Below are 72,089 nucleotides of genomic sequence, written 5' to 3' on the forward strand. Positions count from 1 at the left end.
AAATTAATTAATTTCAAGGCAAACAAACAGGTTTTCACTCAGCATAACAATTTAAAGGACTGATAATAACCATCCCAAGTATCTGTCTAAAGCTAGTCTCATGCCCACAGTTTGAATGCTAAACTGATATAACATATATGAAAGGCAGTTAAATAGTATCTAAGATACAAGGGATGGATAACGAAATCACCTATTTTGATAATTTTTCTCTTTAATTCACTAAAAAAGTTTTTTAAGTTTGAAGATTCACATGAACTTGTAGATTTATGTAATACCACATACCCTTTTTGCACATCAAATAACATTTAACAAAACTGTAGTGCAGTATCACAACCAAGATACTGACATTAAAGATGCAGAATGTTCCCAAGCCACAATGATTCTTCATGTTGCCATTTAATAGCTACACCACCCCCTAAATCCTGGCTAACACTAACATCTTCTATATATCTACAATTTTGTCATTTTAAGAACATTTTATAAATGGGATCATATAATACATAAACTTTTGAGACTGGCCTTTTTCTACTCAGCATAATGCCCCTCATCAACCCAGGTTATCGCATGTATTGACAGTTTGTTGTTTTGTATTGTGGAGTATTTCATATTATTCATGTATCATTGTATTTTATTTTAATTATTTACCTGTTGCAGGGCGAACGAGCTCTTCCCAGGTTTTGGCTGTTACAAATAAAGCTCCTGTAATTCTTCTTGAAGAGATTTTTCTGTGAACAAAAGTAATTTCTCTTTGGTAAATGTCCCAGGTGAAATTGCTGGATTGTGTGATAGCTACTTGTTTATTTTAAGGGACATACCAAACTACTCTTCAGGTTGACTGTCCCATTTTATTTTCACATCAGCAAAATGTGAGTTACTAGGTAACACTGAAGCATTACCAGTATTGGGGGCTAACATTCTTTTTATTTTAACAGGTCTGATAGATGTTTAATGATATCACAAAGTGATATCTTTGCATTTGATTATTTTAGTACAATAGGCATGTCATAAAATGGTCGACATCAAAAATAAAGAAGAAATGATAATTATTTGAATTCAAAATAAGAATGGGGTTTATATGCAGTTTAGACATTAAAGTGATCACAGATGGAAATTCTGTAACATTTTTGTATATTGGGTAAACCACTAAACAGTTTAATAATGCCATTCATCTAAAACTATTTGAATTTTAAAAAGTTCAAGTAACTATGGGGCCACTATAAAATCAGAATGCATATGCAATATGCTGATTGACCAAACACAGCCAATAAGCAGTCCATGAAAATATGTTTTCATCACTAAGGGTCAACTGATATTTTAAAAGTTTCTGCTTCTATAACCTGCCATCTTGGATACAAGGCTGCCATGCAATCTCTATATATTCAGGTCTCTGCTGTGATCAGAGATTGTGACTTACAAGTGCAGCTCTTCTTCAATAAGCACTAAATTTAGCTTAATCAGCAGAAAACTAAAGTTGTTTTAAATGCTTCCTTTAGTACTTCATATGGAGGGTTATTAATTGTCTGAGGACTGAATATCTCTTCTTCTTAATACCTACTTGTGGCATGTATGATTATCTCATTGGTCATTTACAGTAGTAGGATCTACATCAGTGGGTCTCCATGATGGCTTTAGGGGATAATTTTATCCCCAGGGTACATTTCACAAGGTCAGAAGAGATTTTTCATTATCATGACTGAAGGGAGGGGAGGGCTACTAGAATCTAAGTAGGTAGAGGATGGAATGGTGCTAAACATCCTAGAATATACTTTAAATGCCCTCCACAGTGAGGAATTATACAACCAAAATATCAATAGCACTATCTATGAGAAGCCCTGAAATCAACACATTGTGATTCTAATTTGCATTTCCTTATTGGGTAATTAATGTAAATTTTTTTAAATCAATTGCTTATTGCCATGTCGACATCTTCAGTGAAACAGCTCTTCATGTATTTTTTATGTCTTAATTGAATTTTTATTTTGCTTTATTATTGAGTTATGAAATTTATTCTAACATACTCTGTTGACTACATGTTTTGCAATTGTTTTCTAGAATTGTTAACTGCTCATTTCATGCTCCTACCATTGCCTTTCAAAGACCATAACATTTTGATGGTTATTGAATTAGAGTATATTTTCATGAGCCTGTTCGCCATCTGTATTTCTTCTTTGAAAATGTCTGTTCATGCCAATCAAATCCACAATGAGTTATCACCTCACATCAGTCAGAATAGTCACTCTCCAAAAGGCAAGAAATAAAAAGTGTTGGCAAGGATGTGCATAAACGGAAACCCTCTTGCACTTTAGGTGGGAATGTAAATTGGTGCAGGTACCATGGAAAGCTTTATGGAGGTTCCTCAAAACACTAAAAATAGAAGAAATCTATGATCCCTTATTTTTTACTTCTAGGAATTTACCTGAAGAAAACAATACCCTGTGATTCAAAAATATATGCACCCCTATGTTTATTGCCAGATTAACTGCAGTAGCCAAGATGTGGAAACAATCAGTGTCCATCAGTAGATGAGTGGATAATGATGCAGCCCATAAACACAGTATAATGTTACTCAGCCATAAAACAGAGAGAATAGCTGATATTTTCATGGACATAGAAAGACCTTGAAGGTATCATTCTAAGTGAAATAAGTAAGGCAGAGAAAGACAAATTACATATGATTTCACTAATATGTGGAATCTAAAAAAAATGAGCAGAACAGCAGTAGTCTCATTGACACAGAGGTGACTGGTGGTTATTGTGGGGAAGGGGTCAGAGTGGGTCAGTGAAATAGGTGAAGTGATAAAGAGGCACAAAATCTCAATTATAATTTAGTCATGGAAGTGAAAGTGCAGCATGTATAATGCAGTCAGTAACTGTAACAAGATGACATAATAACTTCACTAGTTGGGTGAGCATTTAATGCTATGTAGAGCTATTGAATCACTATATTGTGTAATTGAAACCAATAAAATATTGAATGTCATTTATACTTCAGTAAAAATGAATTAGTAAAATATTCTTTTAAATGCATATTGATTTCACTTGCTTCTCTAGGTCTTCATATTCCTTCAGAAAATTTCTATGTGGACATGAAAATATTAAATATAGCTAACATATCATTTTCCTGTTAATCTGTCTAGTGACTGCTTAATACTTAGGCTCATGCAGAATACCCAAAAAGGGTGAAATCCTTTTTTTCCCTCCCCTTCAGTGCGATGGCATACAGAAGTAACTGGACTGATACAGAAGGTTTTGCTCATGTTGTGAAAGTCTATATATAATCTTTCATATGCTGATAGAAATGAAAGATTTAGCAAAAAATGTTGATTATGACTTGTTTCACATTTAAATGTAAATGTAATTTTGACAAGTTTCCATGCATGCATACTACTTTAGAAATGATAAGTAATTAGGCATTCAGAAAAAAATGCAATTCTATTTTTTACCAGAAAATGAGTTCAGATTTAAGCAAAGACATATTTAAACATTGGCATGTGCAGCAAGTTCTTTGTTTTTTCATTAAATTTTTTGTGGTATTGCAATAAAATTCCCAAATTTTAGTGTACAGCTTGATGAATTTTGATATGCATCTACAATCATGTAAGCATCATCCAGATGAAGATACCAAAGTTTTTCTCACTAATTTTTCCCCTTTCACATATTTTATCCATTCCCCTATCCCCCTCCTCTATGGCACCCACCAGTCTGTTTTCTGATTTCTTTTTATTATCTTCCCTTTAAAATTTAATTGTTTAGAATCTTGGGTGTTTAAAATAGTGTTTTCTTTTCATTATTTAATATGCATATCAAACCAATCAACTGGGTATCTTGTAACTATGTAAATTCTCATTCTCTAAACCTCCTAGATTATTCTGACTGTGCTCATCCACTGGCCATACTTTGAATAGGGAGACTTGGTGAGGCAATCTAGTGGAAAATTCATACTTAAAAAGCTTTGATAATACCTTTTCTTCCATCACTTTTACCATCCGTGTAGATTCTTAACTGTACTGAAAATTATAGAACTTTTTATTCACATGGGAGAGTGATACACAATAATGGAAAAGTAGTTGTCCATCCTTTTTTTGCCTATTAGTCTGAATTGAATTAGTATATAGTAAAATGAGTGTCTTTGACTATTATATTAAAATCTAAGAGGGTCGATACTTGCTTTTCCTTGTTAGATATCCAATTCTTGTACTGTCCAGTTCAAACTTTTCCCATTTTCTCCCTCTCAAATTATTGATCTTGTTACATTTGCTAATATTTTCAAATTGAGTTGTATTACTCAGAAAAATGGTAATTAGAGAGTAATTTCTAGTTTCTAATATAATTTTTATGTTTATATTCATAATTAAATCTACATCAATGTCTTGGAATAATACTGAATCATCATGTGTTTTTTAATGTACATAGTGACAAATTTATATTAATCCATTTACCAGGTGGAATTAAAACATTTCTCCCTTTAACAGGGAGAAATTTTTGACCCATAGTTACTGTTAAGATACATATTATTAGAACATTTAACTGAAATATTATATGGCACTAAACCAGCCTTTTTACCTATTCTGAATGGTTTATGGACTGGAAACATGTAACTTTGGCATTAAGCTAAAACATTCTTAAATACATTAATTATAGGATAACTATTTCAAGAAGATTCAAATCAATATGAAAAGTGACAGAAGTGTCCATAATAGGTGGTATCAATTTCCTAATGTACTTTACAATACTTACTGCCAGCAAATGTGGCATGGGATCAAGTAGTACAGGGCTATACAGCCAGACACAGAGATGGTGACACCCCATGACAGGCAGGTGGACAGCAGTTTAGGTACTGTGACTGTGGTGTACCTGATCTCCAGGAAGGACAGATTTCCAAAGAAAATGTACATAGGGGTCTGGAGTGTCGTCTCCATCACAACAGTGAATATGATGAGGGTGCTTGCCATGAGGGACAGCAGATACACAGTGAGAAACATTAAAAACAAAGTGAGTCTCAGGTAGAGAATACCAGGAAACCCAAGAAAAATGAACTCAGTCGCTGTGGTCTGATTTGTCATCTCCATAGCTCATCCTCTCTGATCTGGAACCAACAAAGCTTGTATAATACATGAGCAAGAATGGCATATATTTGTTATCATTTATTTAATGATGATAATAGACTTCTAGTATTAGTAAAAATTAAAATTTACACACAGATTAGCTCACTCAATTTAGAAAAGAAATCTCCATGATAAATATTCAAAGAATCTAAAAATTCAAATGAAGAAACTGGGGGAGTGATTTTCCTACACTTACATCACTTTAAATGGCAGGGCAGGTTCTGAACTCAGCAAGTTGATTTTAATGGTGAGTCCACAACAATAAGAAAAACATGTATCTGTTATTGTCCCATCACTGAGGAATTTACATCCTCGAGACTAGAAGATGGTGATGAAATATGCAGACACCTCATTTCCGAAGCCAGAAGATCATGGGAATGGTTGTTATGCCTCACAGAATGGAGATTCTAGGCCATACTGTTTGCTAACCAACACAAATGTTTTTTACAATTTTATCTTCAAGATCCCTAATTTATTCCATCAATTATGGTTTGGTGGGAGATTGGGACATGAGCAAACACTATCTCCAGAAAACAGTAGCACAGAGTAGGATTTAAAATCTATATAGAAAATATTTGGTTTATAAATATTAACATTCCTAATCTTTGGACTATTTGTTTTTAGAATCATTGCATTCATCTCTTTTCCTACATTTAGGAGAAATAGTCAAACAAATAAATTTTCAGACAGTGAGGTGGTTTCTGTATCTTGGTTACTATGAAAGAACAGTACATGAGATCTACCCACTTTTCAAATATTTAAGTGGTACTTTATAATATTGCAAACTGTTGTTCTGTTGTGTTACCACAATAAAAAATAATTAGAAATCTTGTATTTAAAGAAAAAAGGATTCCAATGGGTACAATCAGGTATACATGTGCTTTAGTGCCATGTATCAAGATGATAAATTCAAAGTATAGCAAAAAAAAATTCTTAGGGCTCATAATAAAAGCTTCTTCTATATGTAAAATATAATTTTAATATTTAAAAAATTATCTGACATAACGATACTCACTTGATAACTCCTATAGCACAATAAAAAATATGTTAAGTGAAATGTAAAGACAATTGTTTTCATATAGGTGTATTTCTGTGAGCAAAACTTTATGGGAATTTTGAACCATAAAATTTTATTTAAAAATATGTATATGTATTATGGCACAGTGTTAATGGTCCAATATAGTATACTGCTGATACAGAAGAGAATTTTTCAACATAAATATGTCATAAAAATTATTAGATATGGTTAAAGTAACATCAGTATGATCAGGAGACATTTTATTTGCCCCACTACATCGACCTTCAGATTTTAACATCCTAAAAATGCGACTTTTGCTTTTCACTCTAACATAATATAACATTTACTTTTTTCAGGGTTGGGTTTATAACTATTCAAAGTATTTTAAAAAATATTATGACTAGTGAACACAGAATTAATCAATTTAAGAAAAGTATTTGGATGAAAGAATTGGGAGCAATATTTAAAAATATATTTCCTGATTCTATAAGACAAATAGTACAATTCATATTGTCACTTTACTATAAATGTTTCAAGGTTTCTACATTGCTTTTATGAAAAGGGTTTTGCATGGCTATCTTTCTGCTTGCACTAGCAAAGCAAATTCAGCAATTTGAAAAAAATAGCAGTAGAATTTTGGCAGCAAGCAGATCAACATCATGTCAAAGAGAACATTTCTTTTTCTTAAAGATATTATGGCTAATTGTTCCTTTAGCAAAAATAGGGTTATACCCTCCTAAATGTATATTAACTTTGAAGGGAACTTGACATGCCAAATTTATATTACATGTGATTACAGAAGTATCCAAATTATAAAAGTAATATTACGTAGCTCCATTATTTTCTACCCAAGTAAAAACATGGATTATATCTTCCCAGATATACTCACAGCCTGTACTCTCTTTGGTTATTTTTCAGGAATGGAAAGTTATTAAATTCTCTTTAAGCTTTCCTTTCAGAAGGTTACAGTATTAAAGGACACTACATTCAATTAGACCATAAGGAGAAGAAACAAATCATCTCTTCACTGCTATCTTGACTCTCCCCAACCATCTATGTTATAGATAAACACGAACTCCCCCCGCCACTTTTCTTTTCAGAGCTTTCTTTCCTTGTGAGCAAGATGTAAAGAAAGACCCGGTCTGAGATCCCCCTTGTGGGAATTACTACTATGTGTTCAGCCAGGGGCCTTGGAGACTTGCCTTTCAACGTGGGACATCCACAAAGTTTCCCTGAAGATTTTCCTCCGGTGCGAGTCATAATAGTCTCACATCAGCAATAAAGAAAGAACAAAGGAAGTGTGGGAAACAGCAGAAATGTTTCTACAGGAACTGAAGAAATAGTCTCCTAATTGGCTTTATAATGCCACTGCCCATGGCATTCACCTGTCCTTCATGTATACAGATTGCACCCTTCAATATTTCAGCCAGAACAAGCATACCAAGAAGATCACACTGCCTAGCATACAAAGCACATACTGGATCGGTACTTAAAGCACTTCCTTTATAGTAACAGCACTACTAAACATGCAAAACAAAACAATGCTGGTGTGACATTCTCTTCATATCAAAAACTTCAAATCTCAATATTTACCAAGCATATGTGGAAAACAACACTGCTCAACTGAGTAGATATCAAAGTTAAGTCATTTCGCGCGCACACACACACACACACACAAATTGTTATAGTAGCATAGTAAATATGTATAGAGGGTATAAAAGACCGACAATCTACAAGAACAAAAGAAGGAAAAAATGACAATGTATGGGACTGAATAAGATAAATCTAGATTTTTTTTTACATACTAATGGCAAAAAGAGAACTTAGAATATAAGTGTGAGCTTGTTCACATTAAGTTCATGTTGCCAAGGAAAATATTTTCTTAAAAACTTGGTTTGTGAAAATTAGCCCATATGTAAATAGTTTAAAAATAAATCCTTATAAATAAAAGTCAAGCAGATCAAACATTTAAGCATTAAAGAAATAAACTGTAAATCAGTTGTTATCACTGAGAAAGTAGGAAGTACTAGGAGGTATTTATTTGAAACTATGCACAGGTAGCTTGTTGAAAGTAACATGGGATATTGGTGGCATGATTTAATATAAGCATGAAGAATGCTAATTATTTAGGGTTGTCAAATGCCCTACTAAAGGTATTAATAGTGTTCCCACTAAGAATCGCTATCTAAAGACAATAGAAGTTAATTTTTAAAATGAACTTTTTGAGCTCTAACTGACATACTATAAGATACAGCCTTTATAAGGATAGAGTTAGAGTTTTGATAAATGTATGCAAATGTAACTACAACTGCAATCAAGTAACAGAGCACTCAGAAAGTGTCCTATGGACCCATGCATTCAAATATTTTCTCCACCTAGACGCAAGAAATTGCTGCTTTCTCTGTTCTCACTGTAACTCTCGGGGGGAAATATGTTCCCAGCCCAGAAAAAATTACCTTTGACGGCAAAATCAGTCAAAGGGAAAAATAAAGTGGAATAAACCTGTTTATTGCTTACAAGCAGTTGTCCACTTCTGCTCACCAGTTTCTCTCCCGACTGGGCTGCAACTGACCCAACTCAAACTCTCCAGTAAAGATGTGTCTTCACTCTTGTGATAATCTATTGATATGGAGATGGACTACTTCTCTCCACAGCCTGGAAACACCTATTGATATGGAGATGCACTAAGGCCAGGCCAGAGAGTCTGGAAATATTGAAATTTTACCCACAGCCCACCCCTTCAGAAATCTCACCTTACAGTATACTCGATCCCCATCTTCCAAAATGGCCCCTGTGTGAGAAAACTGGAGCACTGTAACCAGACTCATAACATGCAATATCAATAGCAATAAAATCATGAAAATCCTCAAGGTGGAGGATTCAGCTAGGTTCAAAGTCCTATGCAGATTAAGTCAATAGCTCATCCATACTACAGGCGCCAATAGCTAAAGGATTTCAGAGCAATCATCATACAGCACTTGCAGCCAATCGGGACATCCAGGTCATGGGGAATGCAGAAGAAAATAACCGTAAGGACAATAAGATACATGTTTTAATGACACCAGCATAGGCAAACCTTGTCCATCTGATAGGATGTATGCAAGAGAGTGGTCCTGTGATAGGACACTGGCAGGAATGGGATCTCATCCTGGTCTGGTACACCAGACTTTCACCCCCTCCCTGTGGGAGTTACAGATGGGTCATTATATAGGGCTACAGGAGGTACATACCCTGGTCATAAGGAAAAAACAAACTTCCTGGTAAGAAGCTCTTACTCCGCAGACACTTTGGGTATACTACCATGATCTTTGGGGTCCACCCTCCTGTTACTCCTGGTACATACACAAGGCCAGCTTCCAGGGCTTTTCCCCAAGGTTCCAGAAGGGCCAGCCACCACTGGTCTGTGTGTTGGAATGTGCAGGGCCACGTCCACTCAACAGAGTCTCCAGGGTTTAAAGCAGTTGGGGCTGGCAGCAGGATGTTGCTCTGCTGGTCATATCCTGGCGTCAATAATTCCTCTTTGGTTTGCACATACATGTGTAGGAGAGGCATCACTGTGTGTTAGCATATCCACAGGGTTCAAGGCTCTTTTCTGGGGCTTCTCATTCAAATGTGATTCCATCATCCATACGTGAACTGACCAGCCCTGTAGACTATTAGTGTCCAACTTCAGGCCAGATTTAAACAAAAAATTGTACCTCTCTATCATTCCTGCCCAAGTAGAGTTATATGGTACCTGAAAGTTCCATTTTATTTCTAATTGCTGCACCCATTCTTGTAATGCATGTCAAGTAAAGTGGATATATTGTTCTCTCTCAATTACCTGTGGCCAGCCACAGGCTGCAAAGAGATGCTCTGAGCCCTCTTGCCAGTTTGCTGATCTGCACAAGATGCAGGAAAAGCAACCAAGAGTCCAGTAGCTGTGTCCAGACAAGTCATGGCATACCGATATCCTTCTCGTATTTGCAGATCCCTAGTATAGTCTATCTGTCACCTGATAAGGGGTATTGCCCCATTGCTATTGTCCCATGTTGCTGCAGGACTCAGCATAAGTCTCTGTTAGAGCACACAAGGAACTCCTTCCAGGCTCTGCTGACTTCTTCAAAGGTCAATTTAAGCCCTATCAACAGACCACAGGCCACCTTTTCTTTTACCCATGTGCAACAAATGCTGATGTAACCATTGGGCTCCATCAGAGAGAGACTTTCTTTCCTGCCAGTGCTCCTGGACCAATGTGATTGCTTCATCATTCTGTGATGATGACAAAGGCAAATGGCCAGTCACATAATGTATGGTAATTGTCTTAGTATGAGCAGAGACCCATAGGGTTTTGCCACAGCCCTTGCCCCTAAAAGGTCCAGTGACCAACCATCCAGTGGCATGGTACCATGTCGGTAGTCATAGGTCAAGCCCCAATAGATGTCCCAGCTCTTAGTGCACACAGCTATAGGGGAAGGCTCCTGGGTGATTATGAGCCATACTGCCTGCAACTCAGCCCATTGACTGCTCTTCCCCTCTCAATCCTCCATCCATATTGTCTCACTCTTAGGATGGAAAGCCACAGCCCTCCACCTCAGGGGCTGCCCACAACTGGAGCTCTCTGTATACTAAGCATTTTCAGATATAGGGGCTTTTCCCTCCTGATAAGCACTCTTGGCTACCAATGGCTCAAAAGCAAGTTCTTCCTGCTTTTCCACTGGTAAACGTCACTGGCCCCAATAAGCATTGCATTTCTCCACTTAAGGGGCTATTGGAAAGCATGTTAATCTACTGTGAATATGTGTCCGATTTGGCTAGTGTAGGCATCTGTGCCACACCACTCCATGGCCTTTGGGTCCAGTCTTGCACCCACCCTGTAATGGGATAGGTGGTTTTTACCCAGGTCAGAGCTGTTCTGGTGATGGGCTCCATGGTCAAAAAGGTATGGTACCCAGCATCTGGTTGCTTCACTGTCAAAGTATACTGGACTTCTGCTCCTTTTCATAGTTTGTGTCCAGAATACAAAAGGTTGGCAGATTAGTTCAAGCTGCTGCCAAAGGTCCCATCCATAACCATCTTCATTTACATGAACATCTACCTCATAGGGCTTGATGAGTCTATTACACTCAAGGCATGTATGGCAACACTCAATCATCATCCTCTGATGGTGAGGGCCCAGGTAGGGCCTTAGTACTGTCCCCCAGGAAGTCCTGCAGTGACACAGGCTGAGCATGGGACTTTGCCTCTCTCTTCCATATCCTGGACCTCAGTGGGTGGAACTGTTGCTCTGGCTTAGTTGTTCCCACAGTTATGATATCATCTTATTGGGTTGCCCATCAAGTTTTTCTTTCACTACCCCAGCCTTTATCAAATCAACCCACATCTGAGTCCTCAAGACCTTCACGGGGCCCTTTGCCCCTCTCCTTTCAGTTGTAGGCTGTACTTCCTTCCATTTTCTTATTATTTCAACCTCCCCCAGATCTGCTAAAGTACAAGTAGCCTCATTTATGGGTTGCTTTATGTGGAGGGCAAGAATAGTCATTCCAGACCCAAGGAGAGATGGGGTCGCTATATGGAGCACCATATTTCTCATTCCTACAGTGAACAACTCTTCATTGGAGCGTTGAGTTTCCATATTATAGATGATATTTTTCATGCCCATCTCCCATAACACCTGCTGTAGCTGTGCATACATTTTCCTGCTAGTGGGTGAGTATGGTAAATCACCCTGATTAGGTCAAAGTGCCCTGAGGACCACTGCCAGTCAATCCAGAAGAGCCTGATTCCCTGAGTTGTGGTGTGCACTTTACAACTGCTGCCAGAAGGAAGGATGAGTTGTCAGGGAAGCCAGTACACTCATCTCAGTACCTGATATAGCAATGTTTTCCACCTGCATATCCCAGAGATGTAAAAGCCATGTAGGCAGATATTCCAATGGCTTCTGCCTATACCAGATGCTCATTAACACCTGCTCATCCTGGGTATAGAGACAGATCACAGAATGCTCCATAACCTGGGGAGAAGGCAGCTCCTCCCTCTGAAGAGCCCACAGTTGGTGTGTTTTTATTTTTTTAATTACAACACACAGAACTTTAACATGGGAGAGGTTGGTTCCTTGAGTTGTGACCTCAGCAACAGAGCAGCCCCTCGTCCTACCCCCTTTTTCCCTCCTGATGACTCCTCTGCCATCTCCAGGGGTGAAGGTACCACTCTTCCCCCTAAATGTTTAGATTGTTTCCAATTTAGAGTTATTAAGGGTAAAACAGCAATGAACCTTACACATACAAATCCTTGTATGAAGATATGCTTGCTTATGCTTGAATAAATAGCTGAGATGATAGTTTGTATGTATAGTGTTAAGTATTAAACTTAGTAAGAAATTATTACCAAAATAGCCAGATTTGTTGGAACACTGCACATTCCAGTGAGGAGTGACAAGTGCCCCACTGTCCATATCCGCACCCTCACTTAATTCTGTTCTCTTTAATTTAAGCTATTCTGGTGGGTATGTAATGAACATCATGTCTCAGCTTGTGCTTTTATTACAACTAATGGCAGTGAGCATGTTTTCATATGTTCACTGGCCAATCTTATGAAACTTTTTGTCAAATGTACAAATTCTGGCATTTTAAATTTTATAGTTTATTCTCCTATACTAATGTTTTACTATACATGTGTATGTATTTTTACCCCAGTTTTCTACTTGATTTTCCATAGCCTTAGCAATGATTTCTAAATGGGAAGAGTGTAAATTTCATTGGGATTTATCTCTATTATCATTTGTATCTTTCATATTTCATGGTTTATGATTTATGGCATGTGTCTTATAAGACTTCTTATATTTTTCCAATTTTTTGAAGACAGTTTTCTCTATGTTCTTCTATAGAATGTAGTTTTACATCTTATATTTAAGTCTATCATCTTTTTCTAGTGAATTTGTGTATGGCCTGAAATATATGAGATTCTATGTTTTTCCTATACTGGTTTCCTACACCATTTTATAACCCTTTCTTTATTAAATTTTCATAGCCTATTAGAAAAAAGCTCATTGTAAGTCTATATAACTATTTCTAAAGTCTTATCTGACTCATTTGTTTATATTTATGCTAATAACAGTCCTTATTAACATACCTGTATAGTCATTCTGAAAATCAGGCGGTAAAATTGGACAATATGGTTTCCTATTTCCAAAATTGTTGATTTTCTGAACATTTGGACTCCATGTGCATTTCAGAAAGAGTTAATCAACATACACACACACACACACAACCTTCTGAAAACTTGTATGTGGAATCTAAAAACGGAACAAAATGAATCAAACCGAAGTACACTCATAGACACAGATATGACTGGTGGTTACCATGGAGAGGTGTTGAAATGGGCAGTTGAAATATGTGAAGGGGATAAAAAGGCAGAAACTCTCAATCATAATATAAACTAGTAACAAGGATGAAAGTACAGCCTAGAGAATGTAATCAATATCTCTTTAATATGTTTCTATGCTGACACATAGTAACTGCACTATTTGTGGTACACATTTAGAAATGTATAAAACTGTTGAATCACTGTTGTATATTGAAATAAATATAATACGTCCACTATAATTAAAACGTATAAAAATTAAAAAGATGTTTCATCAATTAAACATCCATAGTGAAAATGTTTCCTTAAACATCACTAACACCATAGATAATATCAGCTGCACTGTAATTCTAAATTTGAAATATAAATTACTGAATATTTTAGAAGAAAACACATGCAAGCATAGGTGTATGTAACACTTGTCTGTTTGATGCAACATTCACATTTGACCTTTTTGCAACCAGCTTAAAACTCTTTGGTGGGTTTCAATTTTTTGTTATTATATAGAATATTATGAGGAATATAGATAGTACTTATCCACTATCTATCCTGGATCATCTGTTTCATACTCATCAATCTTGGCCCCTTTGCAATCTCATCACTGGGATATGAGACCCTTAATGTTAGTATAACTATAATGGACACATTATTTCTCGATATTACAGGTATTTTCTGGTGGGATAGTGAGGGTTGCAGAGTGGTCATGACACCATGAAGAACAAGTTTTAGGCATGTGTTGCCAGGATTCAGCCAATACTCTTAAGTACATTTTATTCGTGTTGCACATATATGTGCACGAATGTGAAACAAGGACATTTGGTACAACCCAACCAGCATTATTCGAGTAAGAAGTGCCTTATCCTCATGTGTATTAAAGCCATAGATCAAGGGAGAAAAGTTACATGATCAAATTTTTAGACATTGAAAGTATGTGACATATTTAACACCTATTGCTGACCACTATGTTTCTTTACCCCAAGTAAACACACATACACAACACAGGTGCTCACACAAAGCAAAGGAAAATGGAAATTAGAGAAATATATACATATACAGAGAGAGAAAGCAGAAAAAATAGAGAGATAAAATAGAAAATAATATATAGATACATTTTATAAAATAATATATACAAAATAAATAGAAAATAAAATTTATATATGTAAAATAAAGTAATTATATACATTATTTTATATATGTATATAGAAACACATTCCAACATCTTAAAAACATGATAAAATTGAAAATAAACAAGTTGAAAATGAAAACATTTTAAAATTGAAAGTAAATGAAACAGGATGCCCACTACACCTATTTTTTATATGTATTAGAGTTTATTACCAATACAACTCACCTAAAAGATACAGATAGTGAAAATTGGAAATTAACTGATAAATATATTTCTATTTGCAATGATTTGACTTTATACTTAGAATATCCAAAAGAATCAACCTAAATACAATCAGAACTAATATTAAATAAGTGTAATTATTCCCTTTTGAATAATGTTATTACATAATATTTAATCATATCCAATAGAATAAATTTTAGAATAAATATATTTGAGATTTATTTGACATTTTAGGATTCGTCAGGTTTGTAGAAATCCTAGAAATTAGAAATTTTTTTCTACAGCATCTACAATATTTATGATACACAGGTTTATGTACTTTTAAAATTGTATGCTAACAGTTCTGTTAAGATATTATAATTCATAAATTATTATACACAAACAAAATAATCTACTGAAGAAAGTATGTTAGCTTTACAGTCACAAAAAGCAGATGAAAATGGGAACATTTAATAAAATTATTGACTCATTTATATGTTCACCTGAAAAGTCCCCACACCTTGACATATATCATATAAGCAATTTCTTTTGGATGGTTTTCCTAAGAACTCCTGTCAGATTACTATTCCTTAGACTACAGATAAAAGGGTTGAACATGGGAGTGATCACAATGTACATTACAGCTGCTGCTCTGTCTGTTTCAGCTGTGTGGAAAGTGGAAGGACATAAATAAACAGCAATTATTGTACCAAAAAACAAGAGGGCCACACAGATGTGAGAAGAACACATGGAGAATGCTTTAAACTTCCCTGTGGTTGATGGTGTTTTGACTATAGCACAACCAACGAGTATGTAAGAAACTAAAATACAGGTAAAGTTCACCACCATTACAGTCCCCCCTCAATAAAAATAAATAACTCATTGATGTGGGTATTTGAACAGGACAACTTTAGCAATGGATGAATATCACAGAAGAACTGAGGAACTTTGTTATCCTTACAGAAGGGTAATTGCACCAATAAGATGGTGTGTATCTGTGCACTCAAGACAGGAAAGATCCAGGATCTGGCCAGCAGATAGGCACAAAACTTGGGAGTCATGATGGATAAGTAGGACAAAAGGAGGCAGACGGCCACAAAATGGTCATAGGACATGATAGGAAGAAGCAATGTTTCCAACCCTAAAAAGCAGATAAACAGGTACATTTGCATCATGCAGCTACTGAAAGAGATGGTGGAATTTCCTGTCTGGATGTCTACAAGAATTTTGGGAACTGTAGTGGAAGACAAACAGAGATCAATCAAGGACAAATTGCTAAGGAAGAAATACATGGGGAGTAAAAACAAGCATTTGATATGATTGTTAGGAAGATCATCAGGTTTCCAACCATTGTGTTCAGATAAATGCAGAGGAGCAGGGAAAATAGGAGAGGCTATTTATCTGGGTCATCAGAAAACCCCTTGAGGAGGAACTTCACAACACTGGTCTGGTTTAGCCTCTTCAAAAATTCCATCACCTGAAACTCCAATGAGTTCTACACAAGGGTATAAAGGGCATATAAAAGTGTAGACAAAGGGTCTGTTTGTGTTTATACAGAGGATCAAAGCCTAATTGGGCTACCTCGAAAATGATCTAAGATACAATATGAAAAAGAACTTCCAACATCAGTACTCTCTGGAAGATTCATGCCAGAAGATGATCATCAAAAAACCCCAACAAAGATCCACGCACTGCTACAGCTGTAGATGCACTCATCCCAACAGTTCCTGGACTTGCCATGGGAATGATGAAGGAGATATCTAAGCTGCCCTGTGCATACAGTAAAACAACAAATTTGACTGGATCTATACTGTAGGAACTCAATCAAGAATTAGGAGAAGTGCAAATTGTAGCACTCTAAAATATTACAACTACAGACTATTTACTGTTAAAAGAACATAAGGGATGTGAACATTCCCCAGGAATGGGTTGTTTTAATTTGTCTAATTTCTCTCAGACTGTTCAAGTTCAGTTGGACAATATCCACCATATCATAGATAAGTTTCCACAAATGCCTAAGGTACCTAACTGGTTTTCTTGGTTTCACTGGAGATGGCTGGTAATTACAGGTATGCTTTGGTTATGTAACTATACTCCTATTATGTTAATGTGTGTGCACAATTTAAGTAGTAGCTTAAAACCTATACATGCTGAAGTTACTCTACAAGAAGATATGTCAAAGAAATAATCAATCTTCCCATGTTTTCTTCCGCCTGCTACTTGTATAGCTTTTCTTCTTCCTTCCTAATTACAACCCTTAAAAAGAATTCGTGCCTCATATCGAATTTACTGAGTATCATAATTCTTCCAAGTGGTAAAGATACCTCAAGACAAATGCAGGGCATAGAAGCTACAGGGCATAAATATGCAAAGAAATAAAAAGCTAACCATTTCAAACAATAAGGCTTCTCTCTCACTTACCAACTTTACATTTCCCTGTATGGCCCTGGAAGATGACTGGTTAGCCAGAGACGGGTAAGATTCCTCAAGGGAGGAACAACCTAAGACAGGCACAGCCGCAGTGGGGTCATCAGGTGAGAAATTGGGGATCAACAGAGGTGAGGCTTAGAACCTCACCCTCCCTGTTCTGAGAGAAATCTTCTGCATCCGTGGATGTTTTATTGCCCTTGTCTAACTTGGATTAACACATAGTCTACAGGCACACACCTGATCATCTACATTTGCTCTCTTACAACACTAAACTATGTTTTCTACCTTTATCTTGTATCTACCTACCACTTCAGCATTTTATTATAAATAATAATAATAAAGAGAGAAATGTGGTATCCACATATAAATCAAGTATAAAAATCAAATTAGTGTTCATATTTGAACTGACTGTTTATAGTTCATAATGCATGAGCATAACCGAAGGTTTCTGGGATGGCTGCCCTTGTACTGTTCACCATATAAGAACTTATTCCCTATGTAAGAATTTGTTCTCCATGTAAGAACTTGTTTGTTATGCCTCAGAAGATTGGAGACTGACGAAAATTAGGCTTGGGGTGGATTAATGATTGTGCATTGAGCATTGACTCCCCTATACAGAATTTTATTGTTGTTAACAACCATTTGATCAATAAATATGAGAGATGCCCTCACAAAAAAAAAAAAAAGTATACACTTCCAATGGTAAAATAATAAGTAACCGGGATGTAATGAATATAGTCAAGATATTGTAACGGCTTGGTATGGTGATAGCTGGTACCTAGAATTGTCATGTATATAAATGTTGAATCACTATGTTGTACACCTGAAACTAATGTAATGTAATACCGTGTGTCAACTACGCTTCAATAAAAAAATAATTATCTAAAAAAAAAAAAAAGGATGAGTTGTATAGTATGTGAATTGTATCTCAATAAAGCTGCCCTTTTAAACGAAAAAAAAAATTCCATCACCTGCATGTAGATCCTGTGGTTTACAGAATCATGAAGCTCAGAAACCAGATTTAATCAGGCCATCAATCCATATTGGATTTTTTTCTGTAAAATATAATAAACACAATTTATTTGGGATATGGTGTAATCATATTGGTTCAATTGATTCATCGCCATCAAATTAGTTCAAGAATAATTAAATTCTATATTAAAACAAAAACATTTTATCACACCCAAACTAAGCTATGTCATACATTCTCTAATTCATTTTCATTCAATCCCCCTGGAAGTCATATTATCTGTTTACCAATGAATAAACTGAGATTCATAAGATGTTAAGTCTTTCCCATGATTTGTCATATACTTATAAGTAAGTGAAACTAAAATTTCAACACAGATTTTCTGACTGTTTTTTGCAATTCATATCAGGTGTAATTTCACCAAGAAAATGATGAAAATGCCAAATGTAAATTATTGATACACTCTCGTTTTTTTACTATCAAGAGTAGTAGTTATAATCTATATTCCACTTTCTTTCTGCTTTACAACCTCCCTAAGACTCATTCCAGCATATTTTGGGTGTGTGTCCCACAGCCCTTAAACTTTTTCAGAACAATTAAGCTGTAGCAATTCAATTGATCCTTAATTTATGTGTTTTTAGATTAATTTGCAAGGCCCTTGAATAATAGAGTCTATGTCATGTTTACCCTTGTATCACATCTTTTAATAGTTCAGACTTAGATAATGGAATAATTACATGAATGAAAAACTATCAAAACAAAATATTACATTTCATGAAATCCTGGGAAGATAGGGAGTGGCTCCCCTATTTTCATAACATAAAGCCTATGTGTTCCCACTTGTAAAAAATAAGGAATAAATGATTTTTAAGAATTAATTGAAGCAATTCACAATTTTTCATTGTGCCCATTTGTGAGATTAATCTCATATCAGAGAATTGTTGAACAGCAAATAAATGATTTGAAATACATGAATCAAAATTATGTAATTCTTAGTGAATGAACCTGGACAGAAAAGGATTCAAAGCTTATTAGCTCTGTAGCTGTTGAATGAAAATTTGTTATTAAAAACTTTCTGGTATATAGAATAATGAAAACAATTGCTTTACTTAAGAAAAAAACCTTTATCTGTTTGAATTAATAATAGAACAAATATAATGAATATACAACTAGTCTAATGTGTTTGGAGAATAATAGCTGAATTGAATGAAATGGAGATGACATTTCCAGGAGTAGACTATGGCAATGATTGCATAGAGGGACTATTAAGATTGACATCCTTCCTTTGTGTTATTTATGTCACCTGTGCCTATCTTGTTGAAAGTTTAAACTCATCTTGAAGTTCAATGTGAGTTTTCCTTTTATAATTCTCTTGAAGTGGATAGAAGCTAAGTTTTCAATTAAAATTAATTCCAAGAAACAGTGAGATGTATGGTTTTTTTATCAAAAAAGTCTCTTTTGGAAAACAAATGTAACCAGTACCTCAGTTTTTCTCATATCTCCCTGGGCATATTCTTTTTTCTTAGATTACTGGTCCACAGGGCTCCTCCAAATATAGCCATTTTTACACATCTATTGAAACATACCTGGCTTCTAAAAGAGGAAAAGCCAAGAAGTCAGAATAGGTGACAAAATTAAGGAGATAGAGTCTAACTCTCATACATTAGAGATAAATAAAACTCCAAAATGTAGAATTCTAAAAGAATATTAATTGAAAATTGTGCTCAAGGCATCCATGGAAATTATCATAATTTCTGACTATGTGTGGCCCAAAACAATCATGTTATCTTTAGTAACAAATGCGTGGATTTAGTTGTTCTTCCTCAAATACCACATTCCAACCCTGGTGTACACAAAATATTCATTGAAGCAGATCATGTGTATAACATAAACATCTGGAAAAGTCACACTAGAACCAATCTTGTATGTGTTGACTGCATAGTTGTGTTTAATGATATGAACATATTTGAAGACTTAATTTATGACATTGACCGAATTTTTATTTTTTGGAAAATTTATATTCTCATCAGCATAAAATTAAAGACCAACTTATCTCATGCTACAAAGAACACAGAAATTCAGTAATGTGTAATATATATGTCTACAACATATATGATAGACAAACCCTTAGGCAGAGATATCAAGGAAAATAAAGAAAAGATCAGAAATGTAAAGAGAAGTTACAACTGACACACACAGAAAAACTCAAACAATTATGAGAGAATCACATGGGAAATGATTTGCCAAAAAACTTGACAAACTAAAAGCAATATATAAATTCCCAGAAACATACAATCTTTCAAGACTTAACCAGAAATAAATGGAAAACTTGAACAGACAAAATACTTCTAACAAGATTGAATTGGTAATAAAAAAGTTCCCAATGAACAAAATTCCACAACCAGACAGTTTCATGGGTGAATTCTACCAAACTTTTAAAGAGCTATTATTCTTTTGAAAGTATTCCAGACAAATGGAAGAGGAAGGAATAATTCTAAACTCATTCTAGGAGCTCAAACTACAAAAACTAGACAAATATGAAAAAAGAAAACTACAAACCATAATTCTACATTCACTGAATTGTCATGGTTTGGACATTTTATAGTCTCATCAGTATAAAACCAAGGCCAGCTTATATTATAAGGAAGAGAAATTCAGAAATGTGTAATGACATATACTTTTAAATATTTCTAAAACAGCTTTGGAAATGCAGATGTTAGAAGAGTTTTCACACTAAAAGTCATTTAAAAATATGAACTATAACCCATAGCTATAGTTTTCAGATACTGAATAACATCAGTACCTCTAAGCCTTATTATTTGGGTGGACATCTGTATACTAAATCTCTCAGGATAACTTTCTTTGAGAGCAGGAACTACTACATTTATAAAACTAAAAGATGCCCATGTAGACATTCTATGTATCATAGGCTGCCAGCAAAGGGGCTTTTGTAAAAAACTGGAAATAACTTACTTAAATTAATGTTTTTATTTGGGTATTTTTTCACTGCTGTCATTACTGTTTCTTCTCATGAAGAAAGTGGGCTTGATTGATCCACCAGTTTCTTCTTCAGCAGCAATGATAAAGCATGTGCATGATGAATTCGTGATTGGTCATAATGATCTAACCAAAGGATATGGGGTTGAAAAAGGTAAAAAAGGAAGCATGAATAACATGAACGTGCTCTTAGGTGGCCTCCAAGGTACATTCAATTCACTTTCTCAGGAGAAAGGGATACTAAGCAGATAGTCAACCTCAGGTGTGTTCCCCAGAGACATTTTCTCTGGAGATGAATAAAGATTTATGAAGTTATCTCTTCTTTCAGTAATACTCACAGTAATCTAATGATAACATTTTTTCACCACAGAGATTAGGAAGTTGTTACATTGCCCAGGAGTTTCTGTTAACACTCTCTAAAGTCAAATCTCAGGTGTGAACTTATGGTAATATCACCCGACAGTCTGAACTCTACTGTATCTAATTGGTTCCCTTATCAATAAACAAATATCCTTCATCTGAACTGTTGTGTTTAAAAAAATTAAGTTGTGTTACTTTCTTTTTGTCTACCACGTTGTATGACATAACTTATTTATCCAGGAGTTTGTACACATTTAATAGCTTATTATTTATACTTATTACTTTTCACATGAAATTGTATAACCTTTATGCTAATAACCTCTTCAATACAGATGACACATATTATTTAGATCAGTATTTCCAAGACTTTTTGGAAAAGTAGAAAACTTTTCCTTTACTAAGATATGCAACTGTATGAAGTAAAATGATAAATAATGCATCAAAAAAATAAAGATATAATTGAAAAGTACTGTATTGTGTGCTAGATATCTAAAACTTAGATTAATGTACCACCCTACCTTGTCTATCACCTCACTTAAACAGTTAGTGAATATTGGCATCAGCAAGCATAATATCCTCAAATATTTTAATTTGTCATTATTTCTATTTTCTCCTAAACATGGCTGTTAGTTGATAATACAGACATAAAAGCCTTAAGAGACTACTTATAATTTGTATCCTTTAAATTTTCCCATGTGTAATTTTAATGGTGAATTTCTCATTGTTATTTTATAAGTTACCAATTATAAATGACTATTGTGAACAGATATTAAAGCATATATAAGAATTATACAAAACATTAATGTTGATTTACATGACTGTATTAATACACTTAGTATATTTTTCTAGTTTTATTGAGACATAATTGATGTACAACGTTGAGTTTAAGGTGCATAATTTGATGATTTGATACATTTATATACTGCAAAATGATTACCATAATGATGTTAATTCAGACATACATCACCTCTCAAAATTACCTCATGTGCATATGAGTCTGTGGTAATATATTTAAGATTTACAGTCTCAGCACCTTTCAACTGTGTAACACAATATTGGTACCTCTAGTCACCCTGCTGTACATTAAATGCCCAGAACTTATTCCTATTAAAATTGGAAGTTTGATCACTTTGATCAATATCTGCTATATATTCCAAAACCCCTGCTCCTGAAAACCACTATTCTCTGTTTTTATGAACTTGGCTTACTTAGATACCATGTATAGGTGACACTATACAGTATTCATCTTTACTATCTAACTCATTTCACTTAGAATAATGTCCTTTAGGTTTATCTATTTTGATGCAAATGGGAGGATCTCCTTGCATGTATATATTGTATTACCTTTATTCATTCATCTTTGAATAGACACAAGTTGTTTGTATGTTTTATTTTGACTTTTGTGACTAATCCTGCAATGAACATAGGTATGGAGCTGTCTTTTCAAAACAGATTGCTAGGACATATGACTCCTTTGTCGAATATTAATTAGTTCAATATACATGCATGAGTTTATATCTGAAATGTTTATTTGCTTCCATTGTTCTATGAGTCTACTTTCATGCCAATGCCATATTGTTTTAATTACAATATCTTTGTAATGTAGTTTGAAATCACAAACTGTGAAGCCTCCAATGATATTCTTCTTCTGTCTACTAGGGTAGTTTTATACTTCTATATGACTTTCAAAATTATTTTGTATTTCTGTGAAAAATGCCTTTACAATATTGATAAAGACTGCATTTAATCTACAAACAGCTCTGGATAATTTTGTCATTATGACAATATTAAGTTTTCTAATCCATAGATATGATACATATTTTCATTTATTTGTATTTTATTCAATTTCTTTAATCAATGTTTTATAATTCAGAGCACAGATCTTTTATCTCATTTGAATTTCTTGCTGAATACTTTATAGTTTTTGAATGCATTATATATAGGTTTGTTTATTTTCATATAGTTCATTTTTTTGTTTAGAAACAACTGAATGTGTATGTTGATTGTATATCATAGAAATTTACATTGTTTTTTATGATAGTGTTTTATGGAGTTCTTGGGATTTTCTCTATAAAAGATCATGTCATTTGCAAACAATGACAATTTACTTCTTCATTTCCAATTTGGATATATTTCAAATGTTTATTTATTTGTCTAATTGCTTTAGTTAAGGTTTTCAGCACCTTACTGAAAAGAACTGGAGGGAGGGGACACACATGCCTTGTTCCTGATCTTGGAGGAAATTATTTGATCTTTCTATCATTGATTATAATGTTAGTTGTGGGATTGTCATGTATCTCCTTAAACAAGGACAAATGAAACTGAGAAACAGAGAGAAAAATGGATCTCTAGGAATGAAAGAATAATAAGAGAGTTGTATGATAACTCACAATGAATCAATATTTGTGTAATAGGGATACAAGAAGGACAAGATAGAGACAAAGGGTTAGAAACACTCTTTGAGGAAATAACTGTTGAAAACTTCTGGGGAAGTTTTCTTTGGGGAAGAAAATAGACACTCAGGTCACGGAAGGCCAGAGACCCTCTAACAAAGGAACCCCAGTAGGACACCACCAAGACATACAATAATTAAAATGGCAAAGATTAAGGATAAGAAGAAAGGATTGAAAGGAGCCAGAGAGAAAACAAAGATTACTTATAATGGAAATCCCATGAAACTATCATCAGACTTCTCAGCAGTAACTTTATAGGCCAGAAGGGAGGGGCATGAATAATTTGATGTACTGAAACAGAAGGACCTCCAGCCAAGAATCTCACCCCAGCAAGATTTTCATTCAAATTTGAAGCAGAGATTAAACATTTTCTGGGTAAATGAAGGCCTAAGGAATTTATAACCATTAAACTAGAATTACAGAACACATTAAAAGGACTGCTATAGACAGAAATGTTCCTTAGGCTGAAGAGCTTTAACCAGTGAAAACAAATGCACATTAAAGGTAGTAGATCAATTAATTACCAAGCACACACAAAATTAAAACAAAACAAAGGTAGTAAAGTTAACCACATAAGATGGCTCAAAGGATACATAAAAAAAATGCAAATTATGACATCTAATACATAAAGTGCGGAGGAGGAAAAAGAAGACAAAAGCATTTTTAGATTGTGTTTGAAATAAAGCAATCATCAACTTAATATACACTGTTATGTACTTCAGAAGCTATCCTTGAACCTTATGATAACCACAAACCTAAAGCCTGTAACAGACACACAAAAGAATAAAAAAGGGAATACCAAACACACAACACTAAAGAAAACCATCAACAAGAGACGAAGAAAGCAACAGAGAGGAACCACAAAACAAACAGAAAATAGTTAATAAACTGGTGATAATATATATCTACCAATAATTACATTAAAATGTAAATGGGCTGAATGTACCAATCAAAAGACATGAGTGGCAGAATAGATAAAGAAACAAGACCAATATATATGCTGCCTAGAGGAGATTCATTTCAGACCCAAAGACGTGCACAAATTAAAAGTGAAGGGATGGAAAAATATGTTTCATATAAATAATAGGGAGAAGATAATTCTAGTCCATGCTTTCTCTTCCATGGATGGAAGTTACACCCTGCCATAAATTTCAAATTTATTTGTAGTTCAGGAAGTCCAAAGGTAAACTCCATATAATAGTTGTTATATATATAATAATATGATTTCTTTGTTTATAGTATTTCATAAAGAATGGAGTATATCAGAGAGGAAGTTATTATAGGTAGAAAGGAACATTAGTTTGATAATCACTGATATAAAGATGGTGGCACAATAAAATACCTAATTTGTGGCAACACATGCCTTGATGAATTTATTTTTATAAACAAAATTTGGCAATAATTTAAACATATATCAAATACATAGCTCCAGTAGAACCAGTCAGTAAGAGCATGAGACAGCCAGCTAGGCAAAAGTAGCCAAGTTAATTCATTGAATAAATGTATGAGGTGTGGGGTGGAAACACTGTAATAAGGATTTGTGATCAACAGACTTTAACAACCACAATTTATTCTTTTTTTTCACAATTTATTCTTGGTAACAATGTAATAGACAATCCCAATGTATGGAGGTCCATCTGTATTTCAAAGAAAAAGAGAAATAACCGTTATAGATATAATGCATATATAACTTCTCTCTGGGAATCTTACCCTCAGTCATTATTTAAGGCAGGACACTGGCCCATAAACCTTGTCAGGGCTCCCTAGACCTCACTGTTCCTCAGACTGTAGATGAAGGGGTACAGCACAGGAGTTAAGATAGTATAAAATGCTGATACAACCTTGTCATGGTTAGCTGACCTATAGGACTTGGATCTCATGTAAGTAAAAATGCCTGCTCCATAGAACAGTCCCACCACAGCCAAATGTGAGAAGCAGGTGGCAAAAGGCTTTTTGTGGGCTTCTGTAGAACGCATCCGAAGAGCAGCCAGGGTGAGACTATAGGAAATCTGGATGAGGGAAAGTGGGACCAGGATCATTAACACACAGCAGGTGTACACGTCAGCACAAGTCAAACGCACCAGAGTGAGCACGTCACCGAAGAAATGGTCCTCATGAGCCCTGCAAAACAGGAAGCCCAGGGTGGCAGCAGCCTGCATGAGTCCATCAGCTGCTCCCAAGAACCAGGACCCCCAGGTCATTAGCAGGCATAGTCTTTAGTTCGTGAGGATCGGTATCTCAGGAGGTGGTAAATAGCCATATAGCAGTCGTAGGACATGGCCACCAAGAGGAAGCACCTACCTCCTCCCAATGTGAGGAAGAATATCTGCACCCCACAGCCAGTGGGGGAGATGGACTTTCTCCCTCTCACGTAGTGAGCAGCCATCTTGGGCACAGTAGTGCAGACCAGCACCCAGTCCGTGAGGGAGAGCTGGCTCAGCAGGAGGTACATGGGCGTGTGCAGTTGGGGTTCCCGGTGAATCAGCAGGATCATGAGGGCGTTCCCCACGAGGGAGGGGAAGGCAACTGTCGGAGCCATCACAAATAGAACGGGTGGGCTCCTGAGTGGTTAAAGAGTCCTAGTAGAATGAACTCTGAGGTGATGTTCCCACTTTCCATGATTTCAATAGGATTGACAGAAAACGGGGAAATAGATGAGTTTTCATCAGTTACAGTGCGCCATTTCAATTACATTTTTCATAAAAATAACTGAAAATAATGAAACTTATTTCAAATACTTGATCTGCCATTTGAAAAATCTTTTAACTATAGCATAAAATTAATTTCAGTATTTTCTTGTTTTCAAGGTTTGAATTTTTAGTATTTCTCTGTTTAGTTTTTTTAATTGACACGATGAATGAGAATTCTTCGTAAATCCAATTTGCTTTGTAAGTGTATCTTTATGCTCTATGACACCAACACAAATGGAAAGGTATTAATTACATAATTTATAAAATATTTGTTCTAGCCTTGTATCAAACACAGTAATATTCTTGGAAACAGAATTAAATCGATGCATTTAACTGTGTAAAAGCTAAGTACTTGATAATGGAGTTATACCTATGTAACATTTCAAAAGTTATTGAAACTTAACGAAAATCAGATAATTTTTCCTGATGTTGAGTAATCTTAGGAGGCATTCTTTCCTTTCCAAACAAGACAGCTTATTTCCCCTGGTCTAGGAACTGACAGGCCTGAGTCTGCAGATGGAAACATAACTACTTGGAATTGGCAGTGCCTTCAGCTTGAATGTATCACGTTATACACTGAAAACAAGAGTGACCTTCTTTGAATGCTTTCCCCCAAAGCAAGTCTGCACTGCTTAGTGCGCTCTCATTTACTATATAAAGGCATTCATGTAATGACACTGTTTCCCCTCAAATTCACAGAAATATAGTATCTTCTGATAAATAAGAAAAAATAAAAACTCTTTCGTTTCTCACCCAACACAGAGATAAATTACTTTCCTCCTCGGTGCCAAGAGAACATACATATTTAAAGGCAATTTCATTTCCTATCTGCTGGTACAGGAACTATTCATTCTTTTTGAATAAAAATGACCAGAGATGGGGATGGTAATTCAGTCTCAAGGATGTGATGTAATTCAATGAAGTGACATGGCGGCAGGAGTCCCCATCCCCCACGGTCATTCCTTCTCCCCACTGCACACAGCCCTCCCATACTGGAAGGCCAATGAAGACAGACAAAGGTAGTGCAAGGCCTCACTCAGTCCCCAGCCCCACTGTAGGAGCATCACGGTTGTAGAGGCGGCATTCTGCTTGAGGGTTTTAGTTGGTTGATTCAAAGTTACACATCACATAAGCCAATTCCTCTTTGCATTTTCCAAAACTTTTCTATCTGTAAAGCCCTATATTTGTAACTTGCACTCTGAACACCTAGTAACTAATCCTCCTGACTCATTTCTTTGATTGGAAGACTTCTTATTTTCCATTATTCTGATCTCTCCTTGTTGAATGTTGACAAAACTTTAAACTTGTTTAAAAATCAATGCATAAAAAGTAAATGGTGCCTTTGTGTGTGCATGTGTGTGAGTGTAGTAAGAGAGCACTAGAGAAAGAGAAAGAACATTTTTAAGAGGTGGGGAGTCTGAATGCCACTTACTGTTTAGTTTTTAAAAAACAACAATAAAAGATAAGACAAGTAAGTGTTAAAAAATCTGTAGTTTAGTCATTGTAGGGTGTTGGGTCATTTTCTTAAAATAATTTTTGCTATTGTTGTGCCCATTTTTAAGTATTCTGTAGTACGGTGACATGCACATTTGCATTTTTTCTGCAACTGTCACCAATATCCATTGCCAGGACTCTATGCATATTCTCAAACTGAAAATACCTGCCCATTAAACAGTGACCCTCTAACCCTCCTGCCCCCAGGAACTGGCAGGCATCTTACTACTATTCTGTCTCTTTAAATTTGACTCTTATAGGATCATCAGATAAGTGGAATTACACAAAATTTGCCCTTTTGTGACTGGCTTATTTCATTTAACATAACATCCTCAACACTCATCCACGCTCCACATGTGTCAGAATTTCATTCCTTCCTAAGCTGAATAATATATTCCTTTATATGTATAATGTTTTCCTTATTAATTCCATCCATCTGTGGACGCTTGGGTTGATTGATGCTGCATTAATATTCCTAACTCTACCTTCACACTATGTGAATGAGTCAGTTTTCCACTGATTTAAGTATCTGTAAACCTACACAAATAAGATATTAAGAGATAATTCCTAACTAAATTGCCAATGCATAAAAAGTGTGGTTGGAAATAAAAATGAAGAATTAGCTCATCTTGCAAGTAAAGAATAGAGGCACTAAGTGGAAGAATGGAAGTTTAACGTTGTCTAGTGCAGGAACAGGATGATTTACTACTCTAAAACATAAGTATTTATCTTTTTTTTTTCACTATGGCTTCAGAAATCTTTTTTTCTCTCTGTTCCAAGACTTTTGCTTAGAATATTTCTAAAACTTCTAGATCTTTATGTTCAGTCTCAGAATCATCTCTTTGACAATGCTTATAGAAGGCATAAAGATACACACTTCCTATTATATAGTTATCACAGAAAATTTAGAGTAGTGTCTATAATTTTCCTTCTGCATTTTTCTGATCCTTGTTGCCCTAACATGAAAACTGAACTCTTTTTCTTTAGGATGCTGAGATGATTAACCAACCTATGCTCTAAAAACTAAAATAGTAACATTCAAATCATTCACTGGACTGAGTTGACAGGTTATTACTATAGTTTTTACCTGATGACTGTGTCAGCTTGCATACATTTCAGTTCTTCAGATTGTAGGATAGACAAATAGAGGCTTTTATCTGTGAATCTATATGGAGTAAACAGCAGAACTATGGATTTTCTATGGTTCAAAAGTCAGTCTATGGAAAGGGATGAAATATTTGCCAACCACATATGCTATAAGGGCTTAATATCCAAAATATATTAATGAAACATACACAGCTTAGTATCACAAGAGCAAATAATGTAATTAGAAAATGAAGACAAGACCTGAGTATAATTTTTCCAAATTGGATATGCAAAAGGCCAACAGGTATTGAAAAGGTGCCTCAACATCAATAATGGTCAGAGAACTAGAAGTCAAAACCATAACCAGGTATGAACTCATATATCTCACCATGGCTGTTGTCAGACAGGAAACAAATACCAACAAGATATGGGAAAAGGTATCTCTTAGATGCTGTTGATGTAAATGATGTAAATGTGAAATGGAGCAGTCTATGTATGGAACACAGTACAGTGTGACTCAGAAACTTAAAACGTAAACCCCATTTGATCCAGCGATACCACTACTGGGATGTACCTGAAAGAACGGAAATCAATATATCAATGAGGATCTGCACAGCCATGTTCATTGCCACATTATTGACAAAAGCCGAGCTATAGAAACAACCTAAAATATCTTTGATGGATAAGTGCTCAAATAAAATTATACACACACACATCCATAGTATATCATTCATAGATAAAAAAGAGGAAAGTCTTGCCATTGGTGACGAAATGGGGGAATCCGGAAGGCATTATTCTAAGTGAGGTCAGCCAGACAGAAAGACAAATACTGTATGGCCTCAATTACATGTGGAATCTAAAAAACAAGAAAACAATTTCATATTTACAGAGAATATGATGGTAGCTGCCTCAGGCATCAGTGATGGAAAAAAGGGGCGATGAATGTCAAAAGATAAAACTTTTTAGTTAGAAGGAAAAGTTCCGAGGATCTTATGTAGAGCTTGGTGACTATAGTTAATAATATGGTATTCTATATTTAACAGTTGCTTAAAACATATCTTATAAATTATCACTAACACGCAATGAGATAGTTCTGTGAACTATGTGAGCTGATGATGCATTAACTATGCTCATCTTGGTAATGATTCAACTATATATACACTTACATATAAATATGTATATAATTTTCATACTATATAATTTGTTTTTATTTATTATTAGGATTTACAATATCATATTTGTTTCAGAGGTACAATATAATGACTCAATAAATATATACACAAATACAATTATATTTGTCAATCATCCCACAATAAAAAATGGTTTAAAAAGCAAAACCAGTCACATCATAAAATCAAGGACAAAAACAGAGTTAGAGGACTGATACTGCCCAATGTCAGGACTTGGGAAGCTAAAGATAGTGCGGAAATGACCAAAAAGCATGAAAGAGGTCAATGCAATATAATAGACAGCTCAGAAATAGACCTCTGTAAATATAATCAGCTTATCTTTGACAAAGTGCAGATTGTTTATTCAACTAATAATGCTGCTGGAAAAACTTGGCATAAAAAAACAGTCCATATATAGACTGTACACACTTTACAAAATTTAATTCAAAATGGATCTTATACCTGAATGCAAAGCATTGTAGTATAAAACCCTGCTTGACAGCCTAAGAGAAAGCCTAGATAACCTTAGTTATATGAGTCCTTTTTAGATACAACGTCAAAGGCAGGATTCATGAAAGCAAATGTTGGTAACCTGGACTACAGTAAAATTAAAAAATTTAAAACTCCTGAGAAAGAAGATATCAAGAGAAAGAGAAGACAAGCGACAGGCTGGGAGAAATAATTTGTGGAAGACATATAGGATAAAAGACCCTTATTCAAAACATGCAAAGAACAAATAAAATTCAACAATAAGAAAACAAACAATCCCACTGAAAATTGGGCACTTCACTGACGAAGACAGACAGATGTCAAATACACATTTGAAAAGATGCTCCATATCATACGTCATCAAGAAAATTAAAATAAAAACAATGATATACCACTTCACACAATTTGAATGGCCAGTTCCAACATTAATAGAAATGCTGCTGAGAAGGTGCAGCACCAGGAAGTCGTGCATATTAGTTACAGGAATTCCAAATGGCACAGCCACTTGGAAGCCAGATTTGGTGGGTTTTTTGCAAACCATATATAATTTTATCATGTGGTCCAACAAACATGTGAGTTGGTATTTACCCAAAGGAGTTGAAAACTTATGTACACAAACGAAAATGCAAAAGAATATCTATAGCAGCTTTGTTCTTAATTGCTAAAATTTGGAATGAACCAAGGTGGCATTCAGCAGGTGGAAAGGTAAATGAATGTGGTGCATGCAGACAATGGGGTATTATTCATAAATAAAAGGAAACGAGCTGTCTAGCTATAAAAAGACATGGATAAACTGAAATGCCCATTACTAAGTAAAATAAGCTAATTTCAAAATGTTCTTTATTGCATGATTCCAACTGAATCACATTCTACAAAAGCCAAAATTATGGAGAATGGAAGAATTCAGTGGCTGCCAGAAGCTGACGGAAGTAAGGGAGAAAAGTAGGCAAAGCACAGAAGATTCTGGGGGTAGTAAAATGCTCTGTGTGATGTTATACTCATGAGTAAATATCATTCTACATTTAAAAAACTCATAGAAACCCTAATGTAAACTATGAATGTTGAGTAATTATGAAATGTCAACGGTATATTCTTGGTTTAAAAGAGGCATGACTCTAGTTAGTACATTGCTCTTATGGGAGGCTATGTATTTGTGGGTGGGTATAAGGGTTATGTAGAAAATCTCTATACATCACAATCAATTTTGTTACATACCTAAAAATCTTCTAAAAAGAGTCTTCAAAGGATTTTAAGTAAAAATATTACAAAATAATGGACACATAATTATTGATGATAATTGTTATTGAAATAAAAGATGGAATACCTAATGATTTGGGATGAATAGTCCCTTCAGCAACATTTCCAGAGACTTTTTTATGGCATTATTTCTTAGACTATATATCATGGAATTAAAGGTTGGGGCAGCCATGGTGTAGAACATAGAAATGACAAGGTCAAAAATGGAAGGGGCCTGTGAAAAAGGTCTTAGATAAGCAGAGAAACCAGTGGAGAGAAATAACACAATCACAATCAGATGTGGAAGGCAAGTGGAGAAGGCTTTTGACTGACCTTCTGTTGATGGCATTTTCTTGACAGTGGAGAAGATGTAGACATAGGAAACAATGATGAAAATAAAACAGCAGAAAACCAATACCACACTAATGAGGATAGGTACAATCTCTCTTATTATGTTTTCTGAGCAAGAAATAGCCAATAACTGTGGGATGTTGCAAAATAAATGATGGACGACATTAGAACCACAGTAGGATAAGGCGAATGTACTGGCTGTGTGCATTAAGGCGATCAGACCCCCACCCAGCCAGGACACAGCTGTCAACTGAAAACGCATATTCACATTCATGATGACCTCGTAGTGCAGGGGGTGGCACATGGCAGCATAGCAGTCAAAGCACATCACGGTGAGGAGATTCAGCTCTGCAGTTGCTAAAAACACAAGCAGAAAGACCTGGGCTACACAGCCAAGAAATGAGATGGAGTTACTGTGAGACAAGGAGTTGGCAATAGATTTGGGAATTGTGAATGTAACTAGGCAGAGATCCAAGAAGGACAAATTCTTCAGGAAGAATTACATGGGGGTTCAGAGATGCTTGTCCAAAGTTATGATCATTATGAGGACGTTTTCCATTAGTGCAAAGAAGTATATCAAGATGAAGAACACTGAGTGCAAAATGTACATATTTTCATTGTTAGAAAATCCAGTGAGGATAAATTCTGTCACAGCTGTGAGATTTTTTGTGCTTGGAGACGTAAATCTGTATTAAAATAAAAAGAGAAATGAAACGTCATTTTCAAGTCCTTCCATATTCAATTTACAATATAGTTGTATATTCATATAGTCATCACACAATCTATTTAATAAAAATGTTTCTCCTATCCTGTGGATTGATCACTAACAGTACCTGAATAACACTGCTTTACTGAATGACTTTAAACTCAGTGCACATGCACAGGCCATTTTTATTACCCAAATATGTTCTATGAAAGATGCTGAAGGACTGAAAATTTGAACCGACCTTAATGTGAGTGTCCTGATGAAAAGCACCCTCCCAATATCTATAAATGAATCCTGAGAAACAAACTGATAACTACTAAAAATTGTGCCCTAATCTTAATGTCCTTACATCCTATCCCATGACTAACATTTGTTTCAGCACATCTTCCAAGAAATTGAACAGTAAACAATTCTTTAAAAAACTGAATTACAGACCTTCCTCAGTCCTGTAAGCTATTTAACCTACATTCTCTCTACAAAATACTCAATCTGGAGATGTTCTTCCATTTAACATTTTAATATAGAGATAGATCTAACTGCATTTTTCTCATTCATAATACTCAAATTATTTATCATAAACGTAGGTGGTTTTATGCATATATGCATTATGGTTCTATGTGACACATATCCTGATTACCTTAGGTATCAAATCCTACAGGGAATGACCTAAGATTGTTGGCCTCATATTCATCAATTTATCACTTCCTCTTATTATTTTCCATTTTATCTGACTTTTTCCCCATATCTAATAAGTTAAAAAGTGTTTCTCCATAATCTTTTTTCTTTTCATCATGTCTGAACTTCCAGCTCCACAATTACATGAACTTGTAAGTATGATATTTTCCACGTTCATCTATTCCCCAACTATTTTCCTGTCTCCTATCCCTAATATAAGATTAATGCAAATACGTGGTGGGGGAGAAGGGACCATTTATAGCAGGAGCTAAATTCAGTCTTGTTCTGTCAAGTGTAATTTTCCAATTTTTGCAATAACACATTGATACCTTCTGTTTGTACAGATTTTGTTCATCAACCTTCATGCAAATGTGGTAAAATATTAAGCCTTTACTATACAATATTCTATCACACACACTCTTCTTATTCTAATTCTCTAAAATATTATGTTCTAGGAGGCGGAGCCAACATGGCGGCGTGAGTAGGACAGTGGGAATCTCCTCCCAAAAACATATATACTTTTGAAAATACAACAAACACAACTAGCCCTAAAAGAGAGACCAGAAGACGCAGGACAGTGGCCAGACTGCAGCTACACCAGCGAGAACCCAGCGACTGGTGAAAGGGGTAAGATACAAGCCCCGGCCCGGACGGACCAGAGCGCCCCTCCCCCCAGCTCCCGGCGGGAGAACAATAGGCAGAGCGGGAGGGAGACGGAGCCCAGGACTGCCGAACACCCAGCCCCAGCCATCCGGGCCAGAGCGCAGACACAGTACATGCCCAGGGGGCCCTGGATACTGGGGGAACAGGGAGTAAGAACTCTGAGCGGGTGCTGAAGCTGATGCCCCTGTGACAAAGAAAAGCGGGGGCTTTTTGAAAGTCTTAAAGGGACAGGGACTTAACAGCTTGACGGAAACAACCCAGGTCACAGTACAGCAGCTGGAAATTACAGGGAAAACCGGGTGCACTAACCCCCTGGGCAACAGCTCTGAGACCCCTCACGGAGGCAAACAGTCAAGCAGCCGCCCCATCCATCACCCCACCGGGCGCTGCGAAAGCAGAGAAGCAGGCTGAGACAAATTCCGCCCACAGAAAGGGAAATTTCTCCCTCCGGGCCAGGAAAGACACAAAGACCCACTCTACACGCAATTACCCAACACAAGCCTCTAGGGGTCGCAGTTGCCCCAGTAAAGAAAGGCCAGTAGTAAGTGAAAATTTTGGCCCTCCCAGCTGACAGTCAATAGCACCTGTCAACATGAAAAGGCAAAAAAATATGATCCAGACAAGACTAACCCAGACAGCTTCAGCATCTGCTACATCTTCCCCTGAGAAGGAATCTGGGGAGATAGATTTAGCCAGTCTACCTGAAAACGAATTCAAAACAAAAGTCATAACCATGCTGATGGACTTGCAGAGAAATATGCAAGAACTAAGGAAGGAGAATTCAGAAATAAAACAAGCTCTGGAAGGACTTCAAAACAGAATGGACGAGATGCAAGAGACCATTAATGGACTAGAAAACAGAGAACAGGAACGCAGAGAAGCTGATGCAGAGAGAGATAAAAGGATCTCCAGGAATGAAAGAATTTTAAGAGAGCTGAGTGATCAATATAAAAGAAATAATATAAGAATCATAGGCATTCCAGAAGAAGTAGAGAGAGAAAAGGGGATAGAAAATGTCTTTGAAGAAATAATTGCTGAAAATTTCCCCAAACTAGGGGAAGAAATGGCCTCTCAGACCACAGAGGTACACAGAACTCCCATGACAAGGGATCCAAGGAGGGCAACACCAAGACACATAATAATTAAAATGGCAAAGATCAAAGACAAGGACAAAGTATTACAAGCAGCCAGAGAGAAAAAAAAGGTTACCTACAAAGGAAAACCCATCAGGCTATCATCAGACTTCTCAACAGAAACCCTACAGGCCAGAAGAGAATGGCATGATATACTTAATGCAATGAAACAGAAGGGCCTCGTACGAAGACTACTGTATCCAGCACGAATATCATTTAAATATGAAGGAGGGATTAAACAATTCCCAGACAAGCAAAAGTTGAGGGAATTTGCCTCCCACAAACCACCTCTACAGGGCATCCTACAGGGACTGCTCTAGATGGGAACACTCCTAAAAAGAGCACACAACAAAACACCCAACATATGAAGAAGGGAGGAGGAGGAATAAGAAGGGAGAGAAATAAAGAATCATCAGATTGTGTTTATAATAGCTCAACAAGCGAGTTAAGTTAGACAGTAAGACAGTAAAGAAGCTAACCCTAAACCTTTGGTAACCACAGACTTAAAGCCTGCAATGGCAATAAATTCATACCTTTCAATAATCACCCTAAATGTAAATGGACTGAATGCACCAATCAAAAGACACAGAGTAATAGAATGGATAAAAAAGCAAGATCCATCCATATTCTGCTTACAAGAGACTCACCTCAAACCCAAAGATGCGCACAGACTTAAAGTCAAGGGATGGAAAAAGATATTTCAAGCAAACAACAGAGAGAAGAAAGCAGGAGCTGCAATTCTGGTATCAGACAAAACAGACTTCAAAATAAAGAAAGTAACAAAAGACAAAGAAGGACATTACATAATGATAAAGGGCTCAGTCCATCAAGAGGATATAACCATTATAAATATATATGCACCCAATACAGGAGCACCAACATACCTGAAACAAATATTAACAGAACTAAAGGAGGAAATAGAATGCAATGCATTCATTCTAGGAGACTTCAACACACCACTCACTCCAAAGGACAGATCCACCAGACAGAAAATAAGTAAGGACACAGAGGCACTGAACAACACACTAGAACAGATGGACCTAATAGACATCTACAGAACTCTACATCCAAAAGCAACAGGATACACGTTCTTCTCAAGTGCACATGGAACATTCTCCAGAATAGACCACATACTAGGACACAAAAAGAGCCTCAGTAAATTCCAAAAGACTGAAATCCTACCAACCAACTTTTCAGACCACAAAGGCATTAAACTAGAAATAAACTGTTCAAAGAAAGCAAAAAGGCTCACAAACACATGGAGGCTAGACAACACGCTCCTAAATAATCAATGGATCAATGACCAAATCAAAATGGAGATCCAGCAATATATGGAAACAAATGACAACAACAACACTAAGCCCCAACTTCTGTGGGACGCAGCAAAAGCAGTCTTAAGAGGAAAGTATATAGCACTCCAAGCATATTTAAAAAAGGAAGAGCAATCCCAAATGAACGGTCTAATGTCACAACTATCAAAATTGGAAAAAGAAGAACAGATGAGGCCTAAGGTCAGCAGAAGGAGGGACATAATAAATATCAGAGAAGAAATAAATAAAATTGAGAAGAATAAAACAATAGCAAGAATCAATGAAACCAAGAGCTGGTTCTTCAAGAAAATAAACAAAATAGATAAGCCTCTAGCCAGATTTATTAAGAGGAAAAGAGAGTCAACACAAATCAACAGTATCAGAAATGAGAAAGGAAAAATCACAACAGATCCCGCAGAAATACAAAGAATTATTAGAGACTACTATGAAAACCTATATGCTAACAAGCTGGGAAACCTAGGAAAAATGGACAACTTCAAAGAAAAATACAACCTTCCAAGACTGACCCAAAAAGAAACAGAAAATCTAAACAGACCAATTACCAGCAACGAAATTGAAGCGGTAATCAAAAAACTACCAAAGAACAAAACACCCGGGCCAGATGGATTTACCTCGGAATTTTATCAGACATACAGGGAAGACATAATACCAATTCTCCTTAAAGTTTTCCAAGAAATAGAAGAGGAGGGGACACTCCCAAACTCATTCTATGAAGCTAACATCACCCTAATACCAAAACCAGGCAAAGACACCACCAAAAAAGAAAAATACAGACCAATATCCCTGATGAACGTAGACGCAAAAATACTCAACAAAATTTTAGCAAACCGAATTCAAAAATTCATCAAAACCATCGTACACCATGACCAAGTGGGATTCATCCCAGGGATGCAAGGATGGCACAACATTCGAAAGTCCATCAATATCATCCACCACATCAACAAAAAGAAAGACAAAAACCACATGATCATCTCCATAGATGCTGAAAAAGCATTTGACAAAGTTCAACATCAATTCATGACAAAAACTCTCAGCAAAATGGGAATAGAGGGCAAGTACCTCAACATAATAAAGGCCATCTATGAAAAACCCACAGCCAACATTATATTGAATAGCGAGAACCTGAAAGCATTTCCGCTGAGATCGGGAACTAGACAGGGATGCCCACTCTCCCCACTGTTATTTAACATTGTACTAGAGGTCCTAGCCACGTCAAACAGACAAAACAAAAAAATACAAGGAATCCAGATTGGCAAAGAAGAAGTCAAACTGTCACTATTTGCAGATGACATGATACTGTACATAAAAAACCCTAAAGATTCCACCCCAGAACTACTAGAACTGATATCGGAATACAGCAAAGTTGCAGGATACAAAATCAACACACAGAAATCTTTGGCTTTCCTATATACCAACAATGAACCAACAGAAAGAGAAATCAGGAAAACAACTCCATTCACAATTGCATCAAAAAAAATAAAATACCTAGGAATAAACCTAACCAAAGAAGTGAAAGACTTATATTCTGAAAACTACAAGTCACTCTTAAAAGAAATTAAAGGGGACACTAACAGATGGAAACGCATCCCATGATCATGGCTAGGAAGAATTAATATCGTCAAAATGGCCATCCTGCCCAAAGCAATATACAGATTTGATGCAATCCCTATGAAACTACCAGCAACATTCTTCAATGAACTGGAACAAATAATTCAAAAATTCATATGGAACCACCAAAGACCCCGAATAGCCAAAGCAATCCTGAGAAAGAAGAATAAAGTAGGGGGGATCTCACTCCCCAACTTCAAGCTCTATTATAAAGCCATAGTAATCAAGACAATTTGGTACTGGCACAAGAACAGAGCCACAGACCAATGGAACAGACTAGACAATCCAGACATTAACTCAGACGTATATGGTCAATTAATATTTGATAAAGGAGCCATGGACATACAATGGCGAAATGACAGTCTCTTCAACAGATGGTGCTGGCAAAACTGGACAGCTACATGTAGGAGAATGAAATTGGACCATCGTCTAACCCCATATACAAAAGTAAACTCAAAATGGATCAAAGACCTGAATGTAAGTCATGAAACCATTAAACTCTTGGAAGAAAACATAGGCACAAACCTCTTAGACATAAACATGAGTGACCTCTTCTTGAACATATCTCCCCGGGCAAGGAAAACAACAGCAAAAATGAACAAGTGGGACTATATTAAGCTGAAAAGCTTCTGTACAGCAAAAGACACCATCAATAGAACAAAAAGAAACCCTACAGTATGGGAGAATATCTTTGAAAAATACACATCCGATAATGGCTTGACGTCCAGAATATATAAAGAGCTCACACGCCTCAACAAACAAAAAACAAATAACCCAATTAAAAAATGGGCAAAGGAACTGAACAGACGGTTCTCCAAAAAAGAAATACAGATGGCCAACAGACACATGAAAAGATGCTCCACATCGCTAATTATCAGAGAAATGCAAATTAAAACTACAATGAGGTATCACCTCACACCAGTAAGGATGGCTGCCATCCAAAAGACAAACAACAACAAATGTTGGCGAGGCTGTGGAGAAAGGGGAACCCTCCTACACTTCTGGTGGGAATGTAAACTTGTTCAACCATTGTGGAAAGCAATATGGAGGTACATCAAAATGCTCAAAACAGACTTACCATTTGACCCAGGAATTGCACTCCTAAGAATTTACCCTAAGAATGCAGCAATCAAGTATGAGAAAGATCAGTGCACGCCTATGTTTATCGCAGCACTATTTACAATAACCAAGAATTGGAAGCAACCTAAATGTCCATCGATAGATGAATGGATAAAGAAGATGTGGTACATATACACAATGGAATACTACTCAGCCATAAGAAAAGGGCAAATCCAACCATTTGCAGCAACATGGATGGAGCTGGAGGGTATTTTGCTCAGTGAAACAAGCCAAGCAGAGAAAAAGAAATACCAAATGATTTCACTCATCTGTGGAATATAAGAACAAAGGAAAAACTGAAGGAACAAAACAGCAGCAGAATCACAGAACTCAAGAATGGACTAACAGGTACCAAAGGGAAAGGGACTGGGGAGGATGGGTGGGTAGGGAGGGATAAGGGGGGGAGATGTAGGGGGGTATTAAGATTAGCATCCATAGCGGGGTGGGAGAAAGGGGAGGGCTGTACAACACAGAGAAGACAAGTAGTGATTCTACAACAGGTTGCTACGCTGATGGACAGTGACTGTAAAGGAGTATATGGGGGGACCTGGTATAGGGGAAAGCCTAGTAAACAAAGTATTCGTCATGTAAGTGTAGATTAATGATTAAAAAAAAATAAATGCAGTTCCTATGTGGTGACCTCTAATGAGTTCTACACAATAATATAAAGGACATATAAAAGTGTAGGCAAAGGGTCTGTTTGTGTTTATACAGAGGATCAAAGCCTAATTGGGCTACCCAGAAAATGAACTAAGAAACGATATGAAAGAGAACTTCCAACATCAGCACTCTCGGGAAGACTCATGCCAGAAGATGATCATCAAAAAACCCTAACAAAGATCCACGCACTGCTACAGCTGTAGATGCACTCATCCCACCAGCTCCTGGACTTGCCATGGGAATGAAGGAGATATCTAAGCTGGCCTGTGCATACAGAAAAAAAAAATTTGACTGGATCTATACTGTTGGAACTCAACCAAGAATTAGTAGAAGTGCAAATTGTAGCGCTCCAAAATCTTACAACTACAGACTATTTACTGTTAAAAGAACATATGGGATGTGAACAGTGCCCAGGAATGGGTTGTTTTAATTTGTCTGATTTTTCTCAAACTATTCAAATTCAGTTAGATAATAACCATCATATCATTGATAAGTTTTCACAAATGCCTAGGGTGCCTAACTGGTTTTCTTGGTTTCACTGGAGATGGCTGGTAATTACAGGTATGCTTTGGTTATGTAACTATACTCCTATTATGTTAATGTGTGTGCGCAATTTAAGTAGTAGATTAAAATCTATACATGCTGAAGTTACTCTACAAGAAGATATGTCAAAGAAATAATCAATCTTCCCATGTTTTCTCCCGTCTGCTACTTCTATAGCTTTTCTTCTTCCTTCCTAATTACAACGAATTCTTAAATATAATTCGTGCCTCATATCAAATTTACCGAGTATCATAACTCCTCCAAGTGGTAAAGATAAATCAAGACAAATGCTGGGCATAGAAGCCACAGGGCATAAATATGCAAAGAAATAAAAAGCTAACCATTTCAAACAATAAGGCTTCTCTCTCACTTACCAACGTAACATTTCCCTGTATGGCCCCGGAAGATGACTGGTTAGCCAGAGACGGGTAAGATTCCTCAAGGGAGGAACAAACTAAGACAGGCACAGTCGCAGGGGGTTCATCAGGTGAGAAATTGGGGATCAACAGAGGTGAGGCTTAGAACCTCACCCTCCCTGTTCTGAGAGAAATCTTCTGCATACGTGGATGTTTTATTGCCCTTGTCTAGCTTGGATTAACACATAGTCTACAGGCACACACCTGATCATCTACATTTGCTCTCTTACAACACTAAACTATGTTTTCTACCTTTATGTTGTATCTACCTACCACTTCAGCATCTTATTAAAAATAATAAAGAGAGAAATGTGGTATCCAAATATAAATCACGTATAAAAATCAAATTTGTATTCATATTTGAACTGACTGTTTATAGTTCATAATGCATGAGCAAAACCAAAAGTTTCTGTGATGACTGCCCTTGTACTGTTCACCATGTAACTTATTCACTATGTAAGAATTTGTTCTCCACGTAAGAACTTGTTCGTTAGGATTCAGAAGATTGGAGACTGACGAAAATTAGGCTTGGGGTGGATTAATGATTGTGCATTGAGCATTGATTCCCCTATACAGAATTTTATTGTTGTTAACAACCATTTGATCAATAAATATGAGAGATGCCCTAACAACAACAACCAAGAAAAAGTACACACTTCCAATTGTAAAATAAATAAGTAACCGGGATGTAATGTATAGCATAAGGAATATAGTCAAAATATTGTAACAACTTGGTATGGTGATAGCTGGTACTTAGAATTATCATGTATATAAATGTTGAATCACTGTGTTGTACACCTGAAACTAATGTAATGTAATACTGTGTGTCAACTACCCTTCAATAAAAAATAATTATCTAAAAAAAAAAAAAAAAAGAAGATATGTCAAAGAAATAAAAAAAAAATAATAAAATATTATGTTCTACTTTTCTCCATGGTGCTGGACAACATGAACATCTTCAGTAAATATTGGTTGTTAAGTTTGGGAAAGTAATAATGTAAAGCAGTTTGAACATATTAGTGGAAATAATTCCACATATTTTAATGAAAACAAAATAAAGTTTAGAACATATTCCTGTCAACGATGCAAAAATTTTGGGGTGACTTAAAATACATGTTCACAATGATAAAATTACATTTGATATACATGTCCTGATGTCCCTGTTAAAATATTATGAATTCTTCATTTTACAAGATCCATGGTAGCCTTTCAGTGGTAGACTAAGAAAAACCAAGGTGTTCATCATGATAAATAGATTTCCATATCTGTCCATCACTTCTACTGTGATATATTAAATAATTTAAAATAATGCTTCATAGAGTCCATGAAGATACAATCTGACTCATATATGTCATTAATATTTTACGGGTTGAAAAATGTAACAGACATTTTTTGAAGGCTCAACATTATTTTATTTTTAGTTTCATCTTGAGGCTCTTCATTATTTACTGTCTACTTCTCATTGTTATTTCATTTAACATTTTATACACTTTCATCTTAGTATTCTAAATGCTAAATTCAGCACTAACAGATATGAATGTAATACTATAACAAAACCACTAAAAATCATAATCAGTGGAGTACCTTAAATTTAAGAAAAATAATATTTTCTCCCACTGAAACTCACCTAAAAAAAGTTGATGTTGTTAATTGAATAATTTGAGTACCACAGAATAAATTGATCCCTCTAGATATTTTTTTTAGTGTTCATTCTTATAAAATGAGTATTTTAACTACTGTTACTTTTTCTCAAATATAAAATGAAAATTTAAATCTAGAATACTTTAAATTTAAAATGATTTTCCAAAAAAATTATTTAATGGTATACCTCCAAATCCTGGTACATAAAAGTTCCAGTTGTCTACATAAGCTTTTTTCTAGTGAAATTTACTGCCATCACAAGGACAGAAGGCTACACATCTCAATTGAGTAGAGATGATTAGCTTTGTTGATTTTTCTGAAAAGTCTTATGAGTCTCAACTCTGGCATCATCAATGACTCAGTCAAAAAAACAGGAGACCTGAAGAGCTTGACCATTTTACCTCTCCTGCTGATCTCTTGTGTGTTTAACCATAGTCCAAGAGTTGTAATTTATCAAGCTCTTTTATTCCAAAGGGAATATAGTGTTATTGTTTTCTCCATTAAACTGCTCAGTCACTATCAGCCTATACTAAATCTCACTCAATTATTAGTGCTATCAGTGTGCCATAATTTAACTTTGTTAGTGGTGTACATATCTGTGACAGGACTCCAGTTAATCTAGCATCCAATGTTTCAGTCATTTATTGAGTGCCTACTATGGGTCAGACTCAGTAGATGGCAATACGGCATTAAAAGCAATGCAGTGAGTCAAAGTCCAAAGGTGAGTGTGAATGCACTGTCTCTCGCCCAGAGATGGAGGCTTTGGAGAGAGACTGGAGGAAGAGAATACAGTGCAGTCCCAGAGGGAGGGCCACTAACAGCAGGTCCGTTAAGAGCACAAGCGGAGGTGTGACAGGTGAGCTTGGCCATCTCCGCAGAGCAGGGAAACAAGAGGCTAGAATATGAGTGAACAAAAAGATTTCATGATCAGGAATACTGCACTTCAGGTGAAGCTGATAATTTTTACTGTGAGAGAAAAGACACCGGTGGTTTTGAGTAGGAGAGAAGCATGTCATGTTATACTTACCTTGATCACTCTCTGGAAAGTGTACACTGTAGAGGAACTAGACTGGGAGGAGGACTGGATGCAAATACATGGAAAGGAAATATGACCACAGGTTCTAAGAATTACTATTGTTAATACACTATACTACACCAAACCATCTTACAGATTCAATTAATCACTATCAAAATTATAATGCCATTTTTTAAAGAAATAGAAATTATCATAAATTAGTAAGAAATAAAAAAATACTCTGACTAGCAAAAGCAGCCTTGAAAAGAGGGAAAACGTTGGAAGCTCTCACTCTCATTTCAAGCATTATTAAAAACCGCAGTAATTAAACTAGTATAGTACTGGCATAAAAATAGATACATAGATCAATGGAACATATTGGCTACCCAGAAATTAGTGCACTTGTACATATTCAAATAATATTCATCAAGGGAGCCAAGAAGATGAAATGAGAAATGATATCCTCTTCAATTAACAGTGGAGAAAGTGAATAACTATATGAAAATACAATTGTCCCCTATTTTACAAAACTCACAAAAACTAACTCAAGGTGGATTAAAGACTTACACGTAAGATCTGATACCATAACACTCCTAGAAACCAGACCCAAGAGCTGCCTTGACATTGGTCGTGGCAAAGTTTTTTAGATATGACACCAAAAGCATAAGCATCAAGGCAAAAATAAACAAGTAGGACTACCCTGAACTACAGCGCTTCTGCAGAGCAGAGAAACAATAAAAGAAAAGGCAATGCATGGAAAGGGGAAAAATATTTGCAGACTGTCTACCTGACAAGGAATTAATACCCAGAACACATACATGCAATGTAATAGCAAAAACTAAGCAAATAAAATAAACAAAAAGTGGTTTAAAAATAGATATCTGCAATAAAATCCAAATTAAATGAGGTATCACTTTATGATCTGTTAGAGGGCTATTACCAATAAAATGAGAGACTAAGTGTTGGCAAGGATGTGTGGAGAAAAGAGAGTCCTTGATGGGAATGTAAATTGGTACAGCCAGTGTGTAAGACACTGTGGATGTCACTCAAAAAATAAATCTACCATACAATTCACCAATCCCACTTCTGCCTATATACCTGAAAGAAATGCAAATATTTTATTCATTTCAGTACTACACCCATAACCAAGAAAGATGTGGAAACATCTAGATGCGGAAATCCTAAATGTCCTTCAATGAATGATGGAAAAAGTGTGACTTCATATACATTATATATATATATATATATATATATATATATATATATATATATATATATATATATATATACTGAAATATAATGCAGTTCTATAAATGGTAATTTTGCTTTTCTCAATAATTTGGATAAACCTTGGAGGCATTATGCTGAGTGACATAAGTGAGATATACAAAGAATAACACTATGTTTTTATTTATATGAGGGGTCTAAAGAAGCCAAACTCATAGAAATAGAGCATCAAATGTTCATTGCTGGGTCTTGGATGAGGGAGAAATTTGGAGTAGTTGGTCAAATGGAACAAATTCCCAGGTGTAAGACAAATAAAAGCCGTTTCTCTAATGTACAGCATCATAACTATAATTAACAATACTGCGTATATACTTGGGGGTTATTTAGAAAGTAGGTCATATTATCACTACACACACAAATCATGATTATGTTTGAACTTAAAGGTGTTAACTAACCTTACATTAGGAACAATTTTTCAATGCATTTGTGTCTAATTATAACATTATAAACTTTAAGTCTACTTATGTTTTGTTTCAATAATACCTATATAAATCTAGGGAAAAATAATGCAAGAACAAAAGGAGACACACTATGACAATTTCGCTGCTATTGATACTAATTTTGATCACTCTCTTGAGATGATGGCTGCCAACTTTTCCAGGAGTAATGATCAGTACTAGGTGGGAAGATAACTTGATACTAGACCCCTTGTTAGACTGAAAGTTATCATTCCATTTTTTAATCCCTTAAGTTATTTATATGCTTGCTATACACTCTCCTGACATTCTGTGCAATGTGCTTAGTGGGGTTTTTTTTAGTGAATAACACATTTTTTATTAAGTTATCATTGATATATACACTTATAAAGGTTTCACATGAAAAACATTGTGGTTACTACATTCACCCATATTATAAAGTACTCCCCATACCCCAATGCAGTCACTGCCCATTAGTGTAGTAATATGCCACAGAATCACTACTTGTCTTCTCTCTGCTAAACTGTCTTCCCTGTGACCTCCCCATTCCCCACGTGTACTAATCATAATACCCCTCAATCCCCTTCTACCTCCCTCTCCACCCACCCACCCTCTCCCCTCCCCTCCCCTTTGGTAACCACTAGTCCCTTCTTGGAGTCTGTGAGTCTGCTGCTGTTTTGTTCCTTCAGTTTTGCTTTGTTGTTATACTCCACATATAAGTGATATCATTTGGTACTTGTCTTTCTCCACCTGGCTTATTTCACTGAGCATAATACCCTCTAACTCCATCCATGTTGTTGCAAATGGTAGGATTTGTTTTCTTCTCATGGCTGAATAGTATCCCATTGTATATATGTACCACAGCTTCCTTATCAATTCATCTGCTGATGTACACTTAGGTTGCTTCCATATCTCGGCTATTGTAAATAGTGCTGCGATAAGCATAGGGGTGCATGTGTCTTTTGAATCTGAGATCTTGCTTTCTTTAGGTAAATTCCTATATGTGGAGTTACTGGATCATATTGTATTTCTATCTTTAGTTTTTGAAGAACCTCCATACTAATTGCACCAATTCATATTCCCACCAACAGTGTAGAAATGTTCACTTTTCTTCATATCCTCATCTTCAGTTTTAAATGTTTGTACCAGTGGAAAGTGCTCATATAATGTCAGATTCTATATACTTTATGAAATTGGAGCCAAGACAAGTTGATAACGTGGAACGTGCAGTTAAGAAGGGATCCAAAAGAAACAAGTGTCCTTTGCTCTTCAGAAGACAGGGATCTATGAACATTATGCTTCTCTACACCTCTGGGGAGTCATATAAGAAGGGGACCTGTGAGACCTGACTGTGGTTGGAAGACCACTCTCTCTCTCCTTCCTGTATGCACAGCTTCTCCTGGTTAATCTTCCTTTAGATGTAAGTCACAACGTGGAGCCTTGTAATCCCTAAATGCATAAACACATGGCTGTGAAAACTCATTTTTCTACCAAATATCTTCTCCTTCAGAAGTGTTAAAAATCTTCCATGCCATCTGGAAATTATTAATCAGCAAAATCCTTTAGAGTTTAAAACTTTACCCTGCAAGTCCATTCAAACATCATCATCTCCTTAAAATGCAGAATACATCCCACAATCAAACATCATTATCTCTTTAAAGCGCAGAATACATCCCTCCCTGAAGTCCTCTCGAATGGTGTTGATATGTCTCTGGAAGAAGGACTTGTTGCCTAACTGAGGTCAGCAGACATGCTCATGTAGTCACCATCTCAGGACATACCTGGGGAAAAGTAGTCCATGCCCTGCCATGACAGCCCACTATGACTGAGCAATGTTGGGGTGAAGGGACATCACGGTAGAAAATGCTGGCTCTGAGCCCTAACTGGATGTTGGTTCACGACCTTGGGAGTTCTCCAGATGAGATTAAAACTGACCACCACTCAATGGTGGGCAAGGAAAAACTAAAGAAAGAGGCAGGCCACTCCATGTAGGTAGGATGCAGGTTTGGTAAGCAAAGGAACTTACATATATTGTTATTCTTGGGTGGCTGCAAGATGAGTACATGTCTGTGCCTGCCCACCAGTATCTTAAAAGTGTACACAGAGGTCTTAATGGCTTCAGGAATTTATAGGATCCAGATGGTCTCAATAACATTAATCTGTCATGGCTGTATTCTTGAAACAGCTTCTACAGTGGGAAGGTGGCACAATCTAAGGAGAAGGGAGAGAGAGAAGCCTTCCACTTCCCAGTTTCAGCTTTCTCATCAATAGCGGTTACACCCTCTCAATGACCTCCTCCAGCACTAGGTAGGGAAAAGGTTTGCTGACTCACCCTCTGCCCAATCCTACTTCTTTCTAATTCTTTCCACTGGTGGTGTTGATTTCTGGAGTATATACATCTCAATTTAATATCTGTGTCCAGGCAACCCTACCTGCAACACAGGGGGTGTTGCCTTCTCTTTCACCCCCTTGTATCATTCAGTCTAAGGAAGAGCATGTCTGCCTTACTGTCCATCACCAATTCTAGATCCTTCTCCCTGATTCTTCCAGGGGTGATGAGTTGCTTGAAATTTATGTCATAAGCCTATACTTCCTTCTCACCACTTCTGCTGAGTCATTTACCCTCCAAGATTCCCCACCTGGATGATCATGCCCAGTTTGACTTCTCATTGTCATTATCCTAGACAAAATGAAAGATAAGGAATGTGGTATATGATTAATATAATCATTTTCAGAATGAACTATTTCAATAACTGATTTTTTATAAGAACAGTATAACTTAATGCACATTTAGAATGAAATTCTTCAGTTCCAGAGAAATTAACCACAGTGATGGTGTGATTTCATTTAATTTATTAGTACTTCTGATAGGAGCTTTCAATTATGATATGTTTTAGTCTTACATCTGAATGTAGAATTTTCTCAAAGTATCATGTACATATTTTTGAAAACTTGAAATTTTTTGCAAAATAGATTTTATACTTACCCTTAAATGCTATACCAAATTGATATATCTTGATTTTAACAATATTATGATATCTGTAATATTTTTGGTGTGCTTTTTACAAATAATGGAGAAAATATAATATATTTTATTATTTTACTTTTTTACTGAAACCATTCTAGTTTCATCATATATTAGATCAAAAAGATACTTTGGTATTTAATTTTTAAACTTCAACTTAATATTATTCTTCTGAAGATCATTATTGTAGTCACATAAGTTTAATTATTAATGTATTTTAAGATAGAGATATGACATAAATAGAAATAGAAGTTCAAATAGTAATTGAATCATGTATACAATCTGGAATATTTTAAAGAGATAGCAATCTGACTAGGAAATACACACTGCCTTTGTTAAAATGTTCTGTGAGTTATACATATGAGAGTTTGGAAGGTTTGAAACAGAAGTGAACTGGAATATTTTAAAAAATCATTAGTCATATCAATAAAACCAAAAAATGTGATTTTCTTTGGCAAGTTCAATGTATTCATATTTCCCTGTTTTAAAACAAAAATACTTAGAGTATATTGGAGGGGAAAGTAAGTATATTGGAGGGGAAAAGGTTGGCAGTGTGAGAAAAGAAGTAAAAACCTCCCCAAACCATATATAACACAAAAATACATCAAATACAACTAATCCTGAAATAGCAACTCAAAGATGGCGGAACAGACTTGCTACATCTGTGGGAAATAGAAGACCTCACAGAAAAGGACAAAGTAGAAAAGCTGCCCTCTGGCAGGACCCAAAATCTCTAGAATATAAACTTGAGCAACTTTTCCCTTCAGACATCTCCTTGGGCAAGAGAAACAAAAGCAAAAATGAAAAAGTGGAACTATATCAAACTAAAATGTTTCTGTGCAGAAAAGTATACCATGAGCAGAAAAAAAGGCATCCTATAGTATTATAGAATATATTCTTAAATAACTTATCCAATAAGAGTTTAACACCCAATATATATAATGAGCTCCTCACACATACTAACACCCAGAAAACAAATAACCCAAATATAAAAAGGGTGGAGAATGTGAACAGACACTTCTCCAAAGTAGAAAATTAGACGGCCAATAGGCACATGAAAAGACGTTCCACATCACTAATTATTCAGGAAATGTAAATTAAAACCATAAGGAGTTATCACCTCACACCAGTTAGGGTGGCCAATATCCAAAAGACAAGAAACAACAAATGCTGATGAGGATGTGGAGAAAGGGGAACCCTCCTACACCACTGGTGGGAATATAATCTAGTTCAACCTTTGTGGAAAGCAATATGGAGGTTCCTCAAAAAACTAAAATTAGAAATACAATTTGACCCAGGAATTCCACTCCTAGGAATTTACCCAAAGAAAGCAACTTCTCAGATTCAGAAAGACATATGCACCCCTATGTTTATTGCAACACTATTTACAATAGCCAAGATATGGAAGCAACCTAAGTGTTCATCAGTAGATGAATGGATAAACAAGATGTGGTACATATACACAATGGAATACTATTCAGCTATAAGAAAGGAACAAATCCCACCATTTGCAACAACATGGATGGAACTAGAGGGTATTGTGCTCAGTGAAATAAGCCAGAGGGATAAAGACAAGTACCAAATGATTTCCCTCATTTGTGGAGTATAACAACGAAGTAAACCTGAAGGAACAAAACAGCAGTAGACTCACAAACTCTAAGAAATGACTAGCGGTTACCAAAGGGAAAGGGTTGGGGAGGGGGGTGGAGAGGGATGGAGAAGGGGATCAAGGGGTATTACAGTTAGCACACATTATAGATAAGTCATGGAGAAAGCAGTATATGATGGAGAAGACAAGTACTGACTATACAGCATCTTGGTCTCCTGATGGACATTGATTGCAATGGGGTTGGGAGGACTTGATAATATGAGTGATTGTTGAAATCACAATGTTGCTCATGTGAAATCTTCGTAAGACTACATATCAATGAGACCTCAATTTAAAATCCAAAAAGAATTCAGGAAAAAAAGTTCATTTCCTATTAAATTCTTAAACTGATTAAAAATGTAGGATCTATTCTGAACTCTGAATTCTACTGCATGTGTCTATATGTCTGTCACATATAGTTGACTACTGTACCTTTCCAGGAAGTTTAAAATAAGGAAGTATATTCGCTAATCTTAAGTTTTCTCTCAATTTTTCTCTGACTATTCTGGGTCCTTTGAATTTTTACATGAAAACAAATGGAACCCATGCATATCCATGAATTAATTATGTTATTGGTTTATCAATTTTTACAAAAAATCCAAGTGGAATTTAACTGAATATGTAAATCAATTTGGAGAATATTGCCATCTTAAAAGCATCATAATTTCTGTCAACAATTTCTTATACTTTCCTGAGTATAAGATTTATACTTGTTAATTTAAAATTTTTAATCAAAATATTTATAATTTTTTTGTTGTAAATTGAATGGTATTTTTAATTTCATACCCCTGCTATGACAGATGCCTATAGGGTTAAGGTAATTAGGGTGAAGAAAGGCCAAATACCATAGGAGATAGAACATGTACTCCAACAGGAGTATACTGTGTATATTATTCCCATCCCTGAATATATTTTGGGGGTGGATATAACGCAGGGCCTGTGGTTACAGACCATTGCAGGTGAGTTCAGACCAAGGGTACGTGTGGTAAAGGAAGTTCTGAAGGGACATGTTAAGCACCCACCCATAGCTCTGCCTATGCCTAGGTGAGTGACAAATATTAAGCATTATAAATTGCTGGAGGGGCACATGGAAATTGGAAAAACTCTGCAGTAGTTGGAGAAGGTGGGCATCATAATGCCCACTCATAGTAATTTTAATTCCCCAGTGTGGCCAATGAATAAGCAAGACAGCTCTGGACTATAGTGAATTAATCAAAGTCACACCCCCTTTGCATGCTGCTGACCCATTTATAGCAGCCCTAATGGACACATGAAGTCATGAACTGGGGACTTCTCATTATGTAGTAGACCCTGCTAATGCTTTCTTCTCTATTTACATAGTACAGAAAAGTCAGGAACAGTTTGCCTTCATGTGGGAAGGCTGGCAGTGGACATTCATTGTCCTTCCACAAGGATAATTCCACAGTGCCACCATCTGTCTTGGACTTGTAGCCCAGGACTTGGCCACATGGAAGAAACCACAAACAGTGCAGGTGTATCACTACATTGATGATATTATGCCCATGACTGATTCTCTTTCAAATTGAGAAGCAGTTCCTAGATGCTCCAACATCTAGAGGAGAAGCGATGGACTGCAAACAGCACTAAGGTTCAGGGACCCGGTTTGTCTGTAACATCCTTGGGGGTAGCTGAGTTGGGTAGAACTAAAGTTATTCCTGAAATAGTCCTAGACGAGGTCCAGGCTTTCCCTACCCCAACCACAATGGTGGTCTTTCAATAGTTTTTCGGTCTTTTAGGATACTTGACAGTATTTATCCCACACTTGGCACAAATTATGAAGCCCTTATACAGGTTGGTATGAAAGGGCATCAGGTGGCACTGGGGTGAGACATGTGCAGCTGCTTTTTCTGCTGCTAAGTAAGCAGTGAGGGCCGTAGAGACCTTGAGTGTAATGGACTCATCACAGCTCTGTGAGCTAGATATTGATTTAACCAAAGGTGGTTATGGATGGGGTCTTTGGTAGCAGCTTGAATGGACATGACAAACCATTGGATTCTGGTCACAACTATGGAAAGGAGTAGAAGTCCAATACACCTTGATAGAGAAGCAACGGCCTGCTGGTTACCACAACTTGCTGGCTATGGAGCCCATCACCAGAACAGCTTCAAGATAATTACCACCTATCCCATTGAGGGGTGGGTGCAAGACTGGACCAAAGGGCCATAGAGTGGTCTGGCATAGATGCCTATACTGGCCAAATGGGGCTCATATGTACAGCAGCATAACACCTGTTCTACTAGCCCCTTAAGTGGAGAACTTCAATACTTACTAGTGTCAGTGATGTAAACCAGTGGAAAGCAGAAAGAACTTGCTTTTGAGCCATTGGTAGCTGAGAGTCCTTAAAGGAGGGAAAAGCCCCTACATATACTGGGTATACAGATGGCTCCATTTGTGGGCAGCCCGCAATGTGGACGGCTATGGATTTTCATCCTAAGATGGAGACAATATGGGTGGAGGATGGAGAGGGGAAGAGCAGTCAATGGACGCAGTAGCCGGCAGTATGGCTGGCTCATAATCACCCAGGAGCCTTCCCCTATAGTTGTCTACACTGACAGATGGGCTGTCTATTGGGGCTTGACCCTGTGGCTACCTACATGGTACCATGTCAACTGAATTGTTGGTCACTGGCCCCTTTGGGGGTAAGAGTTCTGGCAAGACCTGTGGGCCTCTGGTAAGACTAAGACTGTTACTGTATAACATGTGACTGGCCATTTGCCCTTGGCATCCCAAGGGAATGATGAAGCAGACACACTGGCCCAGGTGCACTGGTTAGAAGGAAAGCCTGCCTCTGATTAACCCAATGGTTACATGAGCATTTGTTGCAAGTGGAAAAAAGACAATGTGGGCTGTAGCCTGTCGGTGGGGCTTGCTGTTGACCTTTGAAGAAGTCAGCAGAGCCTGGAAGGAGCACCTTGTGTACTCAATGAAGTACTTACACTGAGTCCTATAACAACAATGGATAATAGTAAAGGGGCTGTTACCACTTGCCTGGTTGCAGATAGACGCTATTGGGCCTCTGCCCATAACAGAAGGTATGCCATGATTTGTGTGGATATAGCTATTGGCCTATTGGTTGCTTTTCTTGCATGTGGTGCAAATTAGCAAACCCTCAAGAGGGGTCTAGTACATCTCTGTGCAGTCTATGGCCAGCCACAGGTGATTGAGTGATCAAGCACCCACTTTTTTGTACATGCATTACAAGGATGGGTGCAGCAACTGGAATAAAGTGGAAGTTTCATGTACCATATAACCCTCCTGGGAGAAGCATGATAGAGAGGTACAATGTTTTATTGAAATCAGATACCAATAGTCTATTGGGCTGGTCAGTTCAATTATGGACAGTGCTATGGTGTTTGAATGAGAAGACCTGTAAAGGATCTTTGAGCCCTGTGGATATGCTAACACACATTGCTGCATCTCCTATACACCTGCGTGTGCTAACCAAATAGGAGTTATTGAAGCCAGGATATGGCCAACAGAGTAACATCCTGCTGCCAGCCCCTACTGCAGTAAGCCCTGGAGATGCTGTTGAATGGAAATGGCCCTGGAAATTTTGCCACATGGATGAGAGTTGGCTCTTCCTTTTGGCACCTTGAAAAAAGGCCTGGAAGCTGGCCTTATGTGTATTCCTGGAGGAACAGCAGAGTGGCCCCCAAAGATCACAGTAGTGTACCAAATGCATCTTTGAGGTGAAAGCATCTTACTGGGAAATTTTGTTTTATCTTTATGGCCAGTGCATGTACCTCCAACAGCCCTACATAATGACCCATCTATAACTCCCACAGGGAGAGGGGTTAAAGTCTGGTATGCTAGACCAGGATGAGATCCCATTCCTGCCACTGTTTTATCATAGGACCACTCCATTTCATTCATCCTACCTGATGGACAAGAGTTGCCTATGCTGGTGTCATTTAAAACACAAGACTTATCACCCTTAAGGTTATTTTCTTATACAGTCCTTATGGCCTGGATGTGCTCCCTGGCTGCAGGTGTGGCATGATGATTGCTCTGAATTACCTGTGCAGCTTCTTAATGACTGTGGAGTAGGTGAGCTTTTGACCTACTCTGCCTAGGTCTTTGAGCCTTGCTGAAGCCTCCAACTTGAGGATTATCATGATTTTATTGCTTTTGTTATTTATATTCTTAGCCTCCTTGCAATGTTCCAGTTTTCTTGAACAGTGCCATTGCAGAAAATGTGTAATGTGTACATTGTGAGGTGAAATTTATTGTGTGGTGGGCTGTGGATAAAATTGTAATATTTCGAGAATCCCTCATCTGGCTTTAATGCTTCTGCATATCAATAGGTGTTTCAAAGGGGTGGAGATTAGTAGTCCATCTTTCTATCAATAGGTAATTAAAAGGGTGTGAGAGGATTATTTGGACCAGGAAGGTTTGGTGAGCTATTTTCTGCTGCAGCCTGGTCAAGAGAGAGATGGGATGACTGCTTGCAAGAAATAAATGGGTCTCTTAACTTAATTTCTCCCTTTGGCTAATTTTGGTTTCAGAGGTATTTTGCCCCAGGACTGTCCCCCTTGGACTTGAGCTACCGTGTATCTCACCCACAGTATCTCTAATAGTTTGCTATTGAGGACTCCTCATCCTGACATCTTCCTAATGACAAGCAACAATTTAGATATGATTTTTGACAACACATATTATATTTTTACTGTGATTTCCATGGCTTGGTATATGTCCTTCATTTGTCATTATACATTGATTAAATTAATTCAATATTTCACATGTTATATTAAAAAATCCCAAGTTTGGTAGCTGGAAAATTTGATACAACCTTGGGAAGGGTCTAATGGTCTTGCTAAATTAACTCCAGCCATGTACAAATGGAGGCCCAATAGATTTACTGGATGGTGCATTGTCTTCCTCATTTATGCAGCCATTATTTTAGCTACTGCCTCTGTAGCAGCAGTGTCTCTCACAGAATCTATTCATATGGCTAAGGTGGTGCAACTCTAGGGAGAAAATATTTTCCCAGCCTGAGGCAAAATAGCTTTGAACTGAAATCAGTCAAAGGGAGAAATGAAATGGGAGAAACCTCTTTATTGATTACACACAGTTGTTCACTTCTGCTTAACAATGTCTCTCACAACCTGGCTGCAAAAAGGACCCCACCAAACCTCTCTAGTCAGATATTCTCTGCTCCCTTTGTATTTACCTATTGATGTGGAGAAGGCCAGGTGAGAGATTCTGATAATATTGCAATTTTACCTACAGGTAGTGTACCATGTTATGACTAACATCACTTGAGCAATGATAACACAAACAAAAGTTGATAATCGCATTGTGCAGAGGCTGCAGGCTATGAAGGCTCCTCTTGAGTAACAAGCTCTGTTGATCAACAACACATGCAATGCCATTGACAACATGACAAAATCTGTGTCAGCCCATTGCTGTATAATCAATCCCAGCACTCATGGGACCATGTAAATCAACACTTGCAAGGAGCCTTTTTCCTCTAATCTTCAGATGGAAATTAATAATCTCTCTACTCAATTTCATCAACAATTACTTGACATCTAACCAGTAACACAAATACAGGTTGAACAAGATTTATTCAGTGTCGTGAAATGGTTACCCAACAAAATGGTTCCATAGCATTAATTGATGTATTGGGTCATTGTAGCTCTTTGTCTGTTAATATTTTTCATTTTTCTCATAGCCTTATAAATTATTTGTATTGTTATGACCGACGCCAAGCATCAGGAACAACAGCTGGTTAAGTTGCTATTTTCTGAGAAGTCTGAAGGATATTATAACCATAAATGGGGTTATGTGGGGAACCAAATGGCTATGTCCTGGATTGGAAAGCTGTAGGGCCACCTGGCATAGCAGAACACTCCTTCCTCATCATGTTCAAAACAGCACAATATGCTACGCTTACCTATTCACTGGTGCATAGGATTTTACTTTCCTTTGAAATCATGGAAATGGCTATACTTGACTGCATGCATGTTCCCCACAACATCCTATTTGGCACGTAGCCTTCTGACATACTGTACATTGCTTTTGTAAATGTAGGCTTAAGAAATATGAGAGCTTGAGAGCAGTTTGGGGAGACCTCCCTTAGCCTCCATTTCACCTCTCCTGACTTTCCCATCTTGAGTAGTTCATTCTGCCACCGCTATCTGGGATAAAGCCCACGGAGTATTCTGCACTTCAAAATTTACTAAATGAGTAGATCTCATGTAATGTTCCTACCACACACACTCTCATGCACAAATACACATAAGAACACAAGGAAACTCTGGGAGATGTTGGCTATACCATTACCTTAATCGTTATGATGGTATGATAGCTATTTGCATATGTCCAAACATGTCAATTGAATACGTTAAATATGCACTTTTTGTATATCAATTTATGCCTAAATGAAACTGTTGAAATACATAAAATGTAACAAAAATAAATAAATGAAGTTTTTAAAGCCATCATCCTTACTCCCAACACAAAACTATTAGGGCATTGAAGATCTGGAGATCTAATTTTATTAATTCATCTAACTTATTAAGCTTTAAACAGTGAAAATTACCTTACCTTAGTTCTTTATCCATGTTATCATTGCTTCTCAGACTAATCTACTTTTTTTGCAGTTCCTTAAAACTCATTGATATTTAGAATTAGTGTATGCCCTCTTCATGACATCTCTCCTCACCGAAGAGATAGAATACCACTTTGGGATCGTGACAATAAAATGTAGAACATTTACATTTTCCCCACTCTGGACATACCTCAAATTATTTCTACTCAAATATTGATATCATCTCAAAATCAGTCAGGATTCTTTCTTTACTATCCTTCAAAAGCAGTAAAGGAGCAGAGACTAATTCTAAGCTTTAAGGTTAGAATCTTACATTTTTTTAATAGATATTTTCCTGTTGTATTCTGTGTCTTGTGATCTTCAAACTTATCCTAGTTTATTTACTATTAATGTTGGTGACATTGAGGCTGTTTCAAACACTTAATTGTAGATGTGAGAATTAGGTGAATAGATATATTTTTATTTCCTGTTTTCACACAATTTTAGACATTTATTTTTCAAAAGTGATAATTGTATTGCTAATACTTCAATTTCAATATGTTATAATATTTATATGTGCGTACATGTACAAATAAAACATTATATTATAGAGTTTTAATTTTCACTCGAAGTATATTGTTCTTATTATCATGAGGCATTAACTTGGAATGTTTTTAAACCAACACTGACCCAGATCCCATTTTAGAGAAATTATGTTTTCTCAAGTAGTATAAAAACCTCTAGTCAAAGTTATCTCCTAAAAAAGTCTATTATGAATCTAATTAATCTCACTGGATTGGCCAAAATATCTATGGGAAACAAGGTGTTGAAGGCTCTCAGCTTTTCAGAAGTCTGCAATTATTAATTCCTCTGAGGGCTGTAAGATATATAAGTACCACAGTGCCCTCCAAAAAGAAATTACTGAGCAAAATGGAGAAACAGTACACACTTCCTAACATGATTTAGTGTAACTATACACTCTGAGAAAGGTCTCTCAGGATCATTAGTCATCAAGTAAAATGAAGGTTAATGGTATTGCACTTCAGTGATTCTGTAAAAGATGCTGGTGTGTGGGAAGACAGACCTTATGTCTAAGCTCTCAGGTATATCTGTTTTTTCATCATGTTCAGGTCTCTGTGGGACTGTAGTTTAGATTTTTAAATTCCATTTTACAAATTTCTAAGATGTCCAGTTTGCAGTTATAGCATTTTTGTATTTTCCTTTATTTCATTTTATTGATTTCATTCATTTGACTAATATGTACTGCACATTGCTTGGTGATTATAAGGCATGCAACCTTAAAATCAGTAATCAATTCATAAAAAGTATTTCACAATATATGACCATCATTTTGTTCTCTATTTTGAGTGAAGCATCATCTTACTACATCATCTTCAGACTCGAGGTTACAGAGCATATTAGTAGACATGGACAATCTCACCATCTTCACAGAATTTGTTCTCATGGATATCTCCAGTTCCCCGGAACTTGAAATCTTGCAAGGTCTCATGTTCTTAGTAATTTATCTAGGTACCTTGGCTGGAAATCTTCTGACCATTATTATCATTGTGATGGACTCAAGTCTTCACTTAACTATGTACTTCTTTATAGGTAATTTATCTCTCATAGATTTTGGTTTCATCACAGTTATCATTCCAAATCGATCATGAATTCTCTAATAGGCAGTAAACTGATTTCGGTCAAAGCATGCACTGCTCAGACTTTCCTGTATATTTTCTTTGGGTCCACAGAGATCTTCTTCCTGTGGTGATGTCCTATGACCACTATATTGCCATTTGCCATCCTCTTCACTATGGGCTCAACATGACCCCACGTCTGTGCACACAGGTGGCAGGTGTCTCATGGCAGGTGGGCTGGTCAACTCTGCTGTCCACACAGGGACCATGTTCAGGCTTCCCTTCACAGTGTCCAATGTGATTCACCAGTTTTTTTGGTTGTTCCTCAAGTCCTGAGCATCTCATCCCAGGAGGTGCAGTTTCCTGAGTGTGTAACTCTTGCTGTAAGTGCTTGCGTTGTTTTATTCTGCTCAGTCATCTTATTCAACTCATATATTCACATATTTTCAGCTGTGCTCCAGATGCATTCTGCGGAAGCCCAGAATAAAGCCCTGTCAACAGGCACCCCCCAAATAGCTACTTTCATCCTATTTGTAATGTCTGCATTGTTTGCTTACTTGAGCCCCATTTCACATGTATCAACCATTCAAAACCTTCTTACAGCCATGTTCTATTGCATGGTGCCCCCCTTTGCAAACCCTAGTATCCTTAGTCTATGAAACAGGGAAATTAAGAGTGCTCTGGTTATCATATTTATTAGAATGTTTCATTTCCCTAAAAGAGTTTGTATGTGTGTGTGATTGGAAATATTATTTTAAATAATCAAAGTGGAAAGTGACTTCCTATTAACCATTAATCTAAAATTAAAATATAGTTAAAATTAAAGCCACATAATTGTTTTATACTTCAAAGGATATATAGATAAATTAGGTATATTTAATCATTTGAATTAGATCATGAATTGTGTAAAAATAATTTCTTATACTCTTTTTGAAAGATAACATACGGTAGCAAATTTTTTGTCTTATCATCTCATGGTGTAAGTGAATTAAGATGTCAAAAGAAAATCTTTTTCCTATGGGAATAATGATTTAATTGCAGAAAAACTAAGTTGGAAATGTAGTCATAACTAACTGCAATATTGTGCCATAATCTCTTATTTTATCAACATTTAATTTGTTTAGACATACAGGTCTATTGCATTTTCATAAACATAAGGGGTAGAATACTGAAATAAAGTTCTGCATTTCAAATACATATATATGTATATGTCTGTACATATATGCATATAGAAATAAATATATAAGACATAAATGCAAATAAATACAAACTTTATATATAATATGTATGAAAGTTACATAAACAAACATAAAGATCTGGTGTTTAAATAACAATGTATATATTTGCATTAAATATGTGTGTATATGCTTCTTTTTTTGTAAAAAAAAGTATATATACAATTTGAACGACAGAATTTTTTTCTGTATATCTACTTATCATATCTATGAAAATATAACCTGGGCTTTTTCTGGGCAATTACAAAGGGAAATACATACACCTACAAAGGAATTCAATCACATTTATATCATATACAGTATAAAATACTTGTCAAAGTTCCTGTAACTAGTTGTGGTGAGAAAAAGGCAGGTGGTAAAATCCCCAGTTTGTAAGAGTCACTGGTTAGTAACGTGAAAAAAATGTAGATGAACAATATGTAATCATATCCAACATAGGAAACAGATGCATCTAGTAAAGTTTTAATGCTTAACATAAATATAAATAATTTAGTAAAACAAAGATTAAGAAAATTACAATAAGGTGGACACATTCGATCATTTATACTCCAATATATATGGCAATAATAACAGGAAATAGTGAAGGGCAATGAATTAAAATGCAGATCTAGGAGAAGCTAGTGACAATGCAGATTGGAGAAGAAAACAGATTTTGGCACAAACTGTATGAATCGCAGGGAAATATATTTTGTTCTCAGTACCATTCAGAACTGCGTATGCAATTATTACTGTCTTATAATGTTTAATTTTGTGTGTGGTTGAATAGTTTAGTTCCAGAAATGATGTAGGTGATATGCTCAGGAAAAAAAGCATTTTCTAATTCAAAGATGCCTGGATATTAGATAATTTTGGTCTACTGTAATGTTAATCTTTCATTGAACAAATTATGACAACTGACATTCAGGACTCAATAGGCAGTGCCCAAAAACATTTTTCCTTCAAATGCAATTAGTACTGAAGGTTTTATTCATATTGAGTGACACTATCGGTGTTTATGCATTTCATTAATTATAATAAATATGGGAATAATATAATATCAGTTGTTGGTTTTTGTTTAAATCAAGTGGGTCAGTGAAAGCTTTTGAACTTAAAACTAAATATACAAATTTGTACCAAATGCATTGAATCTCATACCACTCACCACATTTCACCCATTTATTCCATAGTCCATGAATATCTAAGTAGTTACAACCATAAGCATATAAAATGTTTGTGTTTTCAGAAAAAAATTTCACATATTTAAACTCCTATCAGCAATTCACCAGCTTGGCACTTATTCCACAACTATGTAAAAATATGGCCAAACCAATCATTCTAATTGTTGCTTTTTAATGTTTATTAAGTTATGTGTCATTTTTGTCTGAGTTGCATTTTTCAGATTACTAGTGAATTAGATGTCATAATTGAATCTACATGTGGGAATTATCTTACACATATTAAAAATATTAGTTCTCCCAAATGTTTTAGTTGATGTATTAATGCGAGAATTAATTTTTTTATATACTTGCACATTGTGAAAAAATTACCACAATTATGATAATTAACACACCCACCGTCTCACATAATTACCATTTTTTTTGTATGTGTCATTGGAAAACAGGATCTTCCTTCTAAGAAAATCTCAAGTACACAATACCTTAGTGTTACTTATAGTCACCGTGGTATATATTAGTTCTCCAGAAAACTGGAGTTACAGGCAGGCTTATACTGAAAGCCACGCCTTAACTAAATATAGACTCTCAAATGAAAACCAGCATTGGAATCGGCACAGGGATGGGTAGGAAAACCTGAAGAGCAATTGACTAATTGCTGGAGACTCAGTTTTGCACTCATTTTGCACAACTCTTGGAATCAAAAACGCCAGGAAACTCAAAGTGATGCTGATATCTCATGTCATTTTGATTTGCACACCATGATGATTAATGAGGAGGAGCATCTCTTTAAGTGCCTGTTGGCCATTTGTATTTCTTCTTTTGAGTCAAAGTCTGTTAAGGTCTTCCACCCATTTTTTAATCAGGTTATTTGTTTGGTTGGTGTTGAGGCATAAGGTTTCTATGTATATTTTGGATGTTAACCCCTTATAGGAGAAATCATTTATGAATATATTTTCCCATAATGTAGATTGTCTTTTTGTTCTGTGGATGGTGTCCTTTCCTGTACTGAAGCTTTTAGTTAGATGTAGTCCCACTTGTTCCTCTTTATATTTTGTTTCTCTTACCTGCGATGTGTCCAGAAAAAAATTTGCTCCTGTTTATGTTCAAGAGGTTTTTGCTTATATTTTGTTGGAAGAACTTCATGGATCAATGTCATCATTTAGTTCTTTAATTGATTTTCAGTTTATTTTTAAGTTTGGAGTTAGACAGTAATATTTTCATTGTGTTGTATGTAGCTGTCTAGTTTTCACAATAAAAGTTATTGAAGAGACTTTCTATCCTTCATTGTATTTTCATGGCTACTGTATTACATATTAATTTACCATAAATTATTTCTGCTCTATTCTCTTCCACTGATCTCGGGGTCTATTCCTACATGAGTACAATACTGTTTTGTTTACGGTAGCTTTGTCATATAGCTTGAAATCAGGAAACATACCCTCAGCTTTGTTCTTCTTTCTCAAGATTGCTTTGACTATTGGAGTCTTTTGTGGCTTCATATGAATTTATGGTTATTTGCACCAATTCTTTGAAAAATGCCATTGATATTTTGATAGTTATTGCATGGAAGCTGTACATTACTTTGCAGATAATGGGCATTTTGACAATAATAATTCCTCTTATCCATTAGCATGAGATAGATTTCCACTGATTTTTGACATCTATAATTTCACTCATAAATGTTTTATAGTTCTCACAGATGTCTTTTACCTTCTTGGTTAGGTTTATTAGCAGGACTTTTATTATCTTGGATGATGCAGATGTAAATGGAATTGTTTTCCTGAGTTCACTTTCTGCTATTTCATTGTTAGAATACAGTAATGAAACAGATTTCTGTCTATTAATTTTATGTCCTACGACTTTGTTGAATCCAGTTATTTTTCTAATATGTTTTGGTGGAGATTTTAGGGTATTCTATATGTAGTATCACTTCATCTGCAAATACTGAGTTTCCCTTCACCCATACCAATTTTGATGTATTTTACCTTTTTCATTTTCTGATTACCTTGGTTAGGAATTCCAATACTTTGTTGAATTAAAGTGCTGAAAGTGAAGAATCTTGTCTTGTTCCTGATCTTAGAGGAAAAGCTTTCATGTTTTCACTATTTATTATGATGTTAGCTTTGCGTCTGCTGCATATGGCATTTATTATTTTGAGGTTAGTTCCCTCTAGAACCATTTTGTTGGTAGTTTTTAATCATGAATGAATGTTGAATTTTTCAAATGCTTTTTTAGCATCTATTAAGGTGATGACATTGACTGATTTATGAATAGTGCACCATCCTTTCATCTTTGTAATTAATCTGACTTGGTAATTGATGAACTTTTGATATACAGATATATATATTTTTGATTCACATATGCTGTCTTTATTCTTAAAATTCAGATATTCATTATTCTTTTTTCTTTTATATATATATATATATTTTGTTATCATTAATCTACAATTACATGAAGAACATAATGTTTACTAGGCTCTCCCCCACCCCAAGGACCCCCCCAACAAACCCCATTACAGTCACTGTACATCAGCATAGTAAGATGTTGTAGAATCACTACTTGTCCTGTCTATGATGCAAAGCCCTCCCATTTCCCCCAACCCCCACATTATACATGCTAATCATAATAACCCCTTTCTTCTTCCCCACCCTTGTCCCTCCCTACCCTCCCATTCTCCCCAGTCTCTTTCCCTTTGGTAACTGTTAGTCCATTCTTGGGTTCTGTGATTCTGCTGCTGTCTTGTTCCTTCAGTTTTTCTTTTGTTCTTATACTTCACAGATGAGTTAAATCATTAGGTATTTGTCTTTCTGCACTTGGCTTATTTCACTGAGCATAATACCCTCTAGCTCCATCCTTGCTGTTGCAAATGGTAGGATTTATTTTCTTCTTTGTGTATATGTACCACATCGTCTTTATCCCTTCATCTGCTGATGGACACTTAGGTTGCTTCCATTTCTTGGTTATTGTAAATAGTGCTGCGATAAACATAGGGGTGCATCTGTCTTTTTCAAACTGGAGTGCTGCATCCTTAGGGTAAATTCCTGGAAGTGGAATTCCTGGGTCAAATGGGAAGTCTATTTTGAGCATTTTGAGGAACCTCCATATTGCTTTCCACAATGGTTGAACTAATTTACATTCCCACCAGCAGTGTAGGAGGGTTCCCCTTTTTCCACAACCTCACCAACATTTGTTGTTGTTTGTCTTTTGTATGGTAGCCATCCTTACTGGTGTGAGGTGATATCTCATTGTGGTTTTAATTTGCATTTCTCTGTTAGCTAGCAATGTGGAGCATCTTTTCATGTGTCTGTTGGCCATCTGAATTTCTTCCTTGGAGAGCTGTCTGTTCAGCTTCTCTGCCCATTTTTTATTTGGATTATTTGCTTTTGTATGTTGAGGTGTGTGAGATCTTTATATATTTTGGATGTCAAGCCTTTATTGGTTCTGTCATTTACGAATATATTCTCCCATACCGTAGGATACCTTTTTGTTCTATTCATGGTGTCCTTTGCTGTACAGAAGCTTTTCAGCTATATATAGTCCCACTTGTTCATTTTTGCTTTTGTTTTCCATGCTTAGGCAGATATGTTCATGAAGAAGGTGCTAATGTTTATGTCCAAGAAATTTTTGCCTATGTTTTTATCTCAGAGCTTTATGGTTTCATGACTTACATTCAGGTCTTTGATCCATTTTGAATTTACTTTTGTGTATGGGGTTAGACGGTGATCCAGTTTCATTCTCTTACATGTAGCTGTCCAGTTTTGCCAGCACAATCTGGTGAATAGACTGTTATTTCCCCATTGTATGTCCATGGCTCCTTTATCAATTATTAGTTGACCACATATTAATTGACCATATATGTTTGGGTTAATGTCTGGAGTCTCCAATCTGTTCCACTGGTCTGTGGCTCTCTTCTTGTGCCAGTACCAAATTGTCTTGATTATTATGGCTTTGTATTAGAGCGTGAAGCTGGGGAGTGAGATCCCAGCCACTTTATTCTTCTTTCTCAGGATTGCTTTGGCTATTCGGGGTCTTTGGTGGTTCCATATGAATTTTTGAATTATTTGTCCCAGTTCGTTGAAGAACATTGTTGGTAATTTGATAGGGATTGCATCAAATCTGTATATTGCTTTAGGCAGGATGAACACTTTGACAATATTAATTCTTCCCAGCCAAGAGCAAGGGTTGAGTTTCCAATAGTTTGTGTCCTCTTTAATTTCTCTTAAGAGTGTCTTATAGTTTTCAGGGTATAGGTCTTTCACTTCTTTGGTTAGGTTTATTCCTAAGTATTTTATTCTTTTTGATGCAATTGTGAATGGAATTGTTTTACTGATTTCCCTTTCTATTGGCTCATTGTTAGTGTATAGGAAAGCCACAAATTTCTGTGTGTTAATTTTGTATGCTGCAACTTTGCTGTATTCTGATATCAGTTCTAGTAGTTTTGGAGTGGAGTCTTTAGGGATTTTTATGTACAATATCATGTCATCTGCAAATAGTGACAGTTTAAGTTCTTCTTTGCCAATCTGGATTCCTTGTATTTCTTTGTTTTGTCTGATTGCCATGGCTAGGACCTCCAGTACTATGTTGAATAACAGTGGGGAGAGTGGGCATCACTGTCTTGGTCCCAATCTCAGAGGAAAAGCTTTCAGCTTCTCGCTGTTCAGTGTGATGTTGGCTGTGGGTTTATCGTATATGGCCTTTATTATGTTGAGGTACTTGCCCTCTATACCCTATTTTGTTGAGAGTTTTTATCATGAATGGATGCTGAATTTCATTGAATGCTTTTACAGTGTCTATGGAGATGATCATGTGGGTTTTGTCTTTTTGTTTATGTGGTGGATGATGTTGATGGATTTTCGAATGTTGTACCATCCTTGCATCCGTGGGATGAATCCCATTTGGTCATGATGTATGATCTTTTGATATATTTTTGAATTCGGTTTGCTAATATTTTATTGAGTATTTTTGCATCTATGTTCATCAGGGCTATTGGTCTGTAATTTTGTGATTTGGTGGGGTCTTTGCCTTGTTTTGGAATTAGGGTGATGTTGGCTTCATAGAATGAGTTTGGGAGTATTCCCTCCTCTTCTTTTTTTTGGAGAACTTTAAGAAGAATGGGTATATCTTCTCTGTATGTCTGATAAAATTCCGAGGTAAATCCATCTGGCCCAGGGGATTTTTACTTGGGTAGTTTTTCATTACCGCTTCAATTTCTTGGCTAGTAATTGGTTTGTTTAGATTTTGTGTTTCTTCCTTGGTCAGTTTTGGACGCTTGTATTTTTCTAGGAAGTTTCCCATTTCTTCTAGGATTCCCAGCTTGTTAGCGTATAGGTTTTCATAGTATTCTCTAATAATTCTTTGTATTTCTCTGGGGTCCGTCTTGATTTTTCTTTTCTCATTTCCGGTTCTGTTGTGTGTTGACTCTCTTTTCCTCTTAATAAGTCTGGCTAGAGGTTTATCTATTTTGTTTATTTTCTCAAAGAACCAGGTCTTGGTTTCATTGATTTTTGCTATTTTTTATTCTTCTCAATTTTATTTATTTCTTCTCTGATCTTTATTATGTCCCTCCTTCTGCTGACCTTAGGCCTCATTTGTTCTTCTTTTACCAATTTCGATAATTGTGACATTAGACCATTCATTTGGGATTGTTCTTCCTTCTTTAAATATGCCTGGAGTGCTATATACTTTCCTCTTAAGACTGCTTTTGCTGTATCCCACAGTAGTTGGGGCTTTGTGTTGTTGTTGTCATTTGTTTCCATATGTTGCTGTATCAACATTTTCATTTGGCCATTGATCCATTGATTATTTAGGAGCATGTTGTTAAGCCTCCATTTGTTTTTGAGCCTTTTTGCTTTCTTTGTACAATTTATTTCTAGTTTTATGCCTTTGCGGTCTGAAAAGTTTGTTGGTAGGTTTTCAATCCTTTGGAATTTACTGTGGCTGTTTTTGTGGCCAAGTATGTGGTCTATTCTGGAGAATGTTCTGTGTGTACTTGAGAAGAATGTGTAACCTGTTGCTTTTGGGTGTAGAGTTTTGTAGATGTCTATTAGGTCCATCTGTTCTAGTGTGTTGTTTAGTGCCTCTGTGTCCTTATATTCTGTCTTGTGGATCTGTCCTTTGGAGTGAATGGTGTGTTAAAGTCTCCTAAAATGAATGCATTGCAGTCTATTTCCTCCTTTAGTTCTGTTAGTATTTGTTTCACATATGATATTGCTCCTGTGTTGGGTGCATATATATTTATAATGGTTATTTCCTCTTGTTGGACTGAGCCCTTTATCATTATGTAATGTCCTCCTTTATCTCTTGTTACTTTCTTTATTTTGAAATTTATTTTGTCTGATACTAGTACTGCAACTCCTGCTTTTCTCTCCCTATTGTTTACATGAAATATCTTTTTTCATCCCTTTACTTTTAGTCTGTGCATGTCTTTAGGTTTGAGTTGAGTCTCTTGTAAGCAGCATATCGATGGTTCTTGTTTTTTTATCCATTCAGTGACTCTTTGTCTTTTCATTGGTGCATTCAGTCCATTTACATTTAGGGTGATTATCCATAGGTATGTCCTTATTGCCATTTCAGGCTTTAGATTCATGGTTACGAAAGGATCCAGGTTACTTTCCTTACTATCTAAGAGTCTAACTTAACTCACTTAGTATGCTGTTACAAACACATTCTAAAGATTCTTTTCTATTTCTCCTCCTTTTTCTTCCTCCTTCGTTTTATATATTTTGCATAGATTCTGTTCTTTTTGTATATCCCTTGTTTGACTTTGGGGATAGTCAATTTAATTTCGCATTTGCCTGGCAATCAGCTGCTCCACCCTCCCTACCATGATTTTACTACCTCTGGTGACAGTTATCCAACCCTAGGATCACTTCCATCTATAGCAGTCCCTCCAAAATAGACTGCAGAGATTGCTTGTGGGAGGTAAACTCTCTCAGCTTTTGCTTATCTGGAAATTGTTTAATCCCTTCTTCAAATTTAAATGATAATCTTGCCAGATAAAGTAATATTTGTTCCAGGCCCTTCTGCTTCATGGCATTTAAAACATCATGCCACTCCATTCTGGGCTGTAAGGTTTCTGCTGAGATGTCTGATGTTAGCCTGATGGGCTTTCCTTTCTTTGTGATCTTATTTCTGCCTCTGGCTGCTTTTAACACTCTGTCCTTATCCTTGATCTTTCCCATTTTAATTACTATGTGTCTTGGTGTTGTCTTCCTCGGGTCCCTTGTGTAGGGGATCTGTGGATCTCCATGGCCTGACAGACTATGTCCTTCTCCAGATTGAGGAAATTTTCAGCAACTACCTCCTCAAAGACACTTTCTATCCCTTTCTCTCTCTCTTCTTATTCTTCTGGTATCCCTATAATGTGAATATTGTTCCACTTGGATTGGTCACACAGTTCTCTCAATATTCTTTCTTTTTTAGAGATCCTTTTTTCTCTCTGTGCCTCAGCTTCTTTGTATTCATCTTCTCTGGTTTCTATTTCATTTATTGTCTCCTCCACTATATCCAACCTGCTTTGAATACCCTCCATTGTGTTCCTTATTGATTGGATCTCTGACCTGAATTCATTCCTGAGTACTTGGATGTCTTTCTGTACCTCCATTAGGATGTTGATTATTTTTATTTTGAACTCCCTTTCAGGATGAGTCATGAGGTCCATATCATTTAAATCTTTCTCGGGAGTTTTATTAACAATTTTACTCTGGACAAGGTTCCTTTGGTGTTTCATATTTGTATATGGCTCCCTCTAGTGTCCAGAAGCTTTATTTTGGAGCTGCTGAGCCCCTGAAACAACGTCAGGTGTCGCAGGTGAGCAGTACTGGTGCCTGGGGGTAGGAAAGAGCTGTTCCCTACCTCCTGGCTCCTGTGCTATCTCCACTGCCTACGCCAGTGGTCCAGTCACACAGGTAAAAGTTTTTGTCCCAGATCAGCCAGATATGGATCTCTCCTTTCCTCAAACAGCCGGAATCCCAGTGTCTCCAGGAACTCTGCCTGTATTAACTTTCCAACCATTAACAGTCATGCAAATCTCTTGAAAGCACCATGAAATGTAGGTTTGTGCTCACAGAGCAGATCTCCAGAGCTAGGTATTCAGCAGTCCCAAGCCTTCCACTCCCTCCCTGCTCCGTTTGTCTTCTTCCCACCGGTGAGCTAGGGTTGGGGAGGGGCTTGGGTCCCATGGAGCCACAGCTCTGGTATGTTAGCCCGTTCACTGAGGTCTGCTCTTTTCTCCAGATGTGTGCAGTCTGACGTCATCCTGTTTCCTGTTGCTCTCTCAGGATTAGTTGAGCCAATTAAATTTTCTAATTGTATCCAGTTTTAGGAGGAAGCCTCTGTCTCTCCTCTCACGCCGACATCTTTCTCATTCTTCTTGATATATATTTGAATATGTTTTACTAATATTTTATTGATGATTTTTGTATCTATATTCATCAGTGATACTGGTTTATTATTTTACTTTTGCAGTGTCTTTTTTTTTGGAATAGTGCTGCCCTCATACAATAAGTTTGCAAGATATTCCCTATATTTGTTTTCTAACAAATATTTTAAGAAAACATAATACTGAGATCAGCTGTGAAGTTGTGTGGTTTTGAAAATTTTTCTCTTGGGAATTTTTTTTATTACAAATTAAATTTCGTTTCTGGTTCAGATTTTCTGCGTCTTTCTGGGTCAGTCTTGGAGGCGTACACTTCTAAGAACTTTTCTATTCCTTCTAAATTGTCCAATGTATGGGCATATAATTATTCATAGAATTATCTTAAAACTCTTCATATTTCTGTGAAATTAGCTGTAACTTGACATATTATGTTGACTATTTTTAATTTAATTTAATTTTATGTTTTCTGGAATAATATCAGGGATATATGTAGAATGTTTCATGTGCTCCTTGGAAAATTAAAATTTTTTAAATTTTTAATGAAAAACATTTTCTTGTTTGAGGGTATTGTCAACATGTCTTTTATGTCAGGTTATTTTGTCATGCTATTCAAAATATGTACTTACCAATGTCCTTTCATTGATATTCCTCATGTTCTTTAAGAGATGTTAGCTGAAAAGTATATCAGCCTGGTGGTTATTAAAACAATGGTCATCCCTGAGGCCATCCCAGAGGAAAAGTTTGGCTTCACAAAACACAATACACATCCTTACAGGGCAAGGTTCTTACTGACCAACCCGACACCCACACATGAAATAGGAACGCAGTCCACAATGTCCATCTCTTTCTCTCATTGGATGGAGTAATGTGGGATGGTAGCCTTTCTGTGAAACATCAGAATTCACCCAAACGTGGAAGTATCTTTGCTTCTCAGACTTGCTCCCAAATGTTGCCAATGTTATTCTGGAGCTCTGATGTAGGGTTTCCTGAAAAGATATTTCCAGATCAATCGTTTCAGTGAATGGACTAATTCCCGGACTGTCCGTCTTCTATGACATCACTTTATTTTCTTATAGTTTTACAGATATTATTTTTTCCTGGGACATTTTTATTTTTGCTATATACTGTGAAAATGTCATTCCATTATCTTCTTACTTATACTGTTTAAATGAAAGTGTGCAATCAAACTTATTCTTTGTCCTTTATATGTTTATTCTCCAGCCGATTTTCAGTTTTACTCTTTAAAACTAGGAGAAATTTTACCATGATGTGTGTTTGTGAAGATTTCTTTATGTTTGTTTTGCTTATAATACATTTATCTCAGACATGGTGGTTTATAGTTAACATCAAATTTGTAAAATTTTGGCCATTATTTTTTTAAACATATTTCTTCCCCTTTTTCTTACTTTTCTCCTTTGTGGATACTGATTATATGTAAAAAGGGCTAATTTTAGTTGAATTTTTACATTTTAAAACTCGTGTGTTTTATTCCCAATAGTTTCTGTAACTGTAATTTCAGTTCCATTCTTTTCTTCTGCAATGCCTAATATACCATTGTTCACAAATATATTTTAATTCTAAAATTCTGATTTGGATAAAAGAGTTCTGGGTCTTCTAAAATTTAAACTAAACTACAGACCTCATAGGCAGTTTCTTTGCTTTTCCTTCTTTTATTTTCTTTTTTTTTCCTCTCATTTCAATCCAGCATCCAGTTATGAGATGGATTCATGGCATTCAATCCACTATATTACATGTTGTCTATTGTCCTCACATCTGTGACTAATTCTCAGTCTTCCCTGTGTTTCATGACCATTATTTCATTTTTTTGGAATATAGTGGTCAATGATTTTACAGAATGCTTCTCATTTTGTGTCTGATGCTTTATCATGATTAGATTTGAGCTATAAATTTTGGGAAGAGAAACACAGAAATGGAGTTCCCTTCCACTCTATCACTATATATTAAGTTAATTAACACTGAATATGTTGAGACTGATATTTTGTTAAGGTGCCGTCTGGTGTCACCACCACCATATACATATGCTAAAGCAAAAGGACCAATGTATCTTAGCCCAGCACCTGGCTACAGAAACAAGAGCAATGACATAGGTGTGAGAAAAATGGCCAAGAAATGGAGTCTCCATGACAAAGAATCTCAAACTTACCAGTAAAATGATAATTTACAACAATTGGTTTAAGAGAAATGGGGATATTACTATTGATGGAATGAAGATGAAAGTTTGGATAATATTGAATATATGAACAAAGTTTATGTGAGTAGTTTCATTTTTCTGAATTTATTATGGACCCTAATATTATGATTAATTGGGGAACACTTCTGTCGACTCTTGTATAAAAAAAGAAGCATGTATATCCAACATCCTTCATGTACCAACTGTGTATGCCAAATGGGAATGTATAGAAATGCTGAAATGCCCCAAGGTTGTTGTTTTGGAGTAGATAAATATACCTGGTGGATAAAAAGAGATTAACATTTTAATACATAACATGTTAGAAGCCCAGATTTTTTTAGACTCCGTATTCCACATCTGGGGATAATGCTACCTCTTATCCATAAAACTACCTAAGTACATCTTTAAATGGTTAAATAAATAGTGGACAATCTAATCTGAAAATAGTGGTCTTCCTCTAGATTCCCTGAGCCCCAAAGATCCTCACTCATATTTGATTTTGGAAGTGCCTATAACACATCCTTGTGCAGAATGGAACTT

General features: G+C 36.2%; 2 pseudogenes; both read right to left on the minus strand.

The window, feature by feature from the left end:
• Positions 1-25,713: 25,713 nt before the first annotated feature.
• LOC118907740 (olfactory receptor 2T8-like) lies at positions 25,714-26,653 on the minus strand (annotated as a pseudogene).
• A 5,600-nt stretch (positions 26,654-32,253) lies between these two features.
• On the minus strand, positions 32,254-54,538 carry LOC130680237 (olfactory receptor 14A16-like; annotated as a pseudogene).
• Positions 54,539-72,089: the final 17,551 nt, after the last annotated feature.

This window comes from Manis pentadactyla, chromosome 13 (genome assembly GCF_030020395.1).
Source record: "Manis pentadactyla isolate mManPen7 chromosome 13, mManPen7.hap1, whole genome shotgun sequence".
Lineage (NCBI taxonomy): Eukaryota > Metazoa > Chordata > Mammalia > Pholidota > Manidae > Manis > Manis pentadactyla.